Source organism: Arvicanthis niloticus, chromosome 26 (genome assembly GCF_011762505.2).
Source record: "Arvicanthis niloticus isolate mArvNil1 chromosome 26, mArvNil1.pat.X, whole genome shotgun sequence".
Taxonomy (NCBI): Eukaryota; Metazoa; Chordata; class Mammalia; order Rodentia; family Muridae; genus Arvicanthis; species Arvicanthis niloticus.
In genome coordinates, this window is record NC_133434.1 from 27323423 (window position 1) to 27374937 (window position 51515).

Here is a 51515-nt window from a genome sequence, read left to right on the forward strand (position 1 = left end):
TAGGGTTACTTAATGAAACCTTGTCTCAAAAAGAGAAACTGAATTCATTCATTTTGGTTTGGGATTAGGACACAATTTCCAACAGTTTCTGAAATGGCCCTAAACACACTTCTGCTACTTTGTACTGTGTATTTATGTGAGATGATGTTCACACATCCTTGACTTTTTAAAAATTTTACTTTGTTTATGTGTATAGGTGTTTTGCCTGCATGTATATGTCTCAGATCCCTTAGAGCTGGGCTTCTAGACAGCCATGAGTTTCCATCTGAGTGTGAGAATTGAACCTGGGTCCTTTTTTTTGGAAGAACAGCCAGTGCTCTCAGCCACCAAACTTTTAACTCTCCATCCTTAGTTTTCTTGTGTTGTTATTTTTGTTTGGTTGGTAATTCAGTTGTTTGGTTGATTTTTTTTTTTTTTTTTTTTTTTTTTTTTTTTTTTTTTTTTTTTTTTGAGACAGAGTTTCTCTGGGTAGCTCTGGGTATCTTGAAATTCCCTCTGTAGACCAGGCTGGTCTCAAACTCAGAGGTCTCCCTGCCTCTGCCTCCTGAGTGCTAGGATTAAAGGTGTGCATCACCCCCACCTGGCACACCCCCATCTGGAGTTTAATGATTTTAAACTCCAGATACCCACCAACTCTGATAAATGGTGATACGATGCTCCTGCCACATCAAATATCCAACAAGATTTTATTTTATTTTTCTGCAGAAATGAACAGGCACCTTTATCCCACTGCTGTGCAAACGTGTGCAGCTTTAGTTATGGTAAAATTGTGTATAGCAAAGAATCCTGCACTAACTTCACACAGTGAGAGGCCCTGTGGAGGAAGGTGAGAAGTTTGGCTTTATTAGGTTCATACCTGGAAGGAGGGGTTGGGGTAGGGCTGAAAGCAGAGCATCTGTCTTAGGGCTGAGGTTCGGAGACCTCTCTCTTGCTAGTACAGAAGTGCTGGTCTGCAGAGGACACCCTCACCAACACTGATTCTTAAGTTCTCCTTCTCCAAATTCAGTGTACCAAGGCCAGGGAACCAGGAAGCTGAAACTTCCCAGGTAGAGGTGGAGGTGTGGTCTCTGGAAGGGAAATGACCCATTCCAAGGAGAAGTGCTGGGGTTTCATTTCCTCTTTGGGATGTTGGTATCTGAATTCAACAAAGGGGCATCGAGTCTCTTTTACCCACAGAGTGACCCCAGTGTTCAGAGCATCATCCTAATGGCCTCTGTCTCTTGGCCTCTGTTTCCTAGTCTCTCTCTGGATATAAGGCTCGTTCTCTGTCTCACAATGCAAACTGCTATCAGAGTACCTGCTTCCGCACAGCATTCCGCTTAAAACTGGGACCCTGACAGTTTAAGATGCCTTCAGCCCAACCCCTCTCACCTATCCCATTTCCACTCCCTCTCATCACCCTGGCCACAGGAATCTTCCAGTTTTTCTAACCTTCCACGTTCTTACCTGGAACACACTTTCTCTTGACCCCTCCACTTGTGAGCTTATTGTACGCTCCTTGAAGAGGATTCCTTCCACATCACATCAAGCACTTAGTACAGTCTGTAATTGCTGTGTGTCTCCAGTATAGGAGAAGGGGGAGGGGGAGACACTGTCCCTCACTCACTGTTTGGTTAGTTTTTATGTCAACCTGACACAAACTCGACACTTAGGAGAGGAGTGAGCATAAATTAAGAAAAAGCCTCCATAAGATCAGGCTATAAGGCAGAGGTAGGTGGATCTCTGTGCTCAAAACCAGCCTGGTCTACAAAATGAGTTACAAGACAACCAGGGACACATAGAGAAACCCTGTCTCAAAAACAAAACATCAGGCTATATTTTCCAGGCAGTGGTGTTGCACAAATTTAATCCCAGCACTCAAGAGGAAGAGACAGGCAGATCTCCGAGTTTGAAGCCAGCCTGGTCTACAGAGTAAGTTCCAGGACAGCCAGGACTACACAGAGAAACCCTGTCTCAGAAGAAAAAAAAAAAACCAACAACAAACAAAAAAAGCAGGCTATAGGCAAACCTGTAAGGCATCTTCCTCATTAGTGGTTGAAGTGGGAGAGCACAGCCCATTGTGGGTGGGGCTGCCCATAAGTGGTTCTGGGTTCTATAAGAAAGTAGGCAGAGCAGGCCTATGGAGCAAGCCCAGAAGCAACCCTTCTCCATGGCCTCTCCATCAGCTTCTGCCCTGACTTTCTTAGATGATTTTGGATATGTATCATCACAATAATAGAAACCCTGTAAGAGTCTTGTTGATATTCCTATAACAAAAGACAGCTTGGAACTGGAAAAATGGCATAGTAAATAACACTGGCCGAGCTTCCAGAGAACTCAGGTTCGACTCTGAGCACCCACATAGCAGCTCACAACTACCTACAACTCCAGCTCCAGTGTTACAGGGTATTTGAAACTGTTTCTAGCTGTGGTATGGCTCGGCCCTTAGCATACATCTTTAATCCCTCTGGCTGGAATATAGACACGCCCTTAGTATATACCTTATACCTTCAACCCCAAATAATGAAGGTAAAGTTAGTTTGTAGAAGGAAGCACCATGTTTGAAAGTGATGACTAATTGAGGGGCAGACAAAGTGATGAATCAGAGAAAGATTTGACAGAATAGGATATGCCCAACTCTCACAAGAGGCAAGAGAAGCTACTTAAGAGAGAGACAGTATAAAAGAGAGTACAGTACAGAAATACAGTAGAGTTTGTGGAGCACTGTACAGTAGAGTTGAGAGGGAGAGTAAAGCAGCAGAGAGGGAGGAGGAGGTGGTTTTACCAGGAGAGGTTTTTTTTGTTTGTTTATTGTATATGAATACACTGTCACTGTCTTCAGACACACCAGAAGAAGGCATCAAATCCCATTACAGATGGTTATGAGCCACCATGTGGTTACTGGGAATTGAACTTAGGACCTCTGGAAGAGCAGTCAGTGCTCTTAACCTCTGAGCCATCTCTCCAGTCCCCTTACCAGGAGAGTTTTACAGAGACAGATTGAAGAGAGCACAAGCTAGACACAGGTAAATACAGAGCAAGCAAGCAAATGAGAAGGGGCCAGAAGAGTGACAGTTTGAGGCCAAGCAGAGCAATTCAGTCAGAATCTGAAAGAAGCCAGTAAGAATCAGTCAGCATGGAGAGGAGTTTGAGCCAGAACAGTTGAGTCAAACCAGCCAGCCAGGGCTCAGAAAGAATTAGAAAGCACGTATTCAGCAGTAAGTCTCAGAGGCTGAAAACATTCTAAACCTAGATGAGATTGTACAGAGGCTAGAAGCTTCCAGGTTTAGGCCTAGGTTATCAGACAGAGCCTCTGAGACAACAATTATGACAGGAGAATAAAAGTTACTTTTACATTCTGGAGGATTTGATGACCTCTTTTACGTGACATGGAATACTTTAGAGGTGAGGGTCCAAAGATCTTAGGTAAACCATTTGAGGGTGGGAAACCTGGGACTTAGCTTAGGGGCATAGGATGCATGAGACCCTGGATTCATCTCCAGCACTACAAAGCAAAGAAAAACCACTTGTCTTCACGCTTAGGTGTCAGGAGGCACAGATGGCTCTATGGAGGTGAGATCAGATCAAAGAGTGTGTTGTAACTCTAGTAGATAAAGGAAGAAACCCAGTGAGGCCTGTCTGCTCAGATTCCTCTGTAGGTACGATACTCCTCCCTCCTTTCCTGGGTGCAGGGCAGGACACTCTGGAGTGAGTGTCTTCCAGGGAATAGGGAGAGAATTATAATCCAGGATGCAGTAAAGAAACCACCAAGATGGCTGTTCTATGGTTAAGGGAAAGGTTTTTATTTTAGATGAGAGAAAGAGAGAGAGAGACAGAGACAGACACACAGACACAGACACAGACACAGACACAGACACAGACACAGACACAGACACAGAACGAAAGAGACAGAACATCCAGAGGCAGCATCAGAAAGAGTTCAGAGCAGAGAGGGAAGGAAGCAGACTGGATGTGGCCAGAGCTGTTTGCAAGAGGAGCAAGGACAGCAGGAGACAGAATTGGGGAGCAGAGGAAAACCATGACCTTATGTAGAAAATGAAGGGGTGTCTTGAAGGAGGGATGCCTAGGAGTTATCGTGGACTCTGAAATTCGTAACAAGTACCTGTGGACTGAGGAGTGCAGAGGTCAGCCTGGGCTTTGATAGGAAACTATAGGTATATGCCAAAGAAAGTGGCTCTTTCTGGCAGACAGAAACCAGTTTTCTCAGGTTTGTGAGAAAGGCTGACCTAGGCTTTCCTAAACATTCCTTTTGAGTCCAACTTGAGCAGAGGCAAGACTGTCATTTCTGGATTCATGCACTGCCTTTGGAGTTTGGAGAACCTGGAGCTTCCTTTGGACCTGTGGAGAATGACCTTTCTAGATTTGAAGGCTAGCTGAGGGGTGAGGAGCCTAGGCTGGCTTTGATTTCATTGATAACACAGGTACAGGTGTCCGTCACCATGCACTGCTTGGGTAGTTTGTGGTGTTTAATTTTCATGTGCGTGTATATGTGTATGCATGTGTGTGCATGTTTATGTGCATGTGTGTACATGTGTGTGCATCTGTGTGTGCATTCCACCTTCACCAGTCTCCCCCCCTGCAGACTTGTGAATTTCATTCACTTACTCAATTTTCAAGTATTCTCTCTCTCTCTCTCTCTTTTTTAAATTGATTGGTTTGCTGTGGGGGAAAGGTGCCATCCCATGCAGGTGTTCACAGGTCTACAGGGATATATGGATACAGGACCCAGGAACTGTTCTCAGATCACCAGGTTTGGCAGCAAGTGCCTATACCCACTGAACCAATTTACCAGGTATTTTTCCAAATGAGTGTGTTTTCCTCACTAGTTATAGAATGAGAGTTAACGCACCTGAGGTGTAAAAATGTATAGCAACCTTCTGCTCCTAGGTCCCGAGGGCTCCACAGAACAAGACTGCAGTCAAACAGCAAGAGGCTTATGGTGAGTGTGATGGCACAAGTTTGCAATTCCAGCACTTGGGAGGTACAGGCAAGAGGTATCCTTGGTTACATAGTGAGTTTCAAGCCAGCCTTGGCTACATGAGACCCATGTCTCAATCAACAACAGCACCCCTCCACTCCCACCCCCAAATCTCCTTGACTCAGAGGTACTACTTACAATATTTTGGGAGAGACACTGCAAATTTGTGAATTATTTAAAAAACAAAACACAACAAAACAAACAAACAAACAAAAAAACAAAAAAAACGCCAGGTAGTGGTGACTCACGCCTTTAATCCCAGCACTTGGGAGACAGAGGCAGGCGATTTCTGAGTTCAAGGCCAGCCTGGTCTACAGAGTGAGTTCCAGGACAGCCAGGGCTACACAGAGAAACCCTGTCTCGAAAAACAGAAAAACAAAACAACAACAACAAAAACCAATATATACCATGATATCAACGCCAAAGCAGGTACTGCTTGGCTGCTTCTGAAAATTTTGTGACTTTTACATATGCACACGCACTCTCAAGTGTGAAGGTCAATGCCCTCCTTCCACCAACCGGGTCCCTGGGACTCAAACTCAGGTCATCAGGCTTAGTGGCAAGCGCCTTCACTGCTGAGCCATCTCACAAGCTCTTTTTCTTGGCTACATTAGGATCTTATACTCCATTAATAGATTTTAGAGCAAGCACTTCACTTCCAGTTTTCTGACTGCTTAGAGCTCGGAGGAGCCTGACGCTAGCATTTACAGTGAGTTCCGGATCATGTTCTGATCCTCGAAACAGTTGGTCGGGACACTAAAGGCAGGCACCTGTCTGTTTCTGGATTCCTACACCAGCTTCCTGGGCCCCCTCCACACTAGTTACGGCATGCAGACGTGGACTCCACAGCTTATAGCCCCTAGGCAGGATCATGGACTAAACAACGGGCAGGAGAAGCTGGACGTGAAGATGATTCCGACATCAGGCTGCTCCTGTGGTGGCACTGGTTGCTTCGGGGAGCTCCGCATGCTGGTGCTTGAGCTGGCTCAGCTCGGGCCTTGGCTGGGAACCTCGCCCTTCACCATCATCACACAAAGCTGCTTTTCACCGGCAGGGCTTCTGCAGCTGAGAGGCGCTCAGGAGGTTTGGATAACCCCCGTTAAGAAAACAAACAGCTCCTGGCTGCAGCTGGCGGGCGCCACTGGGCACAGAGGCCGGATTCTTCTCTGGGGCATGCAGGCACGCTGGCCCAGAGGGCTTCAACCGGATTACAAGAGCAAGGGTGGGTCTAGCCTGCTACAGCTGATCCCAATTTTGCTTGTCTCTGTAATTTTTGACCCCCGCCCCCAACCCAACTCCTTATCTGCAAGAGATTTGTATGTGGCTTAAACAACATCATGCTTCTGAACTGTTTAGCATGGGCCTGGCACACAGTGAATAAATATTAATTTTTTTTATTTATACAAAATTACTGTTTTTATACTTCTGGAACCAGCGTGATACTGGCAACTACATATGGTTCATTCTAATATATTTTATTTCTTTCAGTACATTGAGATACAACTATTTCAAGATCAGGGTTCCTTTGTTTGCTCCGTAGTGCACAGAAGTGTCAGAGACAGAGGTTGGTGTGAACCAGCCTGTCTTAGTCATCATCTGAGCATGGCTCCTACTGATCGCCTTTACTGTAGAGATAGACATATATAGATATAGATATATGTGTTTGAGTATAAATTTATAAATATAAATTCTTTTTATTTTGAGACAGTGTCTTTCTATGTAGCATTGTCTGTCCTGGAATTCTCTCTGTAGATCAGGCTGGCTTCCACATGCCTCTGCTTCCCTTGTCCTATGATTAAAGGCGTGTGCCATCATGCCTGGCTAAAAGACATTTTATAATTTTTACTTTTAACTACTTAATTAAAAAAAAAACAAAAAAAAAAACCCAGGCTCTCCTGTCTGGCCTCCAACTAGCTGTGTAGCCAACCTTGGACTTTGGTCCTCTTGACTCCACTTCCTGTGAAATCCTGGCATTATGGCTGTATGCCATCTTGTCTAGGTCTAGGCATTGCTTGGGATCAAACCCAAGGCTCTGCATGTGAGCACTCTACCAAATGATTTGTGAAGGGATTTCAGTCCAGCAACATGGCTACTCTGGCTGGAATAGAGACGCACACTGAATACACACTGTTAATCCCAAACAATGAAGGTAGATTTAGTTTGTAGAAGGAAGCACGGTGTTTGAAAGTGATGTCTAGTTGAGAGGCCAATAAAGTGAGGAATCAGAGGAAGATTTGACAGAATAGGATATGTCCAACTCTCACGAGAACAGAGAGCAAAGAGAGGCCACTTAAGAGACAGGAGGGGGCGAGAGAGAGAGAGAGAGAGAGAGAGAGAGAGAGAGAGAGAGAGAGAGAGAAAACAGCGAGATAGTCTGTGGGGAGAGGAGTTTTGAGCCAGAACAGCTGAATTGACCAGCCAGCCAGAGTTCAGAAAGAGCTAAAAAGGATGAGCTTATTCAGCTGTAAGTCTCAGAGACTGAAAACATTCTAGGCCTAGATAAGACTGTGTAGAGGCGGCTAGATGCTTCCATAACCAGGACTAAGCCTAGGTTAGCAGACAAAGGCAGTAAACAAGCAAATAAAAGCGACTTTTACACTGAGCTACAAACATCCTGATTTTTAAAAATTACTCTGCTGTGTGTGTATGAGAGAGAGAGAGAGAGAGAGAGAGAGAGAGAGAGAGGAAGAGAGCATACACACACACACACACACACACACACACACACACACACACACGAGCACACTAGTGTACATACCTTACTTGCACTCAGGAGTCAGAGATAGGCAGATCTCTGTGAGTTCAAGGCCAGCCTGGTCTACAGATAAGTTCAGGCCAGCCAAGGTTGCACAGAGAAATCCTGTCTCGGGAAAAAACCAAAACAAACAAACAAACAAACAAGCAAATAAATAGATAATTTTTATGTGTGAACATTGGCTTTTAGAGTAACCTTTAAAAAAAGTTTTGCTAAGACATTTTTAAACTACAGAGTTAGTCTAAACTCCATTTTTATAAAGTGAGGACAGGCCTTGAGGAAGGAAGAGAGTGGGTTTTAGAAAGGGTGGGGGTAAGAAGACACCTCTGGTGAGCATGTCCTATGTGAGTGAAACCTAGGACATGAGCCAACAGTGTCACTTCTAAGGGCCACTCACTCCCTGCCCAGGTATGATGGTGCTTGAGTTAAGACTCTGAGATGCTTGCAGGACTTTCCACCACATAGACTTTCCAGTCAGCTCCTACCTCTCTCCGTACTCACCATAGACAGCCATTGGACAAGAACTGAGGACAACAGACAGAATCCAGGAGAGGCTGTGGCTGCTGCAGATCTGCAGGTCTGGAATGGAGGTGCCCGTATCTTACACCCTAGCACTCCACAGGGGGTTGTCTGTGGCTTCTCAAAAAGTGGAGTTGTTTTGCACTGTATGGGATCAAGCCAAGGATTTTAGGTACTAGTCAGGTGTTCTGCCACTAAGCTATAGTCTCAGCCCCACCCATGTCTTAGGGTCAAGGGATTCTCCTGCCTCAGCTTCCCATGTGGCTGGGACTCACACAAGACTCAACAAGAGTAATTTTTAAGCCAGATGTGGTGGTGCACACCTTTAAATTCCAGCACTTAGGAGGCAGAGGTAGGCAGATCTCTGTTAGTTTGAGGCCAGCCTGGACTACAGAGCAAGTTCTAATACAGCCAGAACAACAAAGAAAACCCCTGACTCGAAAACAAAACAAAAACAAAAACAAAAAAAGTTGTCTAGTGGCTGCTCCTAATACCAGCAGGGCAAGACATCGTTGCAAGACTTTCAGGGAGACTGTCTCAGGTGCTCAAATATAAGGACAAGTTAGTACCAAAATGAGACTTGTTCATAATTTTCTTGTTGAGTGGACTCAATTTGGGTCTTTAAAAAAAAACAAACAAACAAAAAAAAAAAACCACAAATTAGCCAAGCGTGTGGCTTGCAGTACCTGGGAGGCTGAGGCCAAACGATCAGGAGTTCAAGGCTAGCCTTTACTATAGAGTGCATTAGGGGCCAGCCTGAGTTTTATGAAACCATCTCAAAAGGCCAACACAAAATAGCTTAGTAAGCTGATTCCTCTTGACAATCTCTGTCTACTTTGTATGAGGCATACTGGAGCAGAGAAGCTTGAGCTGGGGATTTGGGCTTAAGTATTAATTCTGAGCTATCTCCTTGAGCAAACTACTTCAAGTAGCTCTTTATGGTAGATGATGCCCACCTGGCAGAGTGAGGTCTTACTGTCAGAGCTCCATGCCTGGCATATCAGTGTTCAGATGACAGTTCTTATTGTAGTTAATAGACTCCACAGTGGCAGTGGCTGTTGGGGGATGCTCTGTTCCCTGCCCTGCACATGTTCCTGGCTGTCTTGTGCTTCATCATGTTTTTCTAGCACTGTTCCCCACTAGACAGGCTGGTTGGGCCCTGTGGTCTTGACTGCAGCTACTCATAATGCAAGGGGAAGCTGAGGGCTTTGAAGCTCAGGGAGACACAGTCATTTGGAAAGAGTTGTCTGATCTCTTTAGGGAAAGGTCCTGTCTCAGACCGAATAGGGTTTTTTTGTGGGTTTTTTTCTGGACCCAGAGTATATTTTTTGGAAGATAAGCTACTGGCTGCCTCTGGGCTGCCACTGAGCTGCTGCAGGTGAGTGGAGCTTTCTGTTCAGGACGTCTGGTCTTCACGGCAACAGAGCAATTTCCAAACCAAACCAGGGTTAGAGGGATAAGGCTTGTAGGAGAGAGAGATCTCATGGGATAGGTACTAGTATTTGATAGCCTGCAGGCTCAACCGAAGTCACCAAACAGTCTTACCACCACAGCAAGGCCCGTTAAACCTTACATTTGCCCACATATCTGGAATGCTTGAAAAATGGCCTTGGTGAGCTAGGCACACATCTTTAATCCGAGCACTCAGGAGTCAGAAGTAGGCAGAGCTCTGAATTTGAGGCCAGCCTGACCTAGAGATCAAGTACCAGGACAGCCAGGGCCACACAGAGAAACCCTGTTGGGGGTTGGGGAAGTGGCCTTGGTGGACCCACAGACAAGAATTTGGAGCAGTCCATGGTATTCAGGTGACAGTCACGAGGCTGATGAGGTCATCTCGGAGTATCAGGACACAAGGCAGAAAGGACCGATGGCCAAGAGGACAGACACATGTGTATCACATCAAGAGATGTGCAGGGGTCAAGATTCCCATTCCTATCATAAAGTTATGTTATGTTAAAGGACGTGTGGAGCTTTTCTTCCATACTGAAATATTGCTTTATTTGATTTTTCTGATTATAAATACAGAAAACTTAAGCAATATGAAAATGACATAAAAAAGTAAAAGTAAGGAAAATTCCATTTCTAGAGATAACTGTACTTAATAATTCAATCAGTGCCTTTCCCAATCATAGTTTTATTAAATGCGGATCGTGTTGGTTGCAATTCTCCTGCCTGCTTTTTTCACTCAGAAAACATTTTCCTTGTGTCTCTGTGATATCTAATTGGGTCACTGTACCATACCTCATCTAACCCCTTCCCGATGGACATGTAGATGTCTTTAGTACCTACTTTCTAGAAGTGTTCATGAGGATCTTCAGTGAACGACTCTCCCGCACCTGCCCACACCTGTCTACGCCCATCCAGAGCGTTAGAAGTGACTGTTTCAGGAAGGTGTGATGGATGCGGAGAGGCTGCAGAGAGGCCTCAGCAGTTGAAAGCACTTACTGCTCTTGCAGAGGACCTGGGTTCAATTCCTAGTGCCCAGATGGCAGCTTACAACTGCCTGTAATTCCATTTCCAGGGGACCCAAACATGACCTTCATGGGTCATGATATATATATATACACTTAGTAACACATACATATACATACTTAAAAAAAAAAAAAAAGGAATAAGGGCTGATAAATAGGGGAGGTCACAGGCACAAAGCCCAGAGCTGACAGAAATGAGGATGGGAAGGGTAGACCTGGAATTACCTTCCAAGAGGTGTTAACACCATTGTGAAGGGAGATGTACATCAAAGTGTGAGCTAGGGTCCTCGAAGTTAGGGAACTATATCCAACTGTGACATAGCCTGCATGTTTGTGCATGTTTGGCACCTGTTGTGACCCTGAGCTATTGCTCCAGACCTTGGTTTGGTAGACGGTGCCAACATAGAACCACACAGCTGACAAGGCAGGGCATTGGCAGGTGACGTGTCCCACGCTTCAGAGGATGAGCTGGCGTTTCTCGTCTGCATCTATCTCTCAGCCCTGGTCTGACCTGCCCAAGCATGGAGAGGCTCTACCAGTGTCTCCAGAGACCAAGTCTGAGGGTCACATGAATGCCAACTGCAGCGAAGATATGTCCTTCTGTGCTCCAGGGGACTCATTATCTCCCATCCCTTTCCCACCAAATGCTGGTGGGGGAAAAACCTCCTGTGTACCCAGAGCTTGCTCAGGGACCATTCCCTCATTCAGCATCCTCTGCTCTGCCAGGACTGGACTCCATCCTGAGCACACCTCCAGCAGCTCATCCTTCCTCAAAGGCCTTATTCATTTACTTAGGCTTCCCAGCCACAGACTGGCATTCTAACAAGAGCCCAAAGTTTCAAGGCAGTGGTGGCGCACACCTTTAATCTCAGCAACCGGGAGGCAGAGGCAGGTGGATCTCTGAGTTTGAAGCTAGCCTGGTCTACAGAGTGAGTTCCAGGACATTAGGGCTACAAAGAGAAGCGCTCTCTCCTCTTCTCTTCTTCTTCTTCTTCTTCTTCTTCTTCTTCTTCTTCTTCTTCTTCTTCTTCTTCTTCTTCTTCTTCTTCTTCTTATTTTTATTCTTCCTCCTCCTTCTTCTCTCTCTCTCTCTCTTTCTCTCTCTCTCTCTCTCTCTCTCTCTCTCTCTCTCTCTCTCTCTCTCTATCTGGTTTTTTGAGACAGGGTTTCTCTGTGTAGCCCTGGCTACACTTTAGACAATGGACAAATTTAAGTATGAGCTGTATGCTAAATAACTATTATATAGTTAAACCTTTGTGTGTGTGTGCACGCATGCAAGCAGGGGTGTGTGCCTGTCAGAGCAGGTACCTGGAGGTCACATGTTTTTTTTTTTTCTCGAGACAGGGTTTCTTTGTGTAGCCCTGGCTGTCCTGGAGCTCACTCTGTAGACCAGGCTGGCCTTGAACTCAGAAATCCGCCTGCCTCTGCCTCCCAAGTGCTGGGATTAAAGGCGTGCGCCACCACTGCCCAGCTACATAGCAAATTCAAAACCAGTGTGGGTTACCCAAGATTCTAACTCAAAAACAAACAAACAAACAAACCAGTAAGTGGGGTAAAATCTCAATACTGGAAATTTTCATAAAGAATACAAGTTCTATGTGAAATTATAATAACAGATGCCGGCCCCTTCCTCAACCAAGGACCCACCAGTGAGTGATGAATTTGAATTATGATACTCCATAGAAACCTGTCTGTCTTTGTTTGAGACAGGGTCTTACTATGTAGAGTAGGCTGGCTTTGAACTCATAGAATACTAGGATTAAATGTGTTCTTAACTACACTCAGTCTTAAAAATGACATGGTTACAAAAGACAAGGAGGGAAAATGCATCTGACATAATGTTGAATGATCAAAGCAGGATCCAGAACCCGCTGTGTAATTTTAACTATGTAAAAGCATGTAGAGAGGACTGAGAGATAAAACCACAGGTGGTAATGGCCTGAGGAGGCAGCTGGGCCGACAGCCTTCTCTGTTATTAACCTGCTGACATAACCGCTGCAGCTGCAGCATTAGCACCTCCTCCCGGTGCCAGTGTGAGAGCCAGGAATCAGTGCTGTCCCCAAGCAGCACCAGCCATCAAGCAAGAGGTCCAGGAGCTGTGTGGGGCTTCTCTGGAGACTGGGGGGGCTGGAGAGCAGGGTCCTCACAGCAGACATTCTGTTTTCTCTCACCGAGGAGCCTCCTACCCCTCGCTAGCTTGTGCCACTGGAGCTGTAGACGTTGCTGAGGGCAGGCCCAGCAATGGCTGGTCTGAGACTCCAACCTTCCCTGGCCAGACTCTGACTGGTCTAAACACTCCTAGCTTGTGCCCATGCACTTGGGGCTCTAGGGGACACACTCTTTCAGACTAGTAAAGCGTCTTTGAACTCTGAAAGGCTTAGGCTCTGATTCCCCTGTCTGGAGGGACAAAGTAGCCAGTCCTTACATAGGAACAGGAGCAGCCCTGAAGGTGAGGTGCCTTCCCTTTGTGTGGGGCTGGGGACTGGACCCACATCCTTCACATGCTAAGCAAGCACATGCCTGGATGCTAATGAAGACTCCCTCCCTCCAGCCTGAGTACCTGCTTTGGTAGGAAGAAAAGGAGGATTAGAACACAGGATAGGCCAGAGCTCTTCAGGCCTAGGGAAGAGGGGCAGAAGGCCAGGTCAGCCTCCTCTACAGAACAGGCCATAGAGTCTGAAGTCTGTCTTGAGGCTCCTTCCTGTAGAAGTAGAAACAAGACTCAAACAGACTGAGACGCTCTGAGCCGGGAGCTGAGGCAGGTAGAGAAGAAACTCAGTTCCACAGGAAGGCAGCAGCAGGCTTTCAGTGCCTGTGGAGGCAAACCTAGAACCAGCGACCTCTTGGTTAGGAGCACTCTAGACTTTCCTACCTGCTTTCCATCAGAGAGCAAAAAGTGCTACCACTCTGAGTCCTGTGACCTGATTTTCAAATATTTTATTACATAATCTTTCATGGCACCATCAGGAGTAACAGAAAACGTTATTCCCAGTTCCTAAACCACATCCTGAAAAATATACATTTGTATTTATATATTTATATCAACACTCCACCCCTAACCTATAATTCCACCACCTATTGTAGGTCTTTTGCTTAAAGCAGGAAACTATTCTCTTAGGTAAGAAAATATACGTGGAAGCTAAACATGGTTAGAGTAACTGGGAACAGTTTGTCCGTGGGCAGAGTAGAAGGGCTAAGTCCAGCCAAGGCAGGGGCATCAGTTGGGGTCCATAGAGGAGAAGGACAGTGTATAAAAAGGCAGCGTCACGAAGGTAGGCTCTGGTATCCTTGGTCCCTCAGGAGATGGCCTTTGCCTCAGGAAGGAAGGCTTCCCAGTATTTTGCCAGCTGCAAAGAAGTAGGGAGACAGTAAGCAAGTGCCCCACCTAGTGGCAGAGCAGAGCCTGAGCTAGTCTGGGAAGAAGGAGAGGTCAGTGTCATGGCATACCCCATGCATCACAGCCACCCAAGAGGAAGGCATTTGGAGCAGATGCAGAAGCCACACTCTTTCTCCTCCCTCTAGACTTAAGGAAGCATCAATTTCTGTCCCAAGTTCAAAGGCAGTCTCTGTTTGCACCTCACAATGGTACCATTGTTCCACAGATTGGTTAGAGTCTCAGAAACCAGAGGGGCAGGCAGTACCACAGGGTGGGCACTCAGAGGATAAGGCTCTACATTAGCAGTGAAAGAAGAGATGAAGGTCCCTAAAAATAAACTGTAGACTTCGGGCAGCAGCAGGAGAGACGGCTCACTGGAGAGAGGGCAACAGAGTTCCCCTGACTGAGACGGAGCATGAAAGGCCAGTTTTCAATTATCAACTACAGCAGAGCCTCCTACCCCAGAGCCAGGACCCCCACATCTAGTCACCAAAGTCCCAAATAGTCAGCTGTTATCTGGGGCAGGAAATGGGGGCCAGAGCTATGCATAATTACATACCTGCTGCTGGGAATGTAGGAGTGTCTCTAGGTACTTGATCACGTGGTTTTTGAAGTCCTTGGATTTCTCTTTCTATAGGAGACAGGATTTTACACTGACTGCCCAGTCAGGTGTTCCTTCCCATTTTGGTGGGATGGTGGTGTTTACTGCTGACCAAGTGTTTACTGCACAGTCTCGGAAAATAGAGCCAGCAGCTTTAACAGCTACAGTTTCCAGCCAAACAGCCTCTGCCAAAGCTCTCTCTACAAGCTTTCTTAGAGGGAAGGAGAGGGTGGTGGAGGAGAAAGGACACATGGCAGCTCCTGACATGCTTTGTGTCTAAATGCGTTGGTCCAGCAGCAAATGTGAGATAACCACCATAAGATAACCTCAGAAACCAGCACAGAGTGCAGACGCTCAGGTACACACAGAACGCATGGGTTCTAGCTTACCTCAAATCGTGTCACTTCCTTTCGGACAACTGTTGAAATTCTTTCAAAGTCTCTTTCATACTGAGTCACCCGAGATTCCCACTAGGGAGAAGAAAAGAGGCTTGCATAAGGTCTGGATGGAGCTCAGTAGCACAGTGCTTGACTCATATATCTGAGAGACTGGGCTTGAGTTCCAGCACCACAAATCAAAAAGGCGGCGTGCAGTGTCATTAATACCATGGTGCCATTCTACAGGAGACCTCAGTGGGTCCTTACGTCTTTCTGGCCCCTTGGGAAGGCTGAGATACCTAAGGGATTCGCACTGTGTATCACAGCCCATCAGACAATGGGAAAAGATGGCCATGTACCTCTGGCCAAGCCTTTGAGAAAACTCTTAGCACCATAGCAGACTGATTCAGGAACTCAGAAACACAGCACAAACCACAGGAAAAAAAAAAAAAAAAAAAAAAAAAACCACCTTAATTTAGGTCTTTCCTGGAGAGGCATGTCTGAATCATGTAGGTAGCTTCTTGAATATTCATGCACTTAAGGATTAAGTGCACTGGCTACTCTTCCCGAGGATCCAGGTTCAAATCCCAGCCCCAACTTGGTGGCTCACAAGTTTCTAGGACCCTCTTCTGGCCTTCTCAGGTACCAGGCATGAACATGGTGCACAGACAAACAGGCAAAACATTCATAACCATGAAAATAAAAATAATTTAAAAATAAAAAAGACTGGTAGAGACCCAGTCCTCAAGGCTGCCCTGAAGTCATGCCCACAGGCCTGTCCAGCAGCCCTGGCCCTTTAATTAGCTCTCTTGCCTATTGTGGGCTTCTAAGCATCTGGCCATGGTCAGGATAGGAGCAGTGTTCACTGAGGAAGCAGCAACATACTCATGCAGGGCTAGCTTTGGTAGGGAACTCACCTCTGTAATCTCCTCCTTAGCCTGCTGCAGTTTGTCAGGCTTGTTGGCCCACAGCAGCCGAGCCTCAGACTCCCGCTTCTTCTGCAGCGTGGCCTGAGCATCCTGCCAGCGCTGCCATGTCTTCATGCGCTGGTCGAAGGCAGCCTATGGGGGAGGGCAGTTGGGAGGAGCACAGCCAGTTCTTCAGCAATCCTGTCTGGCTCTGCCTTCTATTAGAAGGAGGATCTCCCAGCAGCTGTGCCAGGGAAGCACTGAGCAAGGGCAGGTTCTGCAGCCACTGTTAGCTGAGGCATTTAATGTCTAAAAAGCACAAGCTTGGGTCAGGGCCTCTTCAAGCTTCCAGTGGGCCAGCGCCATGCTACTCCCAGGGCTGGGTGACTGGAGCAGAGGGTGGCCTGATGCCAATCCCTGACACTTATTAATAAGGTTTCCAAACTGCCTACCTCAACCAAGTCAGACCAAGGTCTACACGCTTTCCGAGTCTGCCACCTGTGAGGAGCCATGAATACCGTGGGAGTGAAGCATATGGTCCCACTCTCAAGGAACTTATCTCCTGGGAAAGCCATCATTGTATTAGCAATTACAGTAGATGTTTACACATGTGCAGAGTACTGGGAAAACAAGCAGGCACCAAAACTTAACCGACCTTGCTCAGCTCTGGAGCTCTAGGTCTACAGCCTTTCAAACTGATTGATACAAACAACAGGCTTGGTAACAGAATTTTTTTCCTTTTGAGACAAGGTCTCAGGTAGGCCAGGCAGGCCTGATCTCATTGTATAGCTGAGGATGACCTTGAACTCCTGCTCCAATCTCTCAAGTGCTGCCATTACTGGCATGAGTCACTATGCTGGCAGCTTAAGGAGGCTTTACATAAACACTTAAAATGGCCACAACCTACTTACTGACTGCACCTCACCCACACACTCACTCACAGGCTGCTCTAGGCTCTCCAAAGGTCATTACTGACCTCCTGTCTTGGGACAGAAGCGGTGCTGTCAGGACAATTGCTAGCCATGTCACCTGCACTAACAAGCTTCAAAGGCAGTCCACAGCAGGGAGCGTACCTGAGGCCAACCTGGCCCTCTTTATTTGCTCCCCACTCCTCGAAAGGTTCCTCAGCACAGCTCCTACTGAAGGCAGAGTGCAGGGCCACTAAAGTCGCTTTCTCTAGCCCTGCTGCTGCTCTGCCGCTCCTTCTGTTTCTTAAGACAGGCTTCACTATGTATCCAATGAACTCACTATGTATGTAGCATAGGCTGGCCTAGAATTTCCCATGATCCTCTTGCTGTAGCCTCCCAGCTGCTGGGATTATAGGCATGTGTTTCCATTCCTGGCTCCTGAACTTTCTTAGCACTTTAATGTCAAAAGTTCAGGTACACGGTGACTCCACATCTAAAAAGGCTTAAACCTATCCCACTGGGTTAACAGGGCTTCAGGGAAGGACACAAAAGAAACCTTCGCTCACTTCTCCATTACCACTGCTTGCTCATGACATGAGGAAGGTGGCACGGGTCTCTGAAAAGAGACCTGCTCAGAGCTCTCTGCTCTCAGGTTGCTGCTCCAGCCCATGGAGAACAAAGCTTAGCTTCTCTTTGCTTTGTTCACAAAGGCTCACCCTGCTTAGAGTCATTTCCAAAAGCTGTGGTCTCTAGGGAACCCCCGCCCCCCAAAACAATGCTCTTCACAGAAAGCTTTTCCCAGACAGAGCCCTTCCCCATGGCTTTCTAGCCTGAGAAGTCTAACTGGTTTTTAGAATCCTCTCAGCAGACTTTCTTATATCTCTCTGGAATTAGCAGGACAAGGAACAGCTCTCGGGCTAGAAGTGAGGACCCAGGGGGCAGCTCAGCTCCTGACACAGCGCAGAAGCTCCACAGTGGGAGATGCGCTGAGAATGCGGAGTAGGGGAGGCTCATGCATCCTGATACCGTGCAGAATCAGGGTCTCACAGTGCAGATGCCAGGTTCCTCTCGTTCTCCCTTTATCAAGGAGGCCATGCAAGAGCTAATACTGCCCAGTAAAGCTTCCTTAACTGTTATGAGAGCTCTGGAAACAGACCACCCTGGTCACCAGAGACGTGAGGTATTTGACCTGAGGGACAGCGTGCAGTGTTGCTACCAGTGTGGTTAGCACAACACAAGGAGGGTGGGCCCTGGTGAAAGCTCTCAGCACACGCCTCCATGCGCACCAAGCCAGTACTGTATCATTACCTGACTCCTCACACTGGAAAGACAAGTGGAAGCCAGCAAGAGCTCTTATCAGGGCAAAGACCAAAGGACTGCAGAGTCACTGCTCCAGGAGCCAAGCAGCAGTCTGTAATAAGCCTTGCTTGGAGAAAGGTGCACAAAGAATACTGTCTGTCCTCAACAATAATGGGCCAACTTGGAAATCCAAGAGTGGGCTGCTGTGGGCCTCAGAATAACTAGAGGTAACGGCTAGTTTAAGTGGGTTGCTGGGTGTACAGGGTCCTTTCAAGAGTAAACTTACAACCACTCCTAAGCTAAAATGAGCAAGTGAAGAGCAGAAGATAGCTGGGGGAAAGGAAGTGAGGCTTACTCGGACAATGGCCAGGAGGCGAATATAGTCACTCAGGAGTTCTGCAAGGAGGAAGAAGTCATTGTTGGCCTGTTCCTGGTGGAGCTGCTCAATCTTTTCTTCCACTTCAGCCAGTTGGGAGAGTGCTCGTGACAGTGCTGTGTTGTCCTCGGAGCTCCCAAGCATGGCTAGACTCTTGGCAAACAGGGCTGTGTTTAGCGCTAGCTCTGGAAGAAGGCAAAGACAGCAGAGGCTTCTGATTTCTCAGGAAAGAGGAAAGGTACTTGACCCTGCAGAGCACAGCCTGGTGACTGTGGCCCCTACATATCTGACAACTAAGGGCTCTGTGACCCAGTCTCCAAACTGAAAATGAAGAGAAATGGCCTCAGTTGGTCACAGGATTGGGAGGGGAAAGTTCTTGCTGTCTACATATGACAAAGCCTGGCTGCCTGAGGAAGAAGCCCCAGCATTCCTGGAGAGTCAACTGCTTACTCATGTCACCAGGCCAAGTGAAGGAGTGGCTCTGGTATTTATGCTGGAGCTCATGAACTGTCACCTCTATGAATCACACACACACAGACACCACACACACACAGACACACACACACACACACACAGACACTGCACACAGACACCATACACACACAGATAGACACCACACACAGATAGACACCACACACAGACACAGACACCATACCACACACAGACACCACACACAGACACCATATCACACATAGACACCACACATAGACACCACACACAGATACCACACACAGACAGACATCACACACACACACATACACACACACACATACACACACACCACACATAGACACCACACACATAGACACCACACACAGATACCACACATAGACAGACACCACACACACACACACACACACACACACACACACACAGACACCACACACAGACACTGCACACAGACACCATACACACACAGACACCACACCACACACAGATAGACACCACACACAGATAGACACCACACACAGACACAGACACCATACCACACACAGACACCACACACAGACACCACACACAGACACCATATCACACATAGACACCACACATAGACACCACACACAGATACCACACACAGACAGACATCACACACACACACACCACACATAGACACCACACACATAGACACCACACACACACACACACACACACACACACACAGACTATCCCACTTTCTTCAGCAGAGCAAACTTTCTGTATGGGGCCAGTCAGTACCTTGGGCTCTGCAGGCCACACATTGTCTCTGCAGCATACTCTTCTCATAGCAACAGGGTCCAGGGACAAATCTGTTCTTTCAGCCATGTCATAGCTTGCCAGCCCTTACACTGGCTTCATGCTAATGGTCTTTTAGATTTCTTGCTAGCAGTATGTTTAAGACACAGAAGGAAAGCATTCAAATTTGGAAAATTCCACAAGTTCCCAATTAAGCAAAGCTCACTAGAAAGAAGGGGAAGAAAGAAGACACAGAAGGCTTCCCTGCATCCATACCTTGCTAGTATGACCATGTAGCAAAAACATCAATGTGGACGTCAGCCTCCAACTCCCATCAAGAGAAGCAGCGTGTACCCAGGCAGGCTCCCTCCACCCACTGCTCATAGTGGTTTAAATCATGTTTCTTGCCAGGAGATAGGGATGTATCTTGCTTATCAGAACATCATGCAACAGGTAGGCTGAAAATTTCCACTTGGATGGCTGAGAACAGCAAGCCTCTCATCTCCAGCCCACGGAGGACACCGATTTCCCCCAGTGCAGGTGTGTGTCAGAGCAAGTGGTTACCTTTCCTATGGTTGACTAGAGTCTCCACCACAGCGTGCAGCTTCCGTAGGCGCTGCTCCTCGCACTCTACCTCCTGGAGCTTCTCCTCGAACCACTGGAAACACACAGCCCAGAGCTGGCTTGAAAATGTTCAACAAAGTGCAGGGAGCTGCCTTTCTTTAGCAGCGTTTACCAAGGGCTGGTTTGTTTATTTTGTTTTTGGTTTTGTTTTAATTGAAAAGAAAGTAATCTCAGAAATTTCAGGACCTCTCAGGGCATCCTAGAGGCATGGGCTACTCACAATGTCCGATTCATTCATCTTGATGGTCATTTTGCTGACTGCATCTGTAGCTTTGTTGAACATCTTAAGGAGACCAGCACCACTCAAAGCCTGCGTACCCACAGCTCGAGGCAGCTATAAGACCAAGGCAGGGATGCAAGTTATCTGCTGCCTCTTTAGATTCAGAAGAATTAGTGTTCACCATGGCATGCTCAGAACTTGTCAACAAGTTACTTGACTGTGTTACAGGAACCCAAGACAAGGAAATGAGAAGCAAACCCAAAGTGCCATGGCAGTAAGAATCAATTTTTCAGCTCTTGATATTATTTACAGAAAGAGAGCACACTGAGTGTTTGTTGTGTGGCCAGGCTGTCTGCCTACCCAGGTATGACCTAATTAAACACCAAGCATTTCTTTATATTTTTTTAACATTAAAATTATTTTGCATGTACACATGGGCCACAGCACTCTGTGGTGTTCGTTCTCTCCTTCCACCTTCACGTGGTCAACTAGCTCAGGTCATCAGGAATTCAGAGCAAGGACTTTCCCTTGCAGAGGACTGTATTCCCTGTATTCCTTTGTTAAAGTTAAAGGCTCCTGCTGGTGTGGTGATACACACCTTTAATCCCAACACAGCCAAGGCTAGGTAGAAAGGCCAAGTCTCAAAAATAGTCGAAGGTCCCTGCACAGAAGGGGAGTCACAGCTTTGAGAGTTTCCCCAGTGACTGAATGTCTTAAGCACAGGAGCTATCTTAAGGGTCTTAGGTGTTCAGAATGTCATGGAGTCCTTCTCAAATTGAGACCATTTTGCTCCAAGGGGACATGTGACAATATCTGGAGATGATGTGAGTTGTCCCATCCTGGGAGGGAGAACTGCTGGCATCTAGTGGGCAGAGCTAAGCATCTTTCACCACAGCCTAGCCCAGCCCAGCCCAGCACGAAGGATTACCCAGTCCAAAGGATCTCAAAAAACAAACCCTGCTCTAGGGTTACCGAGTGAGGAAGGATAGATCAGAAAGATTCAGAAGTAGAATGAAATGACTTAAGGCTTTGACAGATTATTTTCAATTAAAAAAATTTCATTTTGGAGGGAAAAAATCTCATTACAATAATCCCATTTTCATTATAGTAACAAAAACCTAGCAACAGTCTTGCAAGACAACTGACTTCATTCTAGTTTTCTAAGACACTATTTTTCTCCAGCTATGTGCCTTCTGCTTCAGAAAATACTATTTGATGCTTCTTACATCCTTATTTCTTTACACTTTGTGTGTATGGTCAACATAAGGTATTTGGGTGTTTGTTGTGCATATGTATGTATGTATGTATGTATATATTTTGGTTTTACTTTTTTTTTTTTTTTGGTTTTTCGAGACAAGGTTTCTATGTGTAGAACTGGCTGTCCTGGAACTCACTCTGTAGACCAGGCTGGCCTCGAACTCAGAAATCTACCTGCCTCTGCCTCCCAAGTGCAGGGACTAAAGGCGTGCGCCACCACCGCCTGGCAGCATACATTTTATTTAGTTCATTGGTTACTAGCAATTGGGGTGTCTCCAATTTTTCACAATCATGAATGCATAGTCTATTAAAAAAAAGTTAACTTCAATCAACCCTTTTGCTATATGGTGGGTCTGTGGTTGCTGGTTTTTAACTAATGCCTCTCAGCTTCCTAGCACAAAATACACATTCAGCTTGAAACAATTAGTAACTTATGAAAGGCATGCTGAGCCCCTGCCAAACAGAGCACTTTGCTCCACAAGACACCGTAGGCCACCATTTGACCACAAGTGAGCTGCTTTCACTTGGAGCAGTGGAAGTCCTGTCCTTCTTGGGGGGTCACACAAACTCACTGGGTATAGCATTTATTTAAGTATTTCATTTCCCTCAGGGAGTGAGAGATGAAGCTGAGCTGTGTAATACCAACCTCTTCTTTTTCCAAAAACTCCCTGACATCTGGGTCCTGTATCATGGTAGGATGATTCACAATTCTTTGAAGGTACCTAAAGGGTAAAAAATCACCAACAGGTTAGAACTCTATTTCCCTGGTTTGTTTTGTTTCCAGACAGGGTTTCTCTGTGTAGCCCTGGCTGTCCTGGAACTCACTCTGTAGATCAGGCTGGCCTTGAACCCAGAGATCTTCGAGAGTCTGCCTCCCAAGTGCTGAGATTAAAGGGGTGCACCATGACTGCCCAGATCTGGTTAGGACTCTGAAGGTTTGGGATGCTGTCCAGTGCTAGCAGGAACTTTTATTTTCTTTTATTATGTAAAATGCCCTCAGATAAGGCACTTAAGCAAGTCTCTGTAAGTATTTAAAATTTCATGTCCTTCACATTTCCAAAAGACAACTAACTGACTCATCAGAGAGAGACCCCAGAACCATGCTGTAGAGTATGCAAGAAGGAAATATGGCGGTTCAGTGCGGATAAGAGGAGAAAGAGGTGGGAAGGGAAGTGACACAAAGGCAGCTGTGGCTGATACTTACCTCAGCTCATCTCCAACAGAGAAGGAAAGCAGCAGCCTCTCTACCTAACGTGACCAACAACAGCTGTCAGGCACCTACCTTTCCAAAGCAGCCCTCCGTTTCTCAAGAAATTCTGCAGAGGAAGAATCTTCCTTCCCAACCTTCACCTTTGTCATTCCTAGAGTAAAATTTAAGAAACAAAATAAGCGCCGGGCGGTGGTGGGGCATGCCTTTAATCCCAGCACTTGGGAGGCAGAGGCAGGCGGATTTCTGAGTTCGAGGCCAGCCTGGTCTACAGAGTGAGTTCCAGGATAGCCAGGGCTACACAGAGAAACCCTGTCTCGAAAAACCAAAAACCAAAACAAAAAGCCAAGTGTGTGTGTGTGTGTGTGTGTGTGTGTGTGGTGTGTGTGTGGTGTGTGCTCAGTGGTTATGAGTACTAGCTGCTCTTTCAGAGCATATAGGTCCTATTTCTAGCACCCACATAGGGTTCACAACTTAAGTTCTAAGGGATCTGGGCACCTGCATACACGTGGTGCACATACATGTAAGCAGGCAAAACCCCACACATAACAATACAGTTAACAATGAAATAATAACAGAAAAAAATGCTCTGAGATTCTGAGTACAGACAAACATAATGGCAGTAAGAAGGTTCCTCCCCTAATCCCCAGATGGAAGGAAGAACAATCATTAAGAGTCCTGAGACTGAGGGATAGCTCAGTGGTAGTTTCTACCTAATATGCATGAGGCACTGTATTTAAATACCACCACTAACACACACACACACACACACACACACACACACACACACTTACTTTATCTTTCCCAGGTTGTAGTGCAAGCCTGTAATTCTAGCACTCATGAGACTGAGGCAGGAAGAGAAGATGTAAAAATAGCATGGCTACCCCTCTAGTGCCCCTGTGATCAGAGACCACAGGCTTACCTATTAGGCTCTTCTCAGGTGGAGGAGGGACAATGAAACCATTCTGGGAGTGCTTCTCCGAAAGCTTTTCATAAAGACCCAGAAAGTCACTGAATCTTCTTTTTACTGAAAACTGCCTGCTTCTGAACATTGGTAAGCTCGTCTTGGGCATGGAAAGAAAACACAAGGCAATTTAATTCCAAATCCAGGATGAGTATCTATCCTGCTGACATTAAAGGAAACAGATTACCTTGTCCTTTAGACACCTGGTAAATAACTTTGTCTAAAACAGAGGCTTTTCTTTTTTGGCAGCCTGGGAATCTAAAAAATTCTATTTAGAGTAATAATTTTCAGTGCATAAAAAAAATAGGATATGTGACTTGGGGCATGGCTCATTGGGTAAGAAGACTTGCTCTGTAAGGATAAGGGCCAGTTTGAATCTTCAGTATCCACAGAAAAAGCTGGGTAGGGTTGGTGGTGATGTATACCTTAAATCTCAGCACTTGGAAAGTAGAGACAGTCAGATCTCTGAGTTCAAGACCAGCCTGGTCTACAGAGTCAAGTTCCAGGATAGCCAGGGTCACACAGAGAAACCCTGTCTCAAAAAAACCAAACCAAACCAAACCAAACCAAAAAAACTGTGCAAGGCTGTACATGCCTGTACTCAGCACTGGGGAGGTGGAGGTGGAGACAGACAGGCCCAATGCCTTCTAGCCAACTAGTTTTGCCAAAAAGGCAAGCTTCAGGTCCAATGAGAGGCCCTGTCTAAGTCAGTAAGACAGGGAGCTATAAAGTTAAGACATTCAATATCTTGTTGTGTATCCACATGGAAACACATGAGTACACACACTTGCACACTCAAGTGTGTATGAGGTTACAAAGGCAACCAGTAAAATTCAAATATAGTTTCATTTCTAGGTTAAGTATGCTTGCTCTAATTAAACTAATATTGAGTTCTAGTTAAAAGATACAACTCTATGGTCATCTGTAAGCAATTTGTCATTAATTGACTTCCTTTAGCTACTAGAATCAAAGCAGACAAACAAAACAATACACACTGAAGAATGCGTCTAAGATGATGAGGAAATCAGATAACATGTCTGTAGATAATAACTTCTAAAGTGCTGTGGGCTTTAGAGCTCACAGGAGGACCAAGGAGTAGTTGAGAGAAACACAAAGAAGTCTTCCAGTAAAAGTAAAAAAAAAAAAAAGCACTGGCTGCTCTTCAGAGGACCAGGGTTCAGTTTCCAGATCCCACATGGTGGGTCACAGCCATCTGTAATGCCAGTCCCAGGAGATCCAACATACATATAAACATAGAATAATCATCCATATATCCATATATATATATATATATATATATATATATATATATATATATGTTTTATACATATATATACACACACATGCACACACATATGCATTGTGCATGCATGCATCTTTTAATTAAAACAGCAGGAAAGCTAGGGAATATATGAGACATAACTTTATATTTATATTCATATTTATATTTGCCAAATGGGCAAAATTCACAGAGGTTGACTCTGCCAAGTACTGGCAAGAAAATGAATCAATGAGATTCTGTATAAATTGGTACAAAGACATTAAAAATAGTTTATATAGCTGGGCGGTAGTAGTGCACGCCTTTAATCCCAGCACTTGGGAGGCAGAGGCAGGCGGATTTCTGAGTTCGAGGCCAGCCTGGTCTACAGAGTGAGTTCCAGGACAGCCAGGGCTACACAGAGACACCCTGTCTCAAAAAATCAAAAAAAAAAAAAAAAAAAGTTTATACTCCTTGAATTTAATATTTCCTATTTATTTATTTATATATCTAGAGAAACATGTCCATGGGGCACCAGAGACATTAGAGGAGGCATGCACAGAGTTCAGTTATGAGAACTGGAAAGGCCTAGGGAGAACAAGTTTATACACTGTGGTAATTCATGTAGCAGACTAACTACTGTCAGTGCCAACAGGGAGAGGTCTGAGAACCATGCAAAGAAAGGAATTCAGCAGGTTATTTTATGAAACTCAACACAAAATATCACATCACTTAAGGATACACATGCAAGGACTGTTTATAAAGGAAACGAGATTTCTCGGGGAGCAAGTGCCATGAGCTACAGTGCCATGGTTGTGCCAGACAACCAGGAAGGCAGAGCCGACGAAACCAGCGGTGCTCACCGTGGTGCCCAACAGTAGTAGGCCAGGGCTCTCTTTTACTAGAGTGACAAAATAGTATCTAATTTTAAAAGGGCCAGATTCAAGGAATATAAGTTATAGAAAATATGGGGAAAAAGCCAGGTACAGTGGCAAATGCCTATGATTCCAGCACTTGGGAGACTGAGGCAGACAATCTGGCTTTGTGTCAGGTGTGGTGGTACACACTTGTAATCCCAGAGCTAAAGAGGCTCAGGTGAACATATCAGAAGCTTGAGACCAGCACTGGCTACATAAGGAGACCTGTCTCTAACACCAACCAACCTCAAATCCCTCTGTTCTGAGGGTGGATATACATAAGTTTTGCTTGTTTGAAAAAGGGTCTCAACTAAGTACCCCAGGCTGTTCTCCAAATCCTAATCCTCCCGCTTCTGCCTCTGTAGTGCTGGGTTTACAGATGAAGGTATACACCATGTCTGATCCAAGAACTGAAAAGCTGTAAACTGATAATTGTTCTTCATTTGAGGCAATCCACTAAACTAGCTACAGTCACATATTTCCTAAGAGGGATAGGGAAAAAATGAAATATGATGTAGCTCTTAAACCTTGCACAGTTACACACTAAGGTACCACCTTTCCGTAAGAATTCTGGGGAGGCCTAGGCTGGTGTACCTAGTTAAGACTACAAAGGCAAGGGGCCCAGAGAGATGGCTCAGAGGTTAAAAGCACTGGCTGCTCTTCCAAGGGATCTGGGTTGGGGTTCAGTTCCCAGCACCCAAATGGCAGGTTATAGTCATCTGATACTGTGGTTCCAAGTGGTTTTAACCCCTCTTCTGACCTCTGTGGTCACTAGGCATGCACATGGTGCACAGGGTACACATGCAGGCAAAACATTTATACACATAAAATAAACTAAGAAAAGATTAACAAGTCAATGTAGACTTGCTACAGCTTGATAAATAGGAGGAGGTTATTGGAAATAGTCTAGATGTTAACCTTGGTGTGAACAGTCAGGACTACTGAGGACATGTAGGCCACGGGGACTCACCTGGGTAGTGACTTTGTAGGCTACATAGGCATTCATACCATCCCCTGTGGGAGAACAACAAACAGGAGGGAATTATTCTTTCAATTAAGGAAAGGAAAGCTGATCCAGTAACATCTAACTAGAGACCAGAAGCTGCAGGAGCCCGCTCTCTCTTCGAAGGCATGCTGCATTTCCAGGCTTTAGATACAATCCTAAAATCCACGTTTTCCTGTGCCTTGGGGGTTGTGCGGCACACATGCCCCTACGGATGCTGGCTGGGCCCCAGTTTGAGTTAGACAAGAGAGTCAGTCCCTGTTCCAAAGCCAGGCTCCATTTATACCCTCACAGAGGATACTGACAATTCATCTCTTGTTACCACGCCAATATTTGGGCTGGTTACACACATCTGTCCAAAACCAAACAATTCTCTCGCTGTACAGAGCAGGAGAAGGAAGCAACTGATGTAAAGGGAACAAGTACTTCTACCCGAGGCTAGCTCCAGGCTCAGTCTGCTCTTTCAGAGGTCCCGGCACTGGTGCTGTCAGACACTGACCTCTCTGATCCAGCATGCTCACACAGAGCAAAGGGCCTGGCAGGAAGACACTTGGGCTGCCTGATGTCACAAAAATCTCCCTTTCCTGGAGGAATAGTTTTTATGAAAAAGCCATTGACTGTTAAATAATCTAGGACTCAAGCAACTGTTTTTCTCTGTGGTAGTGTCCTGACCTAGACCACTTAGGGACATAAAGGCACTATTGACTCCCTGAACCTTGAAAAGACATATACTGGAACCCAGACAAAGCCCCTAGGCTGGACCATGGGGCTTAGGGTTGGTTCCCCAACCCCTTTCCCTGGTTCCTCCTCTTATGAAACAGGAACGCCTAGGTCAACAATTCCCAGTTGCCTTTGCTTCTGATCTGACTCTGGAATGAGAGGCCAGGGAGAAGGGCAGAAGTGGATCAGCAGGGTCACACTCTGCAACATCCTGTCACTGTGATGGGTAGAAATGCTTGCTTTTATTTGTAAGTGCACACACACACACACACACACACACGGCTAGAAATTGTACAGAAATAGGAGGTATACCCATCTCACAACACCTACCAAAAAGGGTATTGCAAAACAGGAACTACAGCTAATCTAAAAAAATTACCTTATATTGACTACCACCTTTATAATACTTTGAAACACTTACATTGCCCAATACTAAGAATTTTACCATGCATTAAAAACAATTTTTTAATATAATGGAGATTTCTCCCACCATAGAGCAGTCATGGTTATTCACTTAATTTAGTAGCCACAGGAAGAAAAACCTAAGTGTCTGTGTGCACTGAGCACATTAACCAAGCAGGGCCTCTCTCCGGACACTGCAGCTATGGCAGTGTGTGCAAAGAGAGAAGCCCTCTCTCTGTACAGAAGCCCTGAAAGTGGCTTAGTCACATGACAATCTGAAAATGCATATAGATCTCCTAAATAACTTCCAAGTTGGAGGTGACATATGCAAATTGCCAAGATTCTAAAAAGAATAGCCTGGTAAATGTGCAGTTCTAATTTATTTAAATGTGTGCTGGAATGAGACACGCATGTTGACTAAACAGCCCACACAAACAGAACATGCTGCTACAAAGATCAGGTCCTGATAGAAAAAATGTTTTAATTAGCTGGCTTCTTGGAATCAACGTGACTAAGAATATAGAACAAGGGGGTGAAAGATTAGCATTTAAAGTAATTTGTGTTCAGATCTGATTTATGAGCTGTTTAAATTACTCTGTATGTAGGGTCAGGTATGCCCCTCTAGATAACATGACTTTACTTGAAAACATTGTCTGCACAGATAAAATGAAGATATTAGGGAGTGCACTGGCTGGTTTTGTGTGTCAACTTGACACAGGCTGGAGTTATCAAAGAGAAAGGAGCCTCCCTTGAGGAAATGACCCCATGAGATCCAGCTGTAAGGCATTTTCTCAATTAGTGATCAAGGATGGGAGGGCCCATTGTGGGTGGTGCCGTCCCTGGGCTGGTAGTCTTATAAGAGAGCAAGCTGAGCAAGCCAGGGGAAGCAAGCCAGTAAGTAAAATCCTTCCATGGCCTCTGCATCAGCTTCTGCTTCCTGACCTGCTTGAGTTCCAGTCCTGACTTCCTTTGGTGATGAACAGCAATGTGGAAGTGTAAGCTGCATAAACCCTTTCCTTCCCAACTTGCTTCTTGGTCATGATGTTTGTGCAGGAATAGAAACCCTAACTAAGACAGGATGGATCAAGTACAACATGACTGTGTTCTTAAAAGAAATAGGGCAACTCAGACAGGCATTCCTGGAGGGTGATGATGTGGAGACTTAGAATAACATGGGACAGTGGTGACAAGGTACTATTTCATCTTCAGGCCACAGCACACCTGGGACGACTAGAAGGCATAAGACAGGTAAGGTCCTTCCTTCTCTTCCAATTTCAAAGGAACATGGATGGCCATGCCCACACCATGATTTCAGGCTTTCTGATTTAGAACTGTGAGAAAATCTCTGATTTTTGTTTTTGAGATAGCTTTTCATTCTGTAGCCCAGGTTAGCCTCAAACTCAAGGCATTCCTCCTGCCTCAGCATTCAAGAGCAGGAAGGACAGGTATAGCCCACCATCCCTGGCTTACTTCTATTGTCTTAAGTCTTTTACGTTTGTGGTCCTTTGCTACAGCAGCTCTAGGTAGCTAACAGCTTAGGTAACTCCTTCTCCTGGCTCAAAATCACAACAGTAAATATTCAAACAATTAGTAGCAGTTGTAATTTCTATTATTCTACTAAAGATGTAGGCAGCAAGAGACTCCTAGGCATGTCACCCAAGGCCCTGGTCCTACTCTTACACTGAACCACACGGCTGCCTTAACAGGATGCTATTTTCCTTGGTCCTTACTTTCCTCTTCTGATAAGTGAAGGAACTGAGTAAGATGCCCATAAAGACCCTGCTAAGTAGCTGGCCACCCGCTGTATGAGCACCAGGTCCTCTGCAAGAGTAGTGGGGTTCTTAACTGCTGAGTCATCTCTCCTGCTGCTGTCTGTGGCTTTTTTTTAATTATTAATTTTTCATTTCTATGTATGTGGGCATGATCATGCCATGACACACGTGTGGCGGTCAGAAAACAACTTTCAGAGTCGGTTTTTCATTCAAGATGTGGGCTTTGGGGATTGAACTCAGGTTGTGAAGATGGATACAAGTGCCCTCAGTAATCTTCTGAACCACATTTGAGTTTCTAAAGATTATAGTTATATTTCAAGTCTCTGGATTTTCTTCCTAAAGATAAAAAAAAAAAAAAATCTAGGTAATGTGCTTGAGAACTCTCTCTGACCTCAGAAGCATAGTTCCAGGAAAGAAACTGATGAAGCACTTCACATTTGCTGTTCAGCTTTACTGAGAGCCACTTCCAAACTAGCTGGTCAGGGCTCATGGCAACATTACAAGAGCCCAGGACACTTACCGATCTTCTCAGGATCAGTGATACCAACTGTCAAATCAAACTGATCTTCCTGTTCTTCTTCCTCCAGCTTTAAGAAGAAAAAAAGGAGATTTGCTAAACATTACACAATTCATTATCTGTGAACATAATAAAGCCAAAGATGTTCTTCTCAGTGCTCACGTCTATCACACAGCACTAGTGAGGCAATGCCTACAAGTTCAAGTCGTGAGCCAGTTCACAGTCATTCCATGTACATCTCCTCACACCCCTACCTTCACAATAACGAGTACTTAGAGAATTTGAGTTGACTTGGCCTTCTTTGGACTAAATGGGGAAGAGGGAGAGGCTGTGTTCCTCCCTGCATACAGGAGCTCAGACAGAAAACAGCATCAATGACCAGTGAAAACCTTTTGCTGTCCTTAGGGGAACGGACACTGTCTAACAAAGAGTTCTCATTTGATTCTGGTTGGGCATGAACCATATGTTTCCTCCAGGAGCTGTAAATGTTTTCTTAAGGTTCAACCCCAACAGAACTCCAGCCTGGCAGCACATAGTCCCAAAGATGCAAAAGGGAGGAGAACAACGGCGTATCCTCTCACCTCCTCATAGCGTGGCTGTGGCTTAGGAGAATTTGTGGCTTCTTGCGGAGGATGAGAAATAAGTGTTTTGCCTGGCGTTGTCTTCTGGTTATTCTGTGTGCTGTCCAGGGAGAGTTCCACTGTGGCATCTAAAACAGTTGATAGTTTAAAATGAGTGTCAATCGTGAGTTTTAAAGACTGAGCGTCAGTCAGGGTGAGGCCCTCAAGAATGGCAAGCACCTAATAGAACAAAAACAAGAGGCAGTTTTTACATGAGCCAAAGGAGAAGGCACTGAGGGGAGGGCTGCTCTAGCAAAGGTTTGGTAGAGCAAGCTCTCCCTTTCATTTCAGACACAACTGTTTGGCTAGCCTAGGCTAGAGAACCAGGAATCTAGCAAAATAAAGATGTCAAATAATTTTACTCTTGAGAGTTGTCTTAGTTAGGGTTTTAATGCTGTGAACAGACACTACGACCAAAGCAACTCTTATAAAGGACGACATTTAATTGGGACTGGCTTACAGGTTCAGAGGTTCAGTCCATTATCATCAAGGCGGGAACATGGTGGCATCCAGGCAGGCATGGTGCAGGAGGAGCTAAGAGTTCTACATCTTCATCTGAAGGCTGCTAGCAGAATACCAGGCAACTAGAGTGAGGATCTTAAAGCCCACACCCACAGTGACACACCTACTCCAACAAGACCACACCTCCAAATAGTGCCACTCCCTGGGCCAAACATATACAAACTATCACAGGAGTGGTCACTCAAAACCTTACATGAAGCTCATGTATTCTTGTTTGTACAAGAGTATACCTCTGGTTGTCTGCTTTATACACAGCATGACAGATCAGGCAGGTATGCATCAGAGGAAGTCTCAGAAAAAATATCAACCAGAAAACGTACAGCAACACTTGGGAAAGTGGGGTTGGTACACTTGATCACAGCACAGCTATGTTGACAGTTTAGCAGCTAGTCACAGTGACAGTTTAGCTATATCCTGACAGAGTAAGCTCTCATTTGTAAATGCTACCAGAATGGGGAGAGGGAGCAGCAGACCCAAAAAACATTTCTGATTTTGAAGAGAAGACCTGGCCTGCACTTTAAGAACTGCCTCTCTCTGGAGAAGACACAGGTGAGTGGAACAACTCGTTCTCTGTGTGTTCCAGAGAAATGACTTCTAAAACAGCATTTTGTACCATTTTTAGACATTAAAATTTCTTATGCAAATATACTTCCAATGTAGAGCAGTAAAGCTAGAAGGTCTAACCCTAACCAGTTCACTGTTTTTTTTTTTTTTTTTTTTAGTGAAGAAAAACATAAATATTCACTTATGGGTTTTGGTCTGTTACGTATTCAGTTTAGGCTTGGGAACCATAGAGAAAACTGCTTCCTTTTCTTTCTAGATTTTCACTAGGTGCCAGGCAGAACCCAGAGACAATTTTAGATTACTGTGCTGACCACTGAGTGTGAATCATTTCTGCAAAAAACCCTGCCGTGGGGGCATAAAACCTGGAGCAGCACACAGAATGGATATGCTAGGTTGTGAGGCCTTTGAAAAAGGAGCCAGCTCAAGTTTGTATAGGAGATTGATTTGCTTTATGTAGGTCCAACAAAACAGATCGAGTTAGTAAATGAAACATGTACTATTCATTGAAACTATTCATTGGGTGAAACTGGGTATGAGGGGATGAATTTGTAATCCCAGCATTCCAGCCAGGCCGGAGCACAGACCTAAAGTCTAGCTGCTCAGAGGCTGAGGCAAGAGGGTTCATGGTCTACCTGAGCAGTTTAGTAAAACCTTGTCTAACAACAACAACAAGAACAACAACAACAACAGAAGCCAAGGCTCACCATATTGTGCGGAGGCGCCAGCAGTTGAGCCTTGCTCCAGCCGTGGCCAGTGCAGCCCTGGGCTGGGGCAGAAGCCGAAATGTCTCAAGCTATGCAGACAAATGGAACTCAACCATTAAGCAAAACATGGGAACTCAGTTTGTACGAGTTACAACGAATATCTCAGGAGGCAATAACAGATGGCTTGAAAATTGTGGTTTCACCTAGAAATCTACACAGTGAATTAATGTGCCCAATTTGTTTGGATATGTTGAAGAATACCATGACTACAAAGGACTGTTTACATTGGTTTTGTGCAGATTATATCATCACAGCCCTTAGAAGTGGCAACAAAGAATGTCCTACCTGTCGGAAAACACTGGTTTCTAAAAGATCACTAAGGCCAGACCCAAACTTTGATGCACTCATCCGCAGGATTTATCCAAGTCGTGATGAGTAAGACGCTCATCAAGAGAGGTGTTAGCTAGGATCAACAAGCACAACAATCAGCAGGCTCTCAGCCACAGCATTGACGAGGGGCTGAAGATACAGGCCATGAACAGATTATAGCGAGGCAAAAGGTAGCAGATTGAAAATGGCAGTGGAGCAGAAGATAATGGTGACATTCCCACTGTAGTAATGCATCCACACACAGCAATCAGGAAGCGGGCCCAAGTAACAAACGGACCAAAACATCTGATGATTCTGGGCTTGAACTTGATAACAACAATGCAGCAGTGGCAACTGATCCAGTGATGGATGGTGCTAGTGAGATTCAGTCGGTCTTCAGGCCTCATCCAACTGTTATGGAAAGGGCGACAGTGCACAGACAAGCTACATAAAGACTTCATGCAATGCTACTGTCAATCACTTATCCAAGTATCTGGCTGTGAGGTTAGCTTTAGAAGAATCAAACCAGATGAACCTGGATACAGCCAGTGAGAAACAGAACACCATTTACAGAGCCATAGCCAGTGGCCAGTTCCCGGTTTTAAATGGCTCTTTTTCTTTGGAATTGGTCAGTGAGAAACACTGGAAAGTGAACAAACCCATGGAACTTTATTATGCACCCACCAAGGAGCACAAATGAGCCTTTAAAAATCAATTGTGAGACTAGACATTTTCTAGTCTATTCCTTTAATATTAAAGATGTACCATCGTTACTTTTATGGACAGACCTGGGATCTGTTCCGTTTTCTTTCTGAGCCAGACTTGTTTACACTATTAGATTAATGTCTCCTTAATTTAAAGACACACTTTTTGGAAGGGACTCTAGTAACTCAGTGCCCCTCCACTCCCTCAATAGTAAATCTAAGTTATATGCTTATGTTATGTGCTTCCTTTGGGGAGGACACTTTGACCTAGGAGGTTTTTGTAGTTCTGTACTCTTTATTTTTCCCTTCCAGTTTTTGGTCTTTTGAGACAGGGTCTCATTATAAAGCCCTGGCTGGCCTGGAGCTTGTTGAGTAGAATAGGCTGGCCTGGAGCTTGCTGAGTAGAACAGGCCGGCCTTACTTTGGAGTAATGCTCCTGCCCAAGTACTGGGATTCTGCCAGCGTAAGATTCATCAGCCACCTTTCCTCCTTTCAAAAAGTTTTTAGCTTAAGGAATGTTGGACTATATGTATTCTGACTTTTTTTCCCTTGGAGTCTTGTATATTTATAGTTTTCTATACAAACTGTAGTATCTTCATGAAGACCAAGGCTCAAATTTACTATGCTTAAAACAATTCTCATAGGATTATTATTTTCATGGTATTTTCTTACGTAATATCTCATTTAAAGGAGGTTCTTTATAAATTTAGTGTCCACTGTCATGCAATGTTTTGGTTTTGTCATGTGTTTTCACTATAAGTTTAGAATTTCTGGTCATGGGGAAAAGTTGAACAAAGTTCTTTGGGAACATGGTTCATTTACCATGGGAACATGTTCCCATTTACCATGGAAACAGGTTTCACTGAAGAAAGAGAAGTTTAAGTTGGTGAAAATATATGTATTCCTCTGTACATTTGAGAGTTTTTTCTTCTGTATTTTACAGTTCCTCTGTTATGTATGTTTGATGCTTTTCTCTATTAAAATGCCAGAGATTATGGAAACATTTTGCACTTTAGCCTTGATGAAAAATATAAGATATATCCAAAGCTTCCCTTCATTTTTTTCTTGTTAATTCAAGAATAACATGACAGAGAGTTAAAAATAGAAAAGAAAGTTTTTATTTAAAGAGGTCTTTGCATTTTGAGTTGCCCCGTGTTTACACATTAGTGCTCTGGTAATTACACTCTGTAGAAACATGTTAATGGAGTGTGAACATTGCATCGATATATAATAGAATGATTCCGTAGAAGACCACCAGCCAGTCGGGGAGCCACTCAGATAGTCTTAGTTTTGTATTGGAAAAGTGTTGATAGTCTGGGAACCACAGACTCTCCGATGACCAGTCAGACTTCATGTTTTAGATTTCATCTCTGTCCCAATGCTATATATGACTCCAAGTCTATATTCTCACAGTATTTACAAAGACATGTTTGCATTGAAAAATCTAACCCAAAAGGGTTTTGATAGAAAGAAGAGACTTCTGGAACCATCGTAACTAAAATGTCAGTCATTTTAACTATTCCTTTGTCTGTTTAGACAGATTGGGGACAGCTTGATGCTTTAATCTTGAGCCAACTATGAAAACTTAAAGGCTTATTAAATTTTTTACCATTTTTCTGAAATCTGTTTTTACAATTTTTTTGGTAATCTGTGCCATAAAATTTGACAACCACCAAAAATTATATGAACTTTTATATCCAATTCTTTTTCTGGAGTAATGTTAAGTTGTATGGATTATTGATGCATGTTCGCTGAATATAACTCATTTCGTGAAGTGATTGCTTAGATTTTATTGGTGATATATTAGATTAGTAGTTGTATTAAATAATGATGATGATGATGTAATGATAGTGTCCTGGCTACTTTTTATGTCAACCTGACACAAGCGTAGTCATCTAATAGGAGGTAGCCTAATTGAAAAATGCATCCATAAGATTGGGGTGTAGGCAGGCCTGTAGGGTATTTCTTTAATTAGTGATTGATGTGAGCCAAATCCACTATGGGTAGGGATACCTCTGTGCTGGTGGTCCCGGGCTATATAAGAAAGCAGGATGAGTAAGCCGTAAGAAGCAAGCCAGTAAGCAGCACCAGTTTATGGCCTCTTCATCAGGTCCTGCATCCAGGCTCCTGCCTTTTTGATGATGGACTTTTTTGATGGTGCAGAAGTGTAATGAAAACAAATCCTTTCCTCAAAGCAATAGAGTGTTTCATCATAGCAATAGAAATCCTGAGTAAGACAGCTGGGGATCTTAGTCTGTGAAAGGAAACTTGCCTCATGTATGTAGGACCTAGGATTAATCCCCTGTATCATGAAAAAACATTCCTAAAAAGCTGAAGTTGGATGAAGGAATGATAAGGAGTTGAGTCCATCCTGGGCTACATAAAAGGACCCTGTCTCATTTGGACATGGTGCAATAACCTAACCTTCGTACTTACTACCTCACACTTGGGAGACTGAGGCAGAAGGACTGTCACAACTTTGAAACTAGCCTGGGCCACATAGTAATGAAGGAAAAGGAGAGGGGGAAAGGAGAGGGGGAAAGGAGAGAGAGAGAGAGAGAGAGAGAGAGAGAGAGAGAGAGAGCCAAAGACACTGTCTCAACAGCAAACAAACCCACCAAAACCAAAACAAACAAATAAGAAGAAAAACCAAAACCCAAAACCCAAAAACCCCCAAACCACAAAACAGCAAAGCCTGAGCTAGGCCAGCCTAGGCTATACAGTAGAGTCTATCTCAAACCAAAGCAAAGGGAGGAGGTGTAGCGCAGTGGCAGAATACTTACCTAGGCATGCCCAAGGGTCCTAGACCCAGTCTTCAGAATAAAACATATAACTAAAATATCTATGGTTTGCCAGAGGAATAGTAAAAGCCTTTTGAAAAGCTGAGCATTTCCTACAGAAATTACTATGAGATGTCAAATCTTTAAGTATGCCTAAGGATGAAAATATGGGCTTCTTTCCTTTGCGTTCTAACAAGAATATGTTTGAAAAGCCTTTGAGATCTAGAGACTAATCAGCACTACGGTAACCTTGCAGAAAATAAATCTGAGCTTTAAATTTCCACTCAATATTAGTTGACTGGAAACACTTAAGAACACACTCAAGTTTCATAGTAGACTCTCCTTTCTACAGGCATCCCTTGTTCCTTTCTTAGTAGTGAGGCAGCAACTGTCTGCCTGTGGCACTGACAGCAGATGACATAAACCACAATGACAGTACTGAGAAAATCTGTAATCTCCTCATTCATAGAGAAAGCCAATCACAGGGGTTACTGTGGCAATAAGAGTTCACCTCACGTAAGGGAAGATCACATACATTTCAAAGGCTCAAACACAGAAAGCATGCCTTCTTTTCATTGTGCTAGATAAAGACAATTCATTCTTTGTATTTTATTCTTTTATCTATTCCTCTCCCCCCCAAAGACCATTAACTACCAGAATGCATAGTGTGCACATTAAGGTTTCAGAGACCAGATGAGGTAGGAAATCTTCTAAGTCTTTATATCCTTCCAGCCTCTTTGTTTCTTTCATGTTCACACGCCTGGGCATTTTTTTTTATATTCAAATTTAAAATATCAAGATCTACATAAAGTTTCATTTTTTCTTCTAAACTCAGATTCATGTAAGATTCATACATATATTCCACCATATTCTCTGTCTCTACCTCTCGTGGTTCTAAGGACTGGGCATGAGAACCCATGTCCAAATTCTAGCACTTAGGAGGCAGAGACACAGTCAGAAGTCTGAGACCAGCTTAGTTCACACAGCAAACTACAGGTTGGCCAAAGACACATAGTAAAATAGTATCTCAAATTAACTAAAGGAGGCCCAAAGTGATAGGACGTACCTGCAATCTCAACTATTTGAGAAGCTGATGCAGGAGGACTGTGAGCTCTAGGTCAAGTTACACAGAAAAACTACACATTTCAAATAAAAGTCTAGAGCTAACTGCAATGGTCAATAACCTTATCCTTTTGTGAGTTCCTGTGATACAGTATTTCTGTAATTCCTCTGACCACATTTCTAATGTTTAATAATTTAACTCATATTATAAAAATTAAATTTTTGTTTGTTTGTTTAGGGGATTTTGTTGTAGGGGTTTTTGTTTGTTTGTTTGATTTTTTTTCTTTGTTGAGACAAGGTCTCATTTGGCCTGTGCTGGCCTTGAACTTGCTGGGTAGCCAAGGACGATGGCTTTAGACTCCTGATCTTCCTGGCTTTACCTCCCAAGTGCTGGTATCACAGACACAGACTCTATTGTGCCAGGCTCAAGCTTTCTAACTTATGCATATGTTTAGTGGTTTTAAATTTAATAACTCATAACTTAATAAAGATGAATAGAAGGTGCCTACGTTTTGAGTCTCTACTTGCCTGCAAAGAGATCCTGTGGCTCTTGGTCTTGTTCCTCATGGATCCCATTCTCTTTGGAACCATTTTTGATAGGAAAAAGGGATGTGGTTTTCTTTGGAGACTGGGGTTTAGTCTGAAAACAAAAAGATACTTTGAACAAAATGGAACCAGTAAAAACAAAACTCGGCCTACCTAGAAAGGGACCATGGCGTACGTCCCTCCGCTCCCACAGGTGTTTAGAAGACAGGCTCACTAGTTAGCTGGCTTAGCAAGAGGCAGACCATTGCTAGAACTGAGAATGCTGCTGCTCAGGTGACCACAGGGCTAAGTTCACATGTCTTAGGTTAATTTGTATAACCAACATCTTGCTGGAATATGATATCCTAACCACATGATACCAACATGGGTATGGATACACACAGATAATTTCTAGAAACAATTCTGCCCCAATGCCTTTCTGTTCTGGTGATATCTCTGTCTCTGTCTCTCTCTCTCTCTCTCTCTCTCTCTCTCTCTCTCTCTCTTTCTCTCTCCCTCTTTCTCTCCCTCTCTCTCTTTTCTTTCTTTTTCTTTTCTTTTCTTTTCTTTTAGGGCAGAGTTTCAAGATAGGGTTTTTCTGTGTAGCCAGATCAGGCTGGCCTCAAACTCAGGCCTCTGCCTGTCAAGCGCTGGCATTAAAGGTATGTGCCACAATGCCCAGCCTGATGACCTTTTTTATTTCAAATGCTGACAGGGCATATTCTAGCGACATCACATTGGAGTTCAGAATTCAAGCTCTGATCCCAGGCTTCCTTTGTCATGTTGGCTAAACTACTAATGAGCTTAGCCACCCTAACTCACCTGACAGACACAGGCAGACATAACACTTTCTGTCTAATGCTGCTTATATACAGTTGTTTTCCATCTACAAATCACATGGACAAAAATTTTAGCCACACTCTATGGTAGGCTGGAGAATAAGCCCAGTCATGCTTGGTCTAATAGGCACATAGTGAAAAAGCAGTCAGTCCTTGGCCTTTATTAAAAGCTCAGTGCAGAGTCACAAACAAGAGTAGGGAAGCTCCCCAGGCAGGCACCAGAGTGAACAAAGCTGGATTGTGCCACATGCATCTACAGAAAGCCAGTTTATGCTACTGCAGGGCTTTGAAGTCAGACCCTAAGGCGAAGGCAGTTAAAAGACCTGATTTAAGGAACTTTTCCTAAAACATTCCCTTAACAAATCTGAGGGCATTTGTTCCTTGAACAGGCCTTTCAGACCCAGAACAGAGTGAAATGACAGATCTTCTGGGACACTCTGAGTTTCTCATGCAAACAGCTTCCTTACCATATTGGGCCTTCCTTTTCAAGGAAAGAAAATTTCAGCTGCATTTGGTTTGTATTAGCAAATCATGGCTTTCCTGGGCTGTTCTGCGCTAATGCAGTTCAGTGGAATATGTCAGGCATCATACTAATCTGTCAGAGAAGGTGGCACTTCCTGTAGCTCCTCCCACTTGTAAAGTGCCAAAGAGAACTACTATAAGACAAAGAAACAGAAGGAAAACAAAACTAGTACTTCCTGCCTCCGAGCGCGGGCCTCCTTCCTCCAGACACCTATTCCTTCTTTCCCGCTCACTCAGGGCGAGCTCAGAAGCCCACCTGAGCTCTTTAACTTCCTTACCACTGGCACCAGCCCTCTTCAGAGAGAAAACTCAGGGACCTTAAACTCAGGAGGCACCAGAACAAGGGGACTACAGGAGAAACAACAGCAATATGAAAGGCCCTGTTACAATTTCCTTTTTAAAAATCCAAAAGAATCTATTCCTGTGCTAGGTAGATGAATAAACCCGGCTCTCCACTTCGGATCCACCCACCTGATCCTGGAAGGCTCGAGATTAAGACTGTTCTATGAAGTAGCATTAGAACAGCGGTTTGTCATCGCTCTGCTAATCAAGCTACAGGTCCAGATGAAAAAGCTACTTAGAGACAACCAGAGATCTGCCACCTGCCCTTCTCCCTCCGCCCACAAGCCCTGATTGACCTAAGTTTGATAGAGGAAACTGTGATTGAAACAAGCTCTGTGCTCTTAGTGAGCTAGGTAACAAGTACCCTTGAGACTAGAGAAATGCTCTCACTGATCCCCTGGGGCCCACACACAACACCCATGGCTGAGCTCAGGACAACTGACCAAAGGCACCACACTACTGCTCTCATCTTTATCTGTAGCTTTTTTGTAACAGTAAGTACATTTATATTACACTTATAAACATCGTTTTCAGGGCTGGGGAGATGATGGTTCAGTGGGTAAAGTGCTGGCCACACAGGCATGAGGGCTCAACTTCAGAGTCTCAACACACACACTTAAAAAGCTAAGGACAGTGACAATCAAGCAGAGAGCAGAGACAGGAGGATCCTGGGAGCTTACTGGTCAGCCACTCTAGTCAATCTCTCTCTCTCTCTCTTTCTCTCCCTCCCTCCCTCCCTCCCTCCCTCCCTCCCTCCCTCCCTCCCTCTCTCCCTCTCTCTTCCTCTCCTTCTCTGTCTCTCTGTCACACACACACACACACACACACACAATTTTCAGTTGATTTGTATTGATACTGAATAAACTAACCTTACTGAGGAGACCCTACTGTACAGGTAGTCTTCATGGCATAATAATGATCTCAAGTTTAACTTACAACCAAGAACAAAAAAATTGAACAAATTGAACAAAGTCACTTAAAAGACAGAAAGAAAAGAAAAAAGAAAACAACAAACCTTTGGGTCTTACTACGTAGCCCAGGCTGTCCTCAAACTCACAACACTCTGGCTAACCATCTCCCAAGTTTTAAGGTTAAATGTGTTTGACACCAAACTGGGCCAGAACTGTTTTTAAGAAAAGGAGGAGAGGACATACATGTTCATGGCATCTCCGCAGTATGCTGGTGGAGGAGACACGGTGAGAGAGGTCTAAGATCACTTGCCTTCAAAATAGAATCTGCCCAGGCATTGCAACAGTTTGCATATCTAAGGTTAAAAGCTAATTCAAAAATTTTAAGATTGTTTTTATTTTTAATTTTGTGTCTGTGTGTTGGTATGGGCTTGTGAGTATAGTCTGTGGAGGCCAGAGGCATCAGATTCCCTGGAGCAGGAATTACCCATAAGGATTCCAGGAACCAAATTCAAGTCCTTTGCAAGAGCAATATCTGCTCATAATCTGTGAGATATCTCACCAGCCTCCAAAAGCCACCTTTTAATTTGTTAAAACTTTGTTTTAAGAAAGCTAGTTTTGGACGGGTAAAATTCTAAGATGAACTTATGTTTGGAGAAAGGAGAGACACACATTACACTGAATAGCAGAACCAATACTAATGCTTTATATTTTTAAATCATCCTTTTAAGACTTTAGTAAGCAGACATGGTAACACATCTCTGCAATCCAGTGGTCCCTAACCTTCTAAAGCTTTGACGCTTTAATACAGTTCCTCATGTTGTGATGACCGGAACCCTATTTTCTACTGCTGTTACTTTTACCTGTAATTCTGCTGTTATGAACTGTAATATAAGTACCTGATATGCAACCATGTGAAAGGGTTGTCTGATTCCCAAAGGGGTGGGGACCCGCAGGCTAAGAGCTGCTGCTGCTGTGTCACCCCAGCACGCAGAGGGCTAAGGCAGGAGGACAGCAGTTCAAGCCCAGACTCAACTACTTGGAAAGACCCTGTTTCAAAAACATTCTAGCTCCAGATAGTAAGTTACAGATACCCATCCCTTCAAAAGAAGAAGCATTTCTGGGCAACAGACGAAAATAGTAGTTGTAGTAAATAAAGCCAGGGAAACTATCTATCCTGCTATCTCCCTTTGCCCTTTTTATATGGAAGCAATGTTCTCGTTTGTTAGCAGACAGAGTTCCTAGCTAGGATATCCAACACCTGCTTCTTACTCCTTTTGGCTGCTAACAGGAGGTCCCACTGATATGCCTGTCTAAAAGCTCCAGCTTATTACAATAAGAACAGAGAAGTGGGCCAATGCTAATCTTAGACAGGGCACTTTTGTTTAGAGCAAATGGGTATTTCTTAACAAGTACCAGCCTCAAACTCTGAGGCACAGGCCATGAGCATGCTTTCCTTAGCTTAGGAAGTGGGTGTGAGCTCCTCAGAGCTGATGTGGCTGGTCTAGACTGAAAACCACTGCTGGGATTCCGGGCAGCTTCCCATGAGGTTAGCAGTTGTGAGTCTTCCTCTTCTTGCTTAACTTCTCTTTGCCTGCATAGCACCTATGAATTACATTAAGAGACTTTAAAAGCCTGTGTCAAAAACGCCCAACCTGGGCTGGAAAGATGGCTCAGCAGCTTACCTATATTGGGCAAGCACTTCACCAGTGAGCCACAACCCCCAATCCAACAGTAGGTATTTTTGTATGATGTAATTGCTACAGATACTAAGGTATCATTTGTGCTTGTCTTTATTTAAAAATTGTGGTAGTTAACTAGATTTCTAGATTTTATTATTTAAATCATCAAAATGGATATACTAAGCTAGGTATGGTGTTTCATGCTTACCAGCTCAGTATTTGAGAAGCTGAAGGAGGACTCTCCTAAATTCAAGGCCACCTTGAGCTGTATAGTGAGACCTTGTTTCAAAAAACAAAGTAGTACATGTTACTAATATAAGTGGTTTCCTTTGAGAGCTTACACATTTTACATGTTAAAGTATTTTGTTTTGAGAATGGGTCTACACAATGAGTCCAAAACACACACACAAAGGAGAAGGACTTCTGAAGAGAGCAGAAGAACAAAGGAAAAGGCCTTTGGAAGGATGAGGAAGGAGCCTGAAGTTGGCCATTTTGCTAGTTAAGGAAGATCACGAACAGGGCCACTGGAGATCTCCGAGTACAAAGGCTGCTGTGGTCAGCTGAGATAGAGCTGCAAACATTCAGCTCCACACCTACTCTGATTCCTTTTTCTCACTTCAAACCAATCACCTCTGGGTTAGGGCAAGCACAGGAGGATCAGACACTGAAGGGTGGATCAGCTCCTCCATGGAGAGGCAAACCCAGATCACATCTGTCCTGAAGTGAGTGAAGAAGCCCCAGCTGGCTATCTGACTAAGCAAAGCCTGAGCCAGAACAGTTGAGCAACAGGCGTTTTTCTGGAGATGAGGTAGGTACTTGTGACTACTCTCTGCAGCAGCTACCCATGATTTATTCATGCCAAAGTCACTTTAAAGTGCTGAGGAGCTTTGAGGACCCAGGAAGGGGAATTCATTTCTTCATCTCCCCTACTCCCAGCTTTACCAGCTACCGACAGCCAAGTCATGGGAGCTGATCTGACATTGAGGAAGCAGAAAGGCTGAGGCCCCCTCAGAGACTAGAAGTCTGGCCGCAGTCTTTGTTATTTCTCACATGCTCCATACACCAATTCTAAATAAAATTTAGGTTGGGTTCTTATTAGTCATTTGGAAACGTTTTCTCTCTTCCCCCACAAGTACTTTCTAACTACTTCCTCTATAATGCTGAAAACTAGGTAAAGTGCCAGAACAATTTAATGACATATGTAAGATAATATCTTTCTTTCTTTCTTCTTTTCTTTCCTTTTCTTTTTCTTTTAAAGACTGGGTTTTTCTGTGGAACATCCCTGGCTCTCCTAGAACTCACTCTGAAGACCAGGCTGGCTTTGTACTCACAGAGATCCACCTGTCTCTGGCTCCTCAGTGCTGGGATTAAAGGTGCAAGACCATGCCCAGTAACCTATGAAGTCTTTATACTTCAGAAAAATATGATTGTTCGTTATTTGTGCTGATCACTAAGATGAAGCTTTGATAGGCATTGCACATTGCTGCCTTCAACTAAATTTTTATCAGAATGTGGAATTTCAACTTCTGAACTTTATTATTATTATTATTATTATTATTATTATTATTAACTGTATTAAAAGATTGAAGCATTAGGAAGATTGAGAAGCACTGCTCTATACCAAACTGGCCTTGAATTTATCAGCGATCCTCCTGCTTCTGCTAGAACTAAAAGGCCACGCCTAGCCTCCAACTTCTTAAGTTCAAACCAGATTTCATCACATGGTTTGAAGCAGTGTGTCCCCACAAGAAGCCACAACATACAAGAAACCTTTTTTTTTTTTTTTTTTTTTTTTTTTGCCTTTGGAGACAGAAATCTGCACAGCCCTGCTGGCCTTGAGCTCCTGTCCTTCTGTCTCCACCCTGAGGATACATGTACTACTATACCCAGCTTTACAAAGAAACTTACCTGTAACTATCTGCTATTATGAGTTCTAAGTGGCTAAACTATAACCTAAACAAAACAATACATCTTTGTTTAGGAATGCTCACTGCAGGCACAGCAGTGCTCGTCTTTAATCTCAGCACTAGGATGGCAGACATGTAGATCTCTGTGAGTGACAAGCCAGCCTGGTCTGCAGAGCCAGGATCTTGTCTAAAAAATAAAAGGATTCAGTATTAGAAATCCTGTTAAAACTAGAGAGGAGGGTTGGAGGCATGGTTCAGCAAATGAAAGCACTAGCCACACAAAGCTGACAGACCTAAGTCTGATCCCCTGAATCATGTGGTAGAAAGAAGTAAATTGACTTGAAAGTTGCCCTCTGACAACCACATCCATGCCACCACCCCCATCATCACCATCATTTAAAAAAAAGGCTGAAGTAGGGTTTGTGTCAAGATATTACTGGAGGGCTGGAGAGATAGCTCAGTTGGTAAAGTGCCTACCACTCAAACACAAGGACCTGAGTTCAATCCCCAGCACCCACATAAAAGCCAGGCATGACATGAACCTCCCACTATACACACAAATGTACCCTCCACGACATGTACACATATGGAAAATAAATAACTCCCTTTAAAGAAAAAAAGGGGGCTAAGGAGCTAGGTGAACCAGTAAGATGCCTACCCTGTAAGCATAAGGATCTGAGTTCTATCCTCTGTTCCCACCTAAAAAGCTGGGCATAGTGCCACACTGGTCTTTTCAGTGCCAGGGAGGCAGAGGCAGGTAGATTCCTGGAGCTACTTGCCAAATAAGTCTACTCTAGTCAGCAAGTGCCAGGTCCCAGTGAGAAACTGTTTAAAAACAAAAGATAGATGACTTCTGAGGAATAATGCATGCTTAACCTATGGAGACACACACACACACACACACACACACACACACACAGAGACACCCACACATGCATGCACGCACACATGCATGCATACAAGTCCAGCCCTCCCACATGAATTTACACATATATACTCACAAACGTATTGAAGACAGGCTAAATGTGGGGGAACACCCATGTGCATGCTTTACAGAACACAGAATTAAAACACTCATCAGGGAAACTGATCACTCTTTTCATGTTTTCTTTCTTGCTTGCTTTTTTTTTTTTTTTTTTTTTTTTTTTGTAAAAGTAAAACTTCCAAATTTTGTCCAGATTGAAAGAAGTTATTCTATATGCACTCAAGGTTGAAAAGAGCTGAGTTGGAATTGTAAAATGGTATAAATATAGAGGTTCTTAAAAAAAAAAAGATTAAAAATAATGTTACCATATGATCCAGCAATCCCACTACTAGGAATAGATCTAAAAGAAGTGAAAGCTGTATGTTTGCACACTCTTGTTCAGAAGCACGTTTCATAAGAGCCAAAATGTAAGCCCAGTGTCTAAAGACATATAAATGGATAAAAAGATAAGACACAGGATGGGATATTATCCGTCCTAAATAAAGTACTGACGGGATGAACCTTGAGAATATTATCCTTAGCACAGTAAGCCTGCACAAAAAGACACATACAGACAGTATGTGTTGCATGCCTGTAATCCCAGCACTCAGGTTACAGCAGGACGGTGTGTGACTGAGGGTACCCTGGACTTCATAGAGCTATCACAAAAACAAAACAAAAACCAAACCAAACTGGTAGGATTATACTTGTATGAACTATCTATAATGGTCACAGTCAGAGGTAGGGGCAGAAGGATGAAAAGTTCAAGGTCATCCTCAGCTGTAGAACAAGAAGTCAGACTGGGCTACATGGGACCTTGTCTCAGAAATAAATAAATAAATAAAATAACAGTGAGTTAATAAAAACTGTTACCCATAGAAACTGTCACAGTAACATGCGACTGCAGTCCCAGTTATTGAGGAGGCTGAGGCAGAAGGATCAGCCTGGTAAGATGAGCCTACATGTTTGAGACTGCCCTGGGCAATGCAGGGAGACCCTGGCTCAAAGGAAAAGTTCATAGAACTTGGGTTGGAATGACACTCAGAGAAACAAGACTAGAAATGAAAAGGGGAGTGTGTATTGTTGATGGGTACAGAGTTTCAGATTTGTCCAATGAAAACATGAACATCTCTTTTGCAACTATGTGAATACACAAATGTAGCACATATACAGAGGAAATCAGAGGGTAATTTTCACGAGTAAGTTCCCTCTTGGGTGCCTAGAATCAAACTCAGGGTGTCAGGGTCATCAGCAAGCACCTTTATCTTGCTGGTCTACTATCTAAGACTTTTAAACATTTAAATGTATAACAGTACATTATACCCTCTTGTTAATTTTAAATACAAGAAGGCATATATAAATAAGTCTTTTGTTGTTTTTGTTTTAAAACAGGGTCTGCTATATAGTAGTCTGGCCTTGAACTTGTGACCTTTTGCCTCAGCCTCCCAAGGGCAGGGACTACAGACACTCAGCATTTGCACATGGCTCTATAAGTAATACCAGACTAATCAAAAACAAATTGTTCAGCATGAGTTTTCTAGTCCCTTGCCATTCCTTCTTTATCCCATGTTATTTTCCCAGACCTTTCTCTAGTCAATAGGGTTTAGTTCACAAGAGAGTAATTAAAAAAAAAAAAAATCCTAGCTGGCTTGACATAAAACGAAATAAAGACACTGACGTTTGGCCAAAATCTAAGCCAATGACTTCTGTTCTCTATATTTTCTTTCTTTCTCTCAGCATAAAAAAAGTCACCACAGTTTCTCCCTTTTTATTTGAAAGAGAAATCTACTGTGGTCCTGGCAGGCTGCTGGAGAGATGGGCAGATAAGTCTTTGGAGAACAAAGGGATCTATCTGCTTCTGTTGTGAGCCCTTTGCTTACAGTAAGCAGACCAGTGAAGCCATGTGTGGCGGGAAAACCTGCATGCAGTTTTTCATCTTTTGAACATAACATCAAAAATTTAAAATGCCAATGGCTCTAATTCAGTCCCTTGTTTCACTGACAGAGCAACCCTATTCTAGAAGAAAGCTTCACTAAATATCAGGATTCAAGTCAACATCAAAGATTTGGATTCAGACTTTCTATTAATGACATCTAATTTGTTTCAGCATTCTTTTGATTTCAGGATCCCCTATTCAACTGAATGGCACACATATTTTGAGATGTACCTCATGGGCCTATCTTTTGATTACAAATCACATTTTTATTACTGTACTGACATGGCTTCCTGGCTGAAGACAAGAGCAGATGGACGATTAACAGCAGCAGCTGTCCAGAACATTCATAAGTTTAAATGCTACACGTCTCAGCTTCCCAGTACCTTAATGCCCATTTCTTTGCCTCTAAAATGTTAACAAATCACAATAGGAAGGTTAACTTGGAATCAGATGTAGCTCAATTGCAGAATGTTTAAATAAAATGCTCGAGACCCCACATTCCCCCCCACCCCCCAACTTAAAACAATAGGAAGCCACTGAGCCACTGAAGTCATCAACTGCCTACTCGGATGACTTCAAGCTGATCAAATCAATCTTATTAACTAGTTTTGTTTTCTAACTCATTCAGTTTTGTGGGAGTTTTGACTGCTGAAACTCTTATCAACTAAAACAGCCCAAGCTCTCTAAAACAGTTTAGTTTACTGTGTAGAAACAACTGTTCCAAGTATTTCACATCCTAACTTAACCTTCATAAAAACAGTAGTAAGTACAGCACCCCTCTATTGACAGGAGTGTCTCTCTCTCTCTCTCTCTCTCTCTCTCTGTGTGTGTGTGTGTGTGTGTGTGTGTTTCTACCACATCTATTTATTTATTTAGTCTCCTAAGACAAAGTCCCATGAAGTCCAAGGTGGCCTTTTGATCCTCCTGCCTCAGTCTCCCAAGTGTTGGGATTTTACCACACCAAGACACTTACCTTTTCTTTCTGTCAGGAAATGAAAAACTGTAGCTAACAGAATACTTTGTCCAAAGTTAAGCTAGCAAAACTGAGCTTGGTGGAGCATTCGTATCCTACCATTCAGAGGTGGAGGCAGGAGGATTGACTGAGAGTTCAAGCCACTTTGGCTACATGAAAACTTATCTCTAATGATAACGATACAAAAATCAAAGTTAAAATAAGAAAACAGCCTAGATTAGCATCAGACTTCAAAGCCTACTCTTTGTATTCTTTTTTTTTTCCTCTGTAAATTCAAGGCTGACCTTGAATTTGTGACAGAGTCATCTGCCTCAGGTCCAGTGTAGCTGAGATTATAGGTTTGAGCCAATAGGCTCAACTTAATTTCTTAATTTTTCAGTGTTTTTCTTTAACTATAACTGTGCAGAAGTGCTGCAAACCTCTATGTTCTTTGTCTCACAACTAAAGCATTTGTTAAAATATAATTTATAATTAATAGTTGCTTAATAAAGTTGTTTAGTGAAGCCTTGGTTTCTTGAAGATTAGTATTCTGGGTCAAATCTAAAGATACCTAGCTCCTGAGGACATAGTTCAGTGGTAGAATGCACACCTAGCATTGGCAAAGAGCTGGGTTTGACCCCAGCACCTGTTTTCTGTGGTAGAGCAAAGTCACTCTGACTTTCCCTCTCTCATTTTTTGGGAAGAAAGTAAGAGATTTCTATAGTCTTAAGAAGTATCATGCCTCCACCAACTAATGGGATGAGGTCAATAAAATCACAGCTTCCTGCATTTTACTGAGAACTCTAGACACAGCTCCTTGGTGCCGGTTTCAATTTTCAGGTATTTTATCTATCACCCCAGAAGTTACTAACAGTAGCTTTCTCCATGATTTATGAGAGTAACTATAATAAGATACTTAAACAGAAATGAAGACTACATTAGTGGCAAGTTATTCTTTTTCAAAGTAACAGACATCATTAGACATTTTGCTGTTATTAGCACCAGGAACCACTTTATGAGCTGGGATAATGACCTTCAATTTCTCAACATAGTAAAGTTCTAACTATGGCCATGTAAGAAATGCCTCCAAAACCTAAACTTTTTCAGACATAAGGAGCACCTCCAAGTTTTCAGACATGCTGTATACAGAATTTAAAGTTATTTAATTCAGTCTGATACTGATTAGCTACTCTGAAGAGAAACAATAACCAAGAAAGGAAGATAACTGCATAGACTCAGTACTGAAGCCGTTTCTAAGCTGGAACTAACTGTACTAAGTGGTATGAGTCAGTGTTCTCATAAAACAGCCCAAAACATCTCCCCTGGTGCCGTTAACTCATGACATTTCACATGGAAAGATGAGTAGGTTTTGTTTGTTTTGCCAGCAGCTAGCTCTTATTTGAAACCTAGATATTTATTATGGAAGGTGTCTTTCCCCTTCACATTTACAGAACTGTTTCCAAGCATTTTAACGTATCCTTTTAACAGAAACAAAGCTCTCTGATCCGCGTAATTGATCTGGCAGCGTCTTCTCTCGACCAGCATTTGGCCCGATTCTTCAAGAGATCAAAGGAGTCACAACCTAACTTTCATAAACTAGGATCCAGAAATGGGCTTTTGGTAATGACCAGGAAGTACAGGGTATAACAGGAGGATCAGTGGGCGGGTCATGGTCCTTCCCTAGATCACGTTTCCACTTTCGGTGCAGTAAGGCAAGGGAATTGATGCTCTGCACCTCATTTTCTTATTTGTTATGTTAAGTCAGTCTGCCCCGGACACAACCAGCAGAACTGCCGGCTAAATCCCTGGGGTAGCCACACTCATGGCCAGGGGCGGCCTAGGTTGATCTTGGCTATTAAGAATCCATGGTGAGGCCACCACACCCCTCATCGTCTCTTCCCGCCCCGGTTTAGGCAGCCAGGTTCTAGGGCTCGTTTCTAATCAGAGCCCTGGAGTCCTGAGTGCTGACACCGAGCGAAGACTTCCCACCAGGCCCACTATCCTCAAAGCCCTGGAACCCTTAGTAAGGGTTCTCTTTTGGGGGGCTCTTTCCTGTCTGCTGCCCCAAGGGTGGGAACTCACGGCTGCCGCGGCGGCAGTGAAAATATCCTCCCCCTCGGTGTCGCTGTCCCCAGCCTCGGGTTCTGACCCCTCGGCAGCCCCTTCGGACTCCGGATCCATGCCAGGGAAGGGCGGAGGGAGTCGCTCCGAAGCGCTACAGCCACCACCTCCGGACGCCATCTTCCTCCACCCGTGGCGGAAGCAGCAACAACAACTTTATAGACAGTGCCGCGAGCAAAGCGCTCCAGCTGTGCGAGGTGCGCGAGGGCCGTTACGGACCCGGAGGGACCGTCGGGGCGGAGCCTGGGGGGAGGCACTTGGGGCGGGGCCTGGACGTCTGCTCAGCCAATCCAAGCCCTGAACCGCGAGGCTGCACTGGGGCGGGCCAACTAGGCAGAGGAGGAGTTAGAGGCTGCCTAGTTCCTCTGGGTCTTTGTGCCCTGCATGGCTCTATCTGTCACGCTTCTAAGGTTTTGTTTGAATAAAGTCTGTGACTAACAATGTTTGAAAACCTCTGCGTGCCACCTGCTCATGCCAAGCACAGTGCTCTCAGAGAGATTTAATATTTTTTGATTGAGGGCTGAAAAGACTGCAGGAAGTTTTGCCACTTGGTTTTTGGACATTAATTCATTCACTATATACAGAGCCTTCACTGTGAGCTTGGCACCTTACTGTGCGTTTCAAATACAAGTACAAAAGCTCCTGGCTTACAGTTTAATGAGGCAGTCTTGTAAGTCACCAATTTAAACACGCTCAGTGTTTACAGTGTGCAACAATAAAAGAAGTTATCGATTCTTTTGGGAGAAGCCAGGCTTCACACCAAGGGGAGATCTCAGTGTATTAACTTCTTCGGTTGTTAAGAATTTGGGGTTGTATTTCCTATGGCTATGAAGTGAAATGGCAGGGATATT

At 44.1% G+C, this 51515-nt stretch overlaps 1 protein-coding gene and 1 pseudogene across 1 annotated transcript; one reads left to right on the forward strand and one right to left on the reverse strand.

The window, feature by feature from the left end:
- Positions 1-13645: 13645 nt before the first annotated feature.
- On the reverse strand, positions 13646-50892 carry Snx1 (sorting nexin 1). Its single transcript, XM_076925364.1, has 15 exons — positions 50626-50892; positions 38495-38606; positions 31223-31350; positions 30645-30711; positions 27198-27241; positions 24011-24152; positions 23164-23242; positions 22528-22603; positions 20625-20738; positions 20345-20438; positions 18548-18753; positions 15995-16138; positions 15090-15170; positions 14659-14730; positions 13646-14070 (listed from the first exon to the last, which is right to left on the reverse strand). The coding sequence occupies exons 1-15, from the start codon at positions 50782-50784 to the stop codon at positions 14020-14022; spliced, it is 1569 nt and encodes a 522-aa protein (XP_076781479.1). The 5' UTR covers positions 50785-50892; the 3' UTR covers positions 13646-14019.
- On the forward strand, positions 33131-34120 carry LOC143439269 (E3 ubiquitin-protein ligase RING2 pseudogene; annotated as a pseudogene).
- Positions 50893-51515: the final 623 nt, after the last annotated feature.

Excerpts from the sequence above, each read along its gene's own strand:
- Snx1 (XM_076925364.1), bottom strand. The coding sequence starts at position 50,784 with ATGGCGTCCGGAGGTGGTGGCTGTAGCGCTTCGGAGCGACTCCCTCCG. Across the intron at positions 30,712-31,222 it reads CACAGCCACGCTATGAGGAG|CTGGAGGAAGAAGAACAGGA; the intron begins GTGAGAGGATAC and ends TTCTTCTTAAAG. Across the intron at positions 20,739-22,527 it reads AGTTTTTGGAAAAAGAAGAG|CTGCCTCGAGCTGTGGGTAC; the intron begins GTTGGTATTACA and ends TTGGTCTTATAG.